Source organism: Bombina bombina, chromosome 10 (genome assembly GCF_027579735.1).
Source record: "Bombina bombina isolate aBomBom1 chromosome 10, aBomBom1.pri, whole genome shotgun sequence".
In the NCBI taxonomy this organism is placed as follows: domain Eukaryota; kingdom Metazoa; phylum Chordata; class Amphibia; order Anura; family Bombinatoridae; genus Bombina; species Bombina bombina.
Window position 1 is genome coordinate 143,174,512 of NC_069508.1, and position 72,089 is coordinate 143,246,600.

At 37.9% G+C, this 72,089-nt stretch overlaps 1 protein-coding gene across 1 annotated transcript; it reads left to right on the top strand.

Moving 5' to 3' along the window:
- The first annotated feature begins 4,861 nt into the window (after positions 1 to 4,861).
- ZRANB2 (zinc finger RANBP2-type containing 2) lies at positions 4,862 to 31,100 on the top strand. Its single transcript, XM_053693354.1, has 10 exons — positions 4,862 to 4,978; positions 9,875 to 9,927; positions 10,007 to 10,115; positions 11,586 to 11,668; positions 14,143 to 14,219; positions 21,439 to 21,603; positions 23,544 to 23,710; positions 24,999 to 25,082; positions 26,757 to 26,918; positions 29,904 to 31,100. The coding sequence occupies exons 1-10, from the start codon at positions 4,923 to 4,925 to the stop codon at positions 29,968 to 29,970; spliced, it is 1,023 nt and encodes a 340-aa protein (XP_053549329.1). The 5' UTR covers positions 4,862 to 4,922; the 3' UTR covers positions 29,971 to 31,100.
- Positions 31,101 to 72,089: the final 40,989 nt, after the last annotated feature.

The following is a 72,089-nucleotide window of genomic DNA, read 5'->3' on the forward strand; positions in this document are numbered from 1 at the left end:
TGGTCATTTATTGTCGCATTTCCAGTACCAGGGAGACAGCGTGTTATACCTGAGAGGCCCCTGGGTCTATATTTAAAGATGGTCGTTTAAGCAAACCATGTGGCAGGGATTAAGCCGACATTCTCTAGTATATTGAGCTTCTGCCTCCTTAGGCAGTATCATCTGCTTTGGCCCATCCTCCCAGTACACACATACACAAGAACTCTTACCGTCCTCTGTCTCCCAGGAATCAGGCAGATTCTTCACCCCACTCCTCTCCCTTACCTCTTCGCTCTGGCGTGCACCACAACGCCTAAGTAGGCTATAGATCGACTTCCTTCAACAAGCTGGTCACAGCTCAGTGCCTCCGGCCCAAGAATATCACCCTGCGCCTCGAGGCTAATTGATAGGGGAATGCTGAAAATCCATGCAGTATCTTCCCTGCACGTGCAAACAACACTTCCTGCTCCTTGCTCCACCCCAAACGGAAGTCCAAATTATAGTCAATGTCATACATTACCACAAAACAAAATAAGTGTTCAGCTTCCAGAATTTCTTTTGGGTCATATAAGAAGGTTTTATCCACAATTGCAAGGATTCAGGCCTCAAATTGTTATCTTCCTTATTCTAATAAAGTGACCTAAAATTTGCAGAGAAGATACTGGGCACAAACCTGTGTGTTTCTCTTTCAGTCAAAAAGTTATGCTTCTTTGAGTCTGTCCCTCTATCTAGTGTGTGTGGGCTCTTATCCAAGATAGCCACTCCTCCTTTTCTTTAATAATTCCCACAAGAATTTGATAGGCCCTTACTGAAGCTTGTCTCCCATTGGCCCACGGAGCTGAACATATCATTGGCCCTGGAAACATATCGTTATTTGATGCTATAATTCCCTTTGATTGTAATTCTTGCATATACCATCGGAGGGCAGCAGACAACCAGAAATGCATTTTCATTATCAATACCGCCAATAATCCAATATCTAACCTTTTAATGTTTATTTAATACATTTTAATTTCCAGCATTAATATATTATATGTTTAATATATATAGGATTATTTTATACTATTTACCCTGATTATTTCCATACTAAACATGATATACTACTTATAATATTTTAAAAGATGCGTTTAAAAGTCACATTTCTTTTTAATATAAATATAGCCCACACATTTGTATATCTCTTTACAGTGTCATTCTGAATGCATGTAAACGCAATTTAGATACAATTTATGGGGCAACTTATTGCATGGTCTTCCTGCATTGGTACTCTTCTGTCTATTCAGATATCTAAAAATAAAAGAAACTGTTATTTTTCTGAGATTTTTTAACACATTTTAAATCTACCAATGCAGCTATTATTCAATTCACTTCATATTTAATATTATACAAACAGACAATCTCTCAGACTTGTCTATTTATATTTAAACCATACTGAGGTATGAATTAAATATTTTGAAAATGTTTAATATAGGTTATTTAACATGTCAAACTGTTTTCACCTGCCTGTAAGTGAATTTTGGCATATGTTCCTTCTAGACCAGGAAACGTATTGAGAATTTTCAAGGGGCTGTGTGATCTAACATTTAATTGCCAAGTAAATGTTAATTACTATATTTCTGAGGTTTTGTCAGCTTGTTCTGACCTACAGCACAGAATTGTATCTCTGTCACTCCAGGGGTCTGTGGTGATCTGATAGGAAATCTCATTTCACATCTTAGGCAGGAAACCTTTGAAGGCAATTCCTATGAGTGAGCTTGGGACAAATATATGCTCTCTCAGACAGGTCAGGCTTGTAATGTGTATTTGAATATAGCCAAGGGGGCCTGTGTTACCCATTCCTGCGTTTGTTAACAATGCAGCCAACAGTAATTCAACTGATACAAACAGCTTCATCTATAAATGAATTATTTGGTCTCATCATGTATAAATAATATATATATATATATATATATATATATATATATATATATATATATATATATATATATATATATATATATATATATATATAAAGCCAAAAGGGTGTATGCACTCTCACCGTCAGTGACAACTGCTAGGGTGCTATATTGTAGTAGGTAAACAGCAGTAGAAATAAGCACTCACTGGTCTTCTGACATCTGTGACAAAAAATGTTTAATCAATTGTGACGTTTCGGGACAAACAGCGTCAGAGGAAGGGACGCTGTTTGTCCCGAAACGTCACGATTGAATAAACATTTTTTGTCACAGATGTCAGAAGACCAGTGAGTGCTTATTTCTACTGCTGTTTATATATATATATATATATATATATATATATATATATATATATATATATATATATATATATATATATATATAATTTAATAACACTCACAAATATCCTGACATAATAGATTTGGGACTTTGTCCTTACTTATTATGCAAATTACTTTGCTCAGTGACTATACATAACTGTTGATAGTGGTATTTAATTTTCCTCAGGCCATATTAAGTCTGTACATGTGACATAACCTATAAGTATCCAGTACTTTTCATTATACTACAGTCTCACATAGGTCCTATACTTTTATTATTCTATGTGTGTTTGTCTTGGTGGTATATTTCCGTTATTTACGGACTTTTAATTTTAACATTAATAAAAGTTAATTTTTATATTATATATTCACTAGACATATTCATATCTGGGTAGTCTATAGGTGTGTCTAAAGGACTTTATTCAAATAGGGACATATGGCTGTCTCAGAGGGACAGAGCTCATAATTAGGGACTGTCCCTCTAAAATAGGGACAGTTAGGAGGTCTCTCATCTTAGGGAAGACCTTCAAAGTTGTGGGCTGGGATGAGGTGTTTATGGGTGTGGCTGATGCTTGGGAAGTGTCTGAAAACCACTGGATGCCAAGAAGCTGTGTGCAGGAAGCTGTCAAGACCTTTCATCCTGGGACTTCACTTGATATCTTAAAATAGTTTGGAACTCTGGTTTAGCAGACATCCCAACTGTCCCTGAAGTTCATGGAGTCTCCCTGATTGTAATAGCTGCTCCCTGATGCCAGCAAATGGAATGCAATCTCCCTGAAACTTCAAGCACCATGATCCAATGTGGCACAAATACGGAAAAGTGTTTCTTTAAGGAATGCCTTTAGTTGCTGGGACGAGTAACCAAAAGCCCCCCTGATTTTAATAAAATAAAACAGAAATACTACCTTATTTACTGCACGTAATGAAACTTTGTATTCTAAAATATTTAAGCATTCAACAAGCGTACAATCACTGGAAAATAGGTTTGTTGTATGTGGTTGTGCAATAAAGCTACTTTTTTTAATGTGACTTTAGTGGGAAGCTACTTTAATAAAAAGTCCCTATCTTATTTAGGATTTCAAGGTGTCCGATGTATAACGGGGGTGTTTGGCGGTGCAGTAGCGGGTGAAGCCACCTCCCTGAAATGAGTTTTTGCAGGTTGGGATGTCTGGGTTTAGGGTGTTTTTTGTTTGTTCTTTTAGTGATGTACACTGTTTAATATTGTCTAAATACTTTCATATTTCCCATTTTATAACAATATATTAGAATTAATGGAGCAAATATATAAAAATAAATCAGGGGTATAACAGGATTTTTTTTTTTCAGAATTGCACCTGAAGCTAGGGTTGCCACCCGTCCCTTAAAATACAGAACACTTATAAGTTACACATGCTGCAGGGTGGGCAGGGAGGAATATGAATAGTGCTGTCCAGATACACAATACACGTTCCTCCCTGCACACCCTGCAGCATGTGTAACTCATAAGTGTCCAGGAAAACATGGCTAAGGTGGCAACCCTACCTGAAGCATCTTAAACACACAAAAAAAGTTTGACTTGCTGTCTTACCAAACAACAGTATTGTTGATCTCATATGTAAGCATTTTGAAGCTGTGTCTCAAAACAAAAGTAGTTTTTAAAACAAAGGTATTTTTTTGGGGGGGGGTGGGGTATCACGATGAGAATGCTTGAAACTTACTTTTGATAGTGTTATCAGCATTTATAAGAAAATACATATGCAGGCATGACAAATTGTAGTTTATATATGCATCCACTTGATGGCAGTATTGATATTTGGAACTATGACATTTTCCCCATGTGCCACTGCCACATTGCCAGCTGCATTATTTCTATGTACTGTTTATTAGTTTGAAAAAGGTCCTGTTCTATATATAAATGTGGAGTTTAATAATTTATTTATACGTAATCTGTAAAACAAATATACAACTAATATACAAATATTGTTGTGACTTTCTGCAGTGAATGAATGTTTTGTAATGTATGATCTAATTCCACACACACACGTTTTAAGAGACATAAAAGGCTGCTTTTCAGTCACAAAGTTATGAAGCTGGGTGCAATTATATAGCAATAACTGTAATCTTTTTTTTTTTTTTTTTTTTGCACAGCTTGCGTGACATCTTTGATAGACAAATAAATAGTCATTATGGTCTGAGCTAGAATATTATTTCAATGGACAACATCGAATTTGAGCCGGTTTGTGTTTTACAAAAGTGCGTAGCCTCAAATAGGATTACGCAGCCACTAGCACTAGTATCTACGATATTTGCGTATCCTCAAACAGGATTGCGATATCTACAACTACTAACCTATCCTCGCCGCCGCATTAGCGCCTTGGTGCGCATGCGTATTATACTCCACTGATGCGTTTCAAGCCTCGATATCACTGAAATGCCGACATCTTTATGAGGCTGGTGGTTTTTCGGGGTCCTACATACTTCTCTATAGGTAACTGTATTAAATGCCTGTATTGCCAAAACTATTCTTTTTACAAACCATGTCCTGCGTTTTACCAACAGTGATTTTCATTCATCCCATGCACTTCATCCACGTCATATAAAAACAACTAACACCGTTTTTTTAAGTTGTAGGTTATAGAAGAAGACGACGTAACGTGGGGTCCTTTAGAGGGGGTTGGGTTGTTCCAAGATGTCGACGAAGAATTTTCGTGTCAGCGACGGGGACTGGATTTGCCCTGATAAAAAGTAAGGCCTGGCGCGTGTTCGTGCTTGAGTTTTTGACGTGTTGCTTTTATTTCCTCTATAGGTTCCATTTATCGTCCCCCGGTATTTTATGTTACTACAGCCATTGTCTATATTACCGCTTTCTAAAGCCTGGGTTAGAGTAGCCCAAAGTCAATGGAGGCGATTTCAGTTCCATAGCTTTCCTATGCACTATATGCGTCGATTTTTTATACAACAGTTATAGTCTCCATATGTGCACTACCTTATAGAGAGAGTTATAGTCTCCATGTGTGCACTCTCTTATAGAGAGTTATAGTCTCGATATGTGCACTCTTATAGAGAGTTATAGTCTCGATATGTGCACTCTTATAGAGAGTTATAGTCTCGATATGTGCACTCTTATAGAGAGTTATAGTCTCCATATGTGCACTAGCTTATAGAGAGAGATATATAGTCTCGATATGTGCACTCTTATAGAGAGTTATAGTCTCGATATGTGCACTCTTATAGAGAGTTATAGTCTCGATATGTGCACTCTTATAGAGAGTTATAGTCTCGATATGTGCACTCTTATAGAGAGTTATAGTCTCCATATGTGCACTAGCTTATAGAGAGTTATAGTCTCCATATGTGCACTAGCTTATAGAGAGTTATAGTCTCCATATGTGCACTATCTTATAGAGAGTTAGTCTCGATATGTGCACTCTTATAGAGAGTTAGTCTCGATATGTGCACTCTTATAGAGAGTTAGTCTCGATATGTGCACTCTTATAGAGAGTTATAGTCTCCATATGTGCACTAGCTTATAGAGAGTTATAGTCTCCATATGTGCACTCTCTTATAGAGAGTTATAGTCTATATGTGCACTATCTTATAGAGAGAGTTATAGTCTCCATATGTGCTCTCTCTTATAGAGAGAGTTATAGTCTCCATATGTGCACTATCTTATAGAGAGAGTTATAGTCTCCATATGTGCACTCTCTTATAGAGAGAGTTATAGTCTCCATATGTGCACTCTCTTATAGAGAGAGTTATAGTCTCCATATGTGCTCTCTCTTATAGAGAGTTATAGTCTCCATATGTGCTCTCTCTTATAGAGAGAGTTATAGTCTCCATATGTGCTCTCTCTTATAGAGAGAGTTATAGTCTCCATATGTGCTCTCTCTTATAGAGAGAGTTATAGTCTCCATATGTGCTCTCTCTTATAGAGAGAGTTATAGTCTCCATATGTGCTCTCTCTTATAGAGAGAGTTATAGTCTCCATTTGTGCTCTCTCTTATAGAGAGTTATAGTCTCCATTTGTGCACTCTCTTATAGAGAGAGTTATAGTCTCCATATGTGCACTAGCTTATAGAGAGAGAGTTATAGTCTCCATATGTGCACTCTCTTATAGAGAGTTATAGTCTATATGTGCACTCTTATAGAGAGTTATAGTCTCCATATGTGCACTATCTTATAGAGAGTTATAGTCTCCATATGTGCACTATCTTATAGAGAGTTATAGTCTCCATATGTGCTCTCTCTTATAGAGAGTTATAGTCTCCATATGTGCTCTCTCTTATAGAGAGAGTTATAGTCTCCATATGTGCTCTCTCTTATAGAGAGTTATAGTCTCCATATGTGCACTATCTTATAGAGAGAGTTAGTCTCCATATGTGCACTCTCTTATAGAGAGAGTTAGTCTCCATATGTGCACTCTCTTATAGAGAGAGTTATAGTCTCCATATGTGCACTCTCTTATAGAGAGAGTTATAGTCTCCATATGTGCACTCTCTTATAGAGAGAGTTATAGTCTCCATATGTGCACTCTTATAGAGAGTTATAGTCTCCGTATGTGCACTCTCTTATAGAGAGTTATAGTCTCCGTATGTGCACTCTCTTATAGAGAGTTATAGTCTCCGTATGTGCACTCTCTTATAGAGAGTTATAGTCTCCGTATGTGCACTCTCTTATAGAGAGAGTTATAGTCTCCGTATGTGCACTCTCTTATAGAGAGAGTTATAGTCTCCGTATGTGCACTCTCTTATAGAGAGAGTTATAGTCTCCGTATGTGCACTCTCTTATAGAGAGAGTTATAGTCTCCGTATGTGCACTCTCTTATAGAGAGAGAGTTATAGTCTCCGTATGTGCACTCTCTTATAGAGAGAGAGTTATAGTCTCCGTATGTGCACTCTCTTATAGAGAGAGAGTTATAGTCTCCGTATGTGCACTCTCTTATAGAGAGAGAGTTATAGTCTCCGTATGTGCACTCTCTTATAGAGAGAGAGTTATAGTCTCCGTATGTGCACTCTCTTATAGAGAGAGAGTTATAGTCTCCGTATGTGCACTCTCTTATAGAGAGAGAGTTATAGTCTCAATATGTGCACTAGCTTATAGAGTGAGTGAGCTAATATGCAGTGTAGTTTTTATGTAGTGGTCTTATAAATCAGACATGGGGGTAATGTCCATATATGATTTACATCCTTGTATATCCTTGTCTGGTATAGCAGCTATATATACAGCAAATAAATATTAGTTCCACTTTACTAATAGGATAAAAAGTAATAGAATGGCTTTTATTTAATCCATAGTAACACTTAGTAGTCCATCCGCTCTTCCTTCATGGAGGAATAGGTTGAAATGTTGCAGTACTTGGTGTAACTATGGATTAAAGGGGAAGGAAACCCCCACATTTTCTTTCCTGATTTGGATAGACCAAGCCATTTTAAACATTTTTCCAATTTACTTCTATTATCAAATTTGCTTCATTCTCTTGTTATCCTTTGCTTTGCTGAAGGAACAGCATTAACTGCTGGTAGCTCGTTTGCATACTTAAATACACTTTTGAAACAGCTATAGCTTTCATTAGAAGCAGTTTTGCTAATGCATGTATATTGCAAAATTGCTTCTGTTCAATACTGAAATGCATCCATGTGTTTTCCAATTTTGGCTGGAATATCCCTTTTAAGTATCGGGACAGTCTAGTCAAAATTAAACTTTTATTATTCAGATAGGACTTGTAATTTTAATCAACTTTCCAATTTACTTTCATTATCAAATTGGCTTTTTTCTCTTGGTATTCTTAGTTTAAACTAAACCTAATGTTTAAGCCCTTGAGGGCTGCCTCTTATCACATGCTTTTTAAATCTCTTTTCAACACAGACTGAAAGTACATGTGGGCCATATAGATAACACTGTGTTCAGGCACAGAAAGTTATTTAAGACCTAGCACAAAACAATGCTAAATGCAAGACAATAGATAATAATCAGTCAGTCATGTGATCAGGGGGCTGGAAGAAGAGGTTTAGATACAAGGTAATCACAGAGGTAAAAAGTATATTAATATAACTGTGTTGGTTATGCAAAACTGGGGAATGGGTAATAAAGGGATTATTTATCTTTTTAAAACACTAAAAATTCTATTGTAGACTGTCCCTTTTAATCCTGCAAGTTTAATTTTGACTTTCCTATCCTTTTAAATAAAAGCCATTACTTTATCCTATTGGTAGTGTGGTCCATGAACTCTTTATATTCTGCCTTCTCTTGCATTATTATATCTCCTTTTAGGATTTTCCTCTCATTAAGTTATTTTTGCAGTTTGGCAATGACTCTATATGATCCTAATCATATCGGATATTGCATGCTCTGTTAAACAAATCATAAATTCTATCTGTTTTGCTTTGTTTTCTTGGTGTCCTTTGGTGAAAAGCATACCTAGGTAGGTGCAGGAGCGATAATACACTACTGGGAGCTAGCTGCTGATTATATTATATATTCCTCTTGTCATTGGCTCACCCAGTGTTTTCAGCTAGTTCTTAGAAGGGCTTTGCTGCTCCTTCAACAAAGGATACCAAGAGAATGAAGCAAACTTGATAAAAGAAGTAACATGGGTTTTATGTCCCTTTTAATAATAGGTCTATGAACACCAATTTCTTTGTTTCAATGCCATAACCACAAACGGTATATACCAGCAGCAGTAAATCTTTATAGTGCTCATTCGTCATCATGTAAAGTGTCTGCATATATATGTGTGTGTGTGTGTGTGTGTGTTTATAATGTATATCGGAGCTCGACAAACATTAGCTCCTGGTTTAGAGTCCCGAAGACCACCGTTGATGCTGTTCTTTAATAAAGGATACCTATAAAATAAAGCAAATTGGAAAGTTATTTAAAACTGTATGCTCTATCTGAATCATGCAAGAAAACATTTGTTTTTCATGTCCCTTTATTCAGTTTTAATTTCTTATTTTGTTAAAATTATGTTCGCTTAATTTGTTAGATCATGTAATTTTATCACTTGCGACACTGCATCTCTATCTTTAATCCTTGCAAAGGGATTAAACTCATATTTAAAATCATTCAGGACCCGCAGAGCACTGCTGGTTTCGGGCAGGAACTGCAGTTCCCCTCAAGGGTTAAACACAAAGTACTGTGTAGGCGATATCTCTATATCCGGAGAGACCCGCCTCACACTTTAAAAACCACTGAACTAAAGAATTAGTGTGTGTAAATGTATCACAATAATGACCTTTAAAAGTTACATATAAAGCTAGTTGATATTAATAAATAAATGTATTTATTTCTATTATCAAATTTGCTTTGTTCAAATGATGTTCTGTGTTGAAGAGATACCTAGGTAGATGTCTGGTGCACTACATGGCACAAAATAGTACTGCCATCTAGTGCTTGCAAAACTGCTGCCATATACTGCTTTAGACGTGTGGACGCCCCTACTCTTCAACAAAAGATACCAAGAGAATGAAGAAAATTTGATAAAGTAAATTAACAAGTTTTTTTATAATTGTATGCTCTATCTGAATCATGAGAGATTTTTTAATCTCAAGTGTATTTTTAAATAGTGGATGGGACATTACCATTTTGCAGTCTTTAAAAGTGGTTATTATCAATTAAATACTAATCAACATTGTTTTCTTACAGGTGTGGAAATGTAAACTTTGCCAGACGGACCAGCTGTAATAGATGTGGACGTGGTGAGTTGTTTGTTTTTTGGCAGAGTGCAAGTTCTTATGGTTTTATAGTTGCAGAGTTTAATTCTTATTTTTTATTTAGAAAAAAGCACTGATGCTAAAATGATGAAAGCTGGTGGCACCGAAATAGGAAAAACTCTGGCTGAAAAAAGCCGTGGGTTATTTAGTGCTAATGACTGGCAATGTAAAACGTAAGTATATTCAAAATATAGTTTTGTTACTTTCATCTGGTTTTACTTGGCTGCTGCCAGTTAGGGACAGATATAAACTAATTTGGGCAATCGGTATGTAGAGTGTTGCAGGGCCAGAATACTTATAAGCACTTAAAGGGACAGTAAACACCAGAAATTTTTTTTGTTTAAAAAGGTAGATAATCCCTTTATTACCCATTCCCCAATTTTGCATAACCAACACAGTTATAATATACTTTTTACCTCTGTGATTACCTTGTATCTATGCCTCTGCAAACTGCCCCCTTATTTCAGTTCTTTTGACTGACTTGCATTTTTAGCCAATCAGTGCTGACTCCTAAGAGTTTCACGTGCTTGAGCTCAATGTTATCTATATGAAACACATGAACTAACGCCCTCTAGTGGTGAAAAATTGTCAAAATGCTTTCAGATTAGAGGCAGTCTTCAAGGCCTAAAAAATTAGCATATGAACCTCCTAGATTTCTTTCAACTAAGAATACCAAGTGAACAAAGCAAAATTGGTCATAAAAGTAAATTGGAAAGTTGTTTAAAATTACATGCCCTATTTAAATCATGAGTTTTTTTGTTTTTACTTTACTGTTCCTTTAAGTGATGGAAAATCAGAGCGTTTAACACACTAGGATTTACCATCACTAAAAATAAAGTTTAGTTTAAGTCATCAGTTATTAAAAAAAAAAAAAAAAAGTGTGCAAAGCTCACCCTGACTGTGCCGCTGCACCACGCTAAACTAAGTAGCTCCAGCCACCCACAGCACAGCGCTCTTCTACCAAAGAGGGGACATTTGCACCTCTAGATCAATAGCAGTTTGTCTCATCTTAGTGTTCTGTATGCTAGCACGGCTATTGGTCTAGAAGTGCAAACGTCACCTCATTGGTAGAAGCGCGCTGTGCTGTGGGTGGCTGGAACCACTGAGTTTAGCAACCTATTTTAAGAGGGTCACTTAAAGGGACACTGAACCCAAATGTTTTCTTTCGTGATTCAGATAGAGCATGCAACTTTCTAATTTACTCCTATTAATTTTTCTTCGTTCTCTTGCTATCTTTATTTTAAAAATAAGGCATCTAAGCTTTTTTCTTGGTTTAGAACTCTGGACAGCACTTTTTTATTGGTGGATGAATTTATCCATCAATCAGCAAGGACAACCCAGGTTGATCACCAAAAATGGGCCGGCATCTAAACTTTCTTGCATTTTAAATAAAGATACCAAGAGAATAAAGAAAATTTGATAATTGGAGTAAATTAGAAAGTTGCTTAAAATGTCATGCTCTATCTGAATCACTAAAGAAAAAAATTTGGGTTCAGTGTCCCTTTTTAATCTCCTCTTTTTTTTTTTTTTTTTTGGTGATGGTAAATCCTAGCGTTTGTTAAACTCAAATTTACCATCACTTTATATGCTCGTATACATTTTATATTGCTGACTTTTTCTTTTTTCTTCTTTTTTTTTTTCAGTTGTGGAAATGTGAACTGGGCTAGAAGATCAGAGTGTAATATGTGTAATACGCCAAAGTATGCTAAGCTAGAAGAAAGGACGGGTAAGATTTATGTTTTATACCATTTCTGACATCCGAGTGAACTGCAGAGAAGCGTGTGTTTTTTTTTTTTTTTTTTTTTTTTCACTTTTAACAAAAAAATAAGTAAAGGGGCAACACTTCTTTCTTTTCGATTTTTTGTTATTTCTATTAATTCTATGCTAAAAGAGAATGCTTGGATAGATTTCGTCACTAGGTACAATAATCACAAATGTGGAAAGTTTTTTTTTGTATACTTTTTATTATTGCTCTGTTTTCCCTTCATCACCATAGGGCTCCATGTGTGTCCTCCCACCAGAAGTCTTCAAGCAATATATTTTTTATTGTTAAACTATTGCAAAAATTCTTAGTGCTGCCATCCCTGATAAAAAATAAAAATAAAAAGTCTTTAGTGCGTTCTGAGCAATTAAGGGTTAAATAAGTGCTGTGTTCTCCCCATGGCCTATTCAATGGGCACACCACTAATCTGATTTTACTGGCCAACGTTTAAAGGGACTGTCTACACCTTACTGATCTTAAAGTCTTAACTTAGATTAAGATGCAAATGGAATCCTGCACCTTTTCTATATCATGTAGCAGGAATGGTTGTTATTTTAAAATGAATATGGTTTCTGGCCACTTTAAAATGGCTGCCAAGCCTCGCCCACTGATGACATCACAATCTGGGCTACATTTAGGTACTCTGCTGAATAGCATTGACAGTCTGTTGAATCCAACTAGTGAGCCTTTTGTGATTGGACACCATATGCAGCCCAGATTGTGATATTCTCAGTGGGCAGAGCTTAGCAGCCATTTCAAAGTGGCCAGGCGCAATATTCTAAAATAACTTGCCTTTCCTGCTACATGATATAGAAAATGTGCAGGAGGCTATTTGCAGCTTAATTTAAGGTAAGGCTTTAAGATGACTAAGGTGTAGACTGTCCCTTTAACCCAATTCTAAGCTAAATTTAGGTAATGTTTAAAGGGCCATAATAGTCGGGGGTGGTGGGGAATACATGCTCTAATCTGTTGTGTAACTAGTGCTCCGGATTGAATCAGTGTCTGTTTCCACTTGGGACCAGCAGTGCTGTATGGATCTTGAGTAGTACTTCTACTGTGCGTGTATAAAATTACATGCTGTAGTGAATTAGAGCAGGGTTCAAACTTTTTTTTTCTCCCAAGACCCAGTGCCATGAATCCACATATCTTTGTGACCCTATTTTTATGCTTGGTCTGAAATAATCTACAACAAATAGCTGCAATCTTATGCCAAAGTGACTAAAATGTGCGCATACTTTATTCCTTAGTGTAGTCAAACTTGAAAGTGTTGTAAACAGTAGTAACACACACCCACACACACATTGTGACCCTGTAATGGTTTTTGACCCCCCACACACATTGCGACCCTGTATTGGTTTTTGATCCATAGTTTAAATAACCCTGAATTATAGGATGTAATTTTTTTTTTTTTTTTTTTTTTACTACTATGGCCTCCTTAAATGTTTTCAATGCGTGTTGCACAAATTATCATTAAATCAATTAATGCTAAATTATGCATATAACTTGTGCTTTGAACAGTTTAACGTTTTATAATAACAAGAAATTGTTACTGCAAAGTATTATTGGCCTCACCTGCAACTCCATAATGCCACCTGGCTGACCACATTTTTCTGTGGAGAACACTGCAGTATTAGGCTGTTATGATCCAAGCACTGAAGGGATTAAATCTCATTTAGTAATATTTCTCATACATGTTCTCTGTCTGGAAGCTTTTACTGTTACCCTTGGATGCTTATTCTAAAACTTTTTTTTTTTTAATACATGGTTGTAACAAACCTATATTCCTACTTAAAGGGACACTCAAGTCAAAATTAAACTTCATGATTCAGATACTGCACGTTATTTTAACCCTTTCGTGACAGGGTTAAAGTGCCTACATCGGAACAACTGTTCCGATGTAGACAAATTGAAACTACGCGATCGTGCATACGATCGCGAGATTTCAATTATTGGATCGCATCTGGGGGGCGTCCCTACAATCCTAGGAACGCCCTCCAGACCGCGATTAAATCCTTGAAGCACAGAAGGCTTCAGGACAGCCGTTAGCTATGACGTTCTATTCCGTCATAACGGCTTTAAAGCCTAGTCTAATTATGACGGAATAGAACGTCATAACGGCTTTAAAAGGTTAAACAACTTTCCAATTTACTTCCATTAACAAAATGTGCACAGTCTTTTAATATTTACACTTTTTGAGTCACCAGCTCCTACTGAGCATGTGCAAGAATTCACAGCATATACGTATATGCATTTGTGGTTGGCTGATGGCTGTCACATGGTACAGGGGGAGTGGAAATAGACATAACTTTGCAATTTATTTTAAAAAAATCTACTACTCATTTGAAGTTCAGACTAAGTGCTATTGCATTGTCTTCTTATCATGCATTTGTTGATTATGCAAATCTATTGTATTGACTGGTCCTTTAACTGTTTTCTAGGATATGGAGGAGGTTTTAATGAACGGGAAAATGTGGAGTATATTGAGCGTGAAGAATCTGATGGGGAATATGATGAGGTGATGTATTTTTATTTATTTTTTTCTTTGCTGGAATTAGTTGTGGTTATTTCATTTTTTGAATGTGCCTGTGGTCATTTGTTGTGCAAATTAATGTTGCATATTGTTATAGTAGTAATGCATAAAGTATTGCTTTAAAGGGACATGATACCCAAATATTGAAGCACTTGAAAGTGATGCAGCATATCTGTAAAAAGCAGACTAGAAAATAGCAAAGCAAAGTTTGACATCAGCACAAATGAAGCTGATTGGCTTATTATTTTCGGCATGCATCTACAGTAGCCGAAGAATAACTGATCACAGAGCACTTTGGTGAACTGAGGAAATTTTGAGGTAAAATATCTTCCTTTTTTACATAGAGATGTTCAGGTGATATTATCTTGTCAGCTTTTTACAGTTATGCTGCATTACTCTCAAGTAATTTAGAATAGGGGTGTTTACGTCCCTTTAAACATAATGTAAGATTATTACTAATATGTACAAAAATTTTATTTTTAAAAACGCATCTAATTATGTTTTAATAAACTTACATATTTGAGTTCCCGTCTCCCCCCATTGACAGCATGTGTGTTTTTTTTTTTTTTTTTTTTTTTGAGACTGCTAATCCAATCATGCTCTTTGAGTTAAATGTGCGTGCACTTCCTACACCAAGGAGACACTGTGCGCATGCGGGAATGCACCTAAAGGGAAATCACAATGATATTGTTGTAAATTGTGAATCGGTACTCGTGTTAAGATTCACGGTTTACTTGTATCTGTGCCAGCTAGTGCATCGCGGAGAGACTCTGTGTGCGAGGATTAGTTACAATGGGGACTGCTCTATATGTCACCGCACTACAGAAAAGGGGGCAGAGGGACTACCAAACACTGGTATGATAAAACACATAAATATTTTAAAAGGTAATTTAAAAATACATAAATGATTAAAGTGATTGTAAAATATAGTGAATTAATGCCCAGTATCTATAAATAATCTTAAAAACAGGGGCACTTTAATTCATTAAACTTTACGAAGACATTTCATTTTTTAAATTTACCACTGAGTTATGGTAAACCTAACGAATCCGGCTTCCTACAATCGTTGAGTGCCACACCAGGTGTTGCACACTACGATTGGAGGAAGCAGTCATAGACCTGTTAAAGAAGGTAGGAGATGCGGGCGGAAGAACAGCGGTATGTTTACCATAACTCAGTGGTAAATTATTTTTAAAATGAAGCGTTTTTGTAAAGTTTAATGAATTAAAGTGCCCCTGTTTTAGAGATTATTTTTAAGATTATTTTTATATACTGGGCATTCATTAAACTTTACAATCACTTTAATGCTTAATAGGTGGGGATGGCACATGCATTAAGCAGGCTAACTTTGAAAAGATTTCAAATACCATCACTAAGTTTTAATATGAAAGAGAATACCAGAGGATAGGCAGTAAAATCATCTGATGCAATTTATGGATTGTGGTATAAGAATTTGGTAAAAATGTTTAAAAATCATATATATATTAGGGCTGGGCGATATGGGTGGGGAAAAAATCGCGTTTTTAAAAAAAATTAAAGCGCAATTGCAATTTAATCGCGATTTTATTAAAAATTACTATAACACCTTCATTTTTCAATAAAACGTTTATTTAACACTACAGAATCTTACTGTACATGTTTCTCAATGTCCAATACAGTCTTGGAGCATAAAAATATTAACCATAAAATAGTTAAAGGACCTGTCAACACAGCACAAAACCAAAATAAATATACAGCCACATAGAGGATTAAGTTATAATGTATATGAGCATTCAAAATAAAAACTTGGATAGTAAAATTATTATAAAACTTACTTTTCTCCTGTCTGTTTTACCAATTGTTCTGAGGCTTGTCCACCTCCCACGCCTAGAGGAGGATGGGCTCACTGTGAGTGACAAATTTTATCTTCCAATCCAAGATTAGCCTATTTGCATTTTTTTTCACCCATTGTGTGCATGTGAGTGTGCACGTGATTCCCCTTGCATGTGCACGTGACTCCCTCCTCAGACGTGCACTATTGTCTTTATAAATTACAGGCAAGCACAGCATGAAAGCGAGCAGCTCTGCTAAACAGCATTTAGAGTAGGAGCTGTTCCCTTTCATCTCGGTTGGATTGGTGCCACATTATAGTGCTTCTCTGTCTTATATGTTTTAGTGCACCCACATAATTGCAGCATAAATGTTTATTTTGCTCCCCTTGCATGAACATTTTCACTATAAAAAAATAATTTCAATTTTTTTTTAAATTTATAATGTTCCCATTTTATAGTAAGTCTGTGTAATTTTGCACTTCCAATTATTTTATAATTATCATCCCTAGTTTTAATTATAGGCTACCCATGCTACATATCTATTTATAAATGTATATTTTATATAGTCTTCCATTGATACTCGGCAGGCAATATGGGTATTTAAATAATGGAATTTATATATTTTTTTATACCTTAGAAAGCACCCTACTTGCTTTTATAATTAGTAATTTATTTTTAATGTATAGGCTAACCCTGCTACTTCTCTTTTTAACATTTATTTTTCATAAAGTCTTTCACTGATACTCTGGAGGCAATTTGGATCTTGAAATACGAGAAATTTTACTTATCGTACCTACAAAAACACTATTCTCTTTTTAAGGCTAACCCTGTTGCATATCTGTATGTAAAAATAATTAGAAATCAATTTCATGCAGATATTTTCCGTTTGTTATTTCCACCTTTGCATGTAAGGCTATTTTTATCTGTGCAAAATCCTTTTCATGCACCCTACTGCCTCTTCAAAGTTAAACCTTTCCTAGCCAAAGCCTTACATGCAAAGGGGGTAAATAATAAACGCTAAATCTCTGCATGCAATTGCGGTCTTCTATTTGTAAACATGCAGATATACAACAGGGTTAGCATAAAAGAAGAGATGGAAAATACAAAATACTTTTATTGGCTAACCCTGCTACCTACATTTGTGTGTGTGTGTATATATATGTATGTATATGTAACCCTCAGTGTACGCCGGGGTTAGGTTCCAGAAGGAATGGTTGTAAATTGAAACCCAGTTTATAATGTAAGTCAATGGGAAGTGAGGGAGATAGGTTCCAGGCCCCTCTCAAAATTGTCATAAGTAACACCTAATACATTATTTTTAAAGCTTTGACATGAAGACTTTAAATGCTAAAGAGCATTATAAACCTAATAAAATAATCCCACAACACAGACTTCACTTGCATTTTTCTGCAGTTATTTCTATGCATTCCAATCTGGACTGATTTATAGACAGGAAGATCTTGTTCCTTTGAAATCTGCTCGATAGCTCAGGTCTGGTTAAACTGATTAATTTCAGCTTGCTTGGCTTTGATGCAACACAATCGGACAGTGCCACCTACTGGCTATTTTAATAAATGCACTGCTTCTCAATGCTTTTCAATAGCAGTCACATGACTGGAAAAAAAGGTGTAAATTGAACCGTTGTAAAACGAGGGCCACCTGTGTGTGTGTGTGTATAAATTGTATATCATTTTTTTTTTTTTTTTTTTAATTATGTGTGTATGTCGCAAATCTACTTTTTAATTATATCAAAGTAAATTCCATCTCCCCACTGAACAGGATAACACCGGAGCACACGTTTGCGCATAATCCTCTGTGGAGACAACGCTGGGGCACACGTTTGCGCATAATCATCCTTGGAGTGAGTGGAGACGGCTTGACGTCTCAGCTGTTTGGCTGTGTTTCCCGGGCTGCGCTCTGATACACCGGATACCCGCGGAGTAGGTGATCAGACATAGGTAGCCAGGCATTGTTTATACACAGCCCTGTGACTTGTTCATTTATCCTGTATAACCGCAGTTTATCAAGAGTTTACTACATGGGATTGCTGACAAGTTGTGACTGAGGCTCTTACACACAGATTACGCACATCTCTCTGGGCTTACTAATACTAACAGACAGTAGTGACCCAGACCTATGCGTCGGCTATTTCACATTAGTATATGGATGAACAAGTATAAGTGGTTAGTAAGAGGCATGGGTGGTATTACTTGGGTGACCTGCAAACCTCAAAATTGTAATCTCTGTGTATAAGAGCCTCAGTCACAACTTGTCAGCAATCCCATGTAGTAAACTCTTGATAAACTGCGATTATACAAGATAAATGAACAAGTCACAGGACTGTGTATAAACAATGCCTGGCTACCTATGTCTGATCACCTACTCCGCTGGTATCCGGTGTATCAGAGCGTAGCCTGGGCAACACAGCCAAACAGCTGAGACGTCAAGCCGTCTCCACTCACTCCAAGGATGATTATGCGCAAATGTGTGCCCCAGCGTTGTCTCCACAGAGGATTATGCGCAAACGTGTGCCCCAGCGTTGTCTCCACAGAGGATTATGCGCAAACGTGTGCCCCAGCGTTGTCTCCACAGAGGATTATGCGCAAACGTGTGCCCCAGCGTTGTCTCCACAGAGGATTATGCGCAAACGTGTGCCCCAGCGTTGTCTCCACAGAGGATTATGCGCAAACGTGTGCCCCAGCGTTGTCTCCACAGAGGATTATGCGCAAACGTGTGCCCCAGCGTTGTCTCCACAGAGGATTATGCGCAAACGTGTGCTCCGGTGTTATCCTGTTCAGTGGGGAGATGGAAATCTGTGTACCGATGCTCCTGCAAAAATAGACAGAAATAGTCACGTGGTTCCGGACGGCCAATCAAAACAAGCAACAGAATGCATACCTGCTACATTAACAAAGCAGGCTGGAAGTCAGGCAGCTCTGTGTTAAGCTCGTCACGCTCTTCACGCTGTTCTGCTTCTGTGGACAGTGCACATCCTTTTATGTGCACTGCTCCACCAAAGAAGCGCGCTGCCGATGTGCCGGTGACGTCACCACTTGCGGCTGCACAGTGAATGAAAAATGCATATATACGTATATGCATTTTTCATTCGCAAGTTACAAACACGTGACAAAGAGGACAGGGAAAGCGGCCAAAAATGTAAAAGAATAATTAGAGGGGAAAACATGACATAAAAATAAGGTACTGTAAGAGACATGTAATATTTCACAAGGAATATGTTTATAATTGTTCTGTATAGTGTTGACTGGTCCTTTTAAAATAAAATTTGCTAGTGCTACCTGTGCTGTGGTTACATAGATAGTATGAAGTCCCTTTAAAGGGACACTGAACCCAAATTTTTACTTTCATGATTCAGATAGAGCATGCAATTTTAAGCAACTTTCTAATTTAATTCTATTATCAATTTTAATTCATTCTCTTGCTATCTTTACATGAAAAAGAAGGCATCTCAGCTAAGGAGCCAGCAAATGTTTGCTTCAGGACCATGGACAGCACTTGTTTATTGGTGCTGACCAATCGGCAAGGACAACCCAGGTTGTTCACCAAAAATGGGCCGGCATCTAAACTTACATTCTTGCTTTTCAAATAAACATACCAAGAGAATGAAGAAAATTTGATAATAGGAGTAAATTAGAAAGTTGCTTAAAAATGCATGCTCTATGTGAATCATGAAAGAAAATTTTTGAGTACAGTGTCCCTTTAACAGTACACTACAGAATCTTACTGTACATGTTTCTCTCAATGTCCAATGCACTCTTGGAGCATAAAAATACAAACCACAAAATAAGTTTTTTAAAAAAAAAGTGTCAGTAAGGCACTATAAAGTTTTTGTACAATACTCACTTTATTGCTCACAACTTTGAGCTGTCGTACCGCCACACCACTGCTTGACCACCCCCACACACTCTTCAATCTCTTCCAAAATGGCCGTTTCGCGGGCATTCTCCGGTCCACCCACGGCCGCACACTGGTCTGCCACTCATTCTCCGCCTCCGTTTTCAGGACAATCTGAGGATTATTTTTTTTTTTTAAATTGCATACTCTCGTGGTTTTAAAACCGCGGCGATTAATCGCGGTTTAAAACCGCATCCGCGATTAATCGTGCAGCCCTAATAAATATATAAATATAAATAAATAAATAAATATATATATATATATATATATATATATATTTCAAAAAGGAGCGCACTCGCCACAAAAACAGCTGCCAGGGTGCCAAAGGTTGAATATAACTGATAAAGAACGGCACTCACTGGTCTTTCCAAAGTGTACTTAATAGAAAAAATGTGACGTTTCGGGGGGACACTCCCCTTCCTCAGACAAGCAAACACAAGTGACAAGAATCCATTTAAACATTATAAGCCCCTCCCAGTGAAGTGAAAATGCGCCAAAACTGTAGTCATGGCAACAATCCAAAACAAGTAATGTCAATTTCTAAACAACAATATTACAAACCATAATGTCAGAGCATACCTCAGTATACAAATAATGCACTTCCCAAAATACATTTAAAATACCCATGTGTAAATAATGATCATGAATGGAATGTGACAATACATTTCTATATCTATAGTTCTGTATGACCAGCATCCCTCTAGCTACTATACTGAACAAAGCGTAACAATTTCAAAAAAAGAAAGTGAGAGTATATGCAAAACGGAAAAATATTACCTTTTGATATCCTCCTAATCCATACCTCCAGCTGGACATCTGTCTGTCCCCAGCATGCAGCCTCTCCGCATACAAGTGCTCAGGCTCATACTGTGAGCATCATAATTCAGAGACATGGCTAAGAGGCCACGCGAGCTCATCCGCCCTCCTTTGGTATACATGATTAATGCAACTAAATACAGTATTAATGTAAAAAGCAAATCTCAAACGTATATAAATAACCTAATATATACACATTATATACATACATCAGACCAAGCCAATGTATGTGTAAGAACTTGCTATTTGACCCCTTATATGATTCTCTTTTTAAGCATAAGTCAAAATGCTAAGGTACTATTAACAATCTGTGCCCTACTGCTGCGATGTCTCTATAGAGCCCTAAACATAACCAGGATTGTAAATGATCCATAGGCTGAAATGTTCATACAACCAGGGTCACATAATAATTAGTAAACATTACTACTGTTGATATAGGTAATAGCACTAACCTAGATATAAATGCCCTTACCAATGGTAGTAGCTGTTATAAATATTCCTCAATGTTAAAGTCTAGGGAAAATATCATTAAATCCTTAATACCTTTCTTAAAGGGGTAGAGGAATTAAATACAAATATACTTGTATGAGTCAAAAAATAAATAAATGTTAGAGTCCCATGTTAGCAGAAAACAGGGTTTTAGTATTTTTATTTTCTTTTCACAGTTTGGTAGAAAAAAGAAAAAGTATCGTGGCAAACCAGGTGGTCCTAAAACTGTAATAAAAGTTGAAGAAAAGGAAGCTGCGGTTAAAGTGGGTGTTACTGTGGAGGACGATGAGGAGGAAGAAGATGAGGGAGAGGCAGACCTCTCAAAGTACAAGCTGGATGATGTAAGCCATATTTGATGATAAATTTTGTTTTTAAAAATACATTAAAAGCTGAAATTGATGCACTCCACACTGCTCCCTGGCAAGTTGCCTTAGCTGCCTAAACTAACTTGTCAGCAAGCAGTGTAAGTTTTAGCTGCCACTCGCTGCAGAGACGAGTTTGTTGTCAATGTAACCATGTGCAGGAATAATCTACTACAAAGCAGGTCTATCAGGTGCTTCATTGTTTCTGTCCCTAAATGTTTGCTGTAAATGGGAAACCTGTTTCCTGCATTGTTGTGTGCAGTATACTGTCAATGAGAGTATGGGGAACAGCACCCAAACAAGTAGGCACAGGAGCAAGGAGTCACCCCTCCAATGACAAATCTTGAAAAAGGAAGAGGCTCCATCCTGGGCAGATGGTTAAAATAAATATCTTTATTCCATGGTCCAAAAGAAAAACGTTTCAGACCTATAAAAGGTCCTTAGTCACTGCTGTCCACAGCTACTACAGCCATCGATGTCTGGCTGCTTGGTAGAAAGCTCTGTACATGCACTAAAGCCATGTGCAAACGCATCAGTGCTGGAATGGATGGCAGTACCATGACTAGGAGAGGATCAGACTCGATACCATGCTTATAAAATGTATTTAGCTTTGTGTCCTTTAAGAGAAGAGGGGTTAAACAGTGCCACTATGATTATAAGTGAGGTAAATGCTCAAACATGAGTCAAGTCAAATATGAACTGCATGTAAGAAATGTTATACTTGAATCCCTCTGTTTAGTAACAGAATGAAATAAAATAGGGTTCAATTATTTCATATTGTAACATGATTTTAAACCTAGGTGTCTTTCTGCTTATAAGTCAGTATATACATATGGTAACGTCTGTACATGCAAGTTTAGGTTGTACGGTCTTTTAAAGGGATATGAAACCCAATAAAAAGGGATATGAAACCCAATAAAGGGATATGAAACCTAATAAAGGGATATGAAACCCAATAAAGGGATATGAAACCCAATAAAGGGATATGAAACCCAATAAAGGGATATGAAAACCCAAAAAAATCTTTCGTGATTCAGAGCAAACCATTTTAAAAAAAAAAAAGCTTTCGAAACTACTTCTATTATCAAATTTGCTTTGTTCCCGTGATATTTTGTGTTGAAGAGATACGATACCAAGGTAGGTATCTGGAGCACTACATGGCAGGAAATAACGCTGCCATCTACTACTGCTGCCATATAGTGCTCCATAAATGGGCCTGATCCTAAGATTCTGTCCCTGTTTTTTCCATAAAAGATACGAAGAGTTTGAAGAAAATTTGATAATAGAAGTATTTTTAGAAAGTTGTTTAAAATCTCATGCTCTATCTGAATCATGAAAGAAACATTTTTGGTTTCCTGTCCCTTTTAACGGGATACTAACCCCACATTTTTTCTTGCATGATTCAGATAGAACATGCAACTTTCTCATTTACTCCTATTATCAATTTTTCTTTGTTCTCATGTTATCTTGATTTGAAAAAGCAGTAATAAAAGGTTAGGAGCCGGCCCATTTTTTTAGTTCAGCACCTTGGTAGAGCTGCTGATTGGTTTGCTACATTTAGCCACAAATTAGCAAGTGCTACCCAGGTGCTGAACAAAAAATGGTCTGGCTCTAAAGCTTACAGTACTGCTTTTTCAAATCAAGATAGCATGAGAACAAAGAAAAATTGATAATAGGAGTAAATTAGAAAGGTGCTTAAAATCTCATGCTCTATCTGAATCATGAAAGAAAAAAAATTGGGTTTAGTATCCCTTTAAGCTGAGCCATCAATATTTTCATATGTTTCTCATCAATTGTCTTTAATTTTCGTATGTTACAATTTGTAATGTAAATTATGTGTATTTCCAGTTCTAGCACTTAGTATTTTGGCGCTTTATAAATGAATACTAAATCCATTTATACACAAATTTTGGGTTTAGGATGATGATGAAGATGAGGAAGAAGACGGCGATCTATCAAAATATAATCTTGCCAGCGATGATGAGGATGATAGTAAAAATAAGAAACCTGCTCGTAGTAGATCTCGATCTTCTCATTCCAAGTCGTCTCGCTCCTCTTCCCACACAAGCTCAAGGTCTAGGTCCAGGTAAACGGGTACAGGTCAAGGGTAAAGCCAGGCAAAATGTCAGTATCTAACTTTCTTATCTACTTTATTTTTATATGTATGTTTTATTGCTCTGTATTTGTGTTAGTCTTGAGCTCTGTAATTAAAGAAGCAGAAAGCTCAAATTTGAAATCAACTAAAGTACATTTCAGGTTCGAGCTTTGTACTTTTAAATCCTTTTTTGGTTTGATTTACTTTGTGTTAATTAAACCTTTCCAAAGTCAATAACTTTTAAACACTCAGGTCATGTTTTAGATAAATAAATATTGCCATAGTTAAAGAATCCGCATTTACCTTTCTAATTCTTTTTTGTTGTTGCTTGATGCTACTTTTAATATGAATTGCTTATTCTGTATTTCATATTTAGTATTTCATTGCATATGAATTATGTTTTGCTAGAATGTTTAGTGAAGCTTGAGTACTGTTGATCTCATGCTTCAATACATTTGTTTCCTTTACTAACTTTTGGTTAATGTAGTCTACTTCTCAATGGATTTTTTTGTTCCTTTTTTTTTGTTTTGTTTTTATTTTAATATTTGCATGCTCTGCTTTTTTTGTAAATAGTTTCCTTCTGCAGGCAGTTGTTAGTCAAATACAAGTTAAAGTTCCATAACCATTAAATAAAACTGGGTTAAAACACACAACTTAAGTCCCACAATACAGTTCAGCTCCAGAACTTCACACGGTCATTGTTTGATTGTGTCCTGCTTGAGAGCAGAACTTTAGCTATGTGTTAATTGCTTTGTGAGAGTCAAATGCATAGTTGGCAAGGGTCATTTAGTGCAAAAAACAAACAAACAAAGCTTTGTATTTTATTGTTTCATTACCACGTCCCTTTTAAAATAAACTTGTTCCTTGTTGAAATTTGAAAGATGGCATGTAATGTAAGCTTTTTGTCATCCTTTTATATTTCACATTTCTGCTCTCCGATGAATATTTTAATCCACTACGTATTAAACAGAATAGGAACACAAATAATTTTGCATTCTCTATACTTTTTGTTTACCATAAATAAGAATAACCGTTGGCCTACATGTTTGGTATACAGAGGCGCAGTGTAAAATCACTTAAATGAACTTGCTATGATTTTGTGTTTTTGCAGTATATGCAAACTTTTTTTTTTTTTTATTTAGTGGTTTTTCTTGTTAACACATTTTAAAACAAATTTATTTTTTAGTTTTTAGAATAGAATACGGTTTTATTTTAAGTTACATTTTTTTTCTTATATGTAGAAAGTAGTACTGGAAAAGAATGCTTCATGTTGTTTCAGATCCCGGTCGAGAAGCTCTTCCAGTTCCCAATCAAGAACTCGCTCCAGTCCAAGACGTCCTAGATCTCGTGGTTCAAAATCAAGGTGAATAGGGGTACCTCTCTGGTGAACAGAGAGAGTGTTCCAGAATTGACTTAATCTTGGTCATTTAAATGTTAACACGTATCTTTTAATGTTACATATCAAAAAGTACAGTTTTTTTGTTTTTGTTTTGTTTTTTTATTTTGTTTTTGTTTAATCTTTTTAACCCCCCCCCCCCCCCCCCATAGGTTATCTAATTTTTTTTTTCAGACTGAATATGAGTTTAATATTTGTATTTAAAAAAAAAAAATCTTTATCACAACCTACTTAATGCTGTAATGCATACACAATGAGGCCCTGTGGTCAGTAAAATTTCATGATGGCTCTGGTGTTTGAGCTGGGTAGAGATGCAGAAATAACACCTCTCCCTTTCTTGCCATGCACAGACAAAGCTACATGTGTTCCCACCCCCCTACCTACCACTTCTCTTTGCATCCAGACTCTGCACTCTCCTTGTATCCCTTTAAATCCCCTTGTACAGTGGTAACACAATCCTACGACCTGCAAAGGTAAGGGGCAGTCAAGGGATTGAATCAATGCTGAGTGCGTTCTTGGAAATAAAGGTATTAAACCGCTGCTTTAAGTATTACACAATAGTGATTTCCCTATGTGTTCCTGCCAATCAAAAGCTAAATTAATAGTGCATGGGTTGTATGGGTAATCAATACTTTAGAGCCTTGCTGCGAATGTTAAGGGTTTAAATATATACTCTCCACAATTTTGTAGCCCTAATTGTTAAGCCCTCTTTATTTATATTGCTCACACTTAAACCATGTAGCCAAATGGGGGGGTCTTTTCTTGAGGGTGTTTTAAAAGACAGAGGTACCTATGTAAAGACAAGTTTAAAATTCTCCCTAGATAAATGTTCATTATATCATAACTATAATTTAGTAATTTTCTGCCGTGTACAGTTTGTAGCACTCCTATGTGGCATGAATATAAAAAATAATCCGATATATTTTTAACTATTGATTGTTCTGTACTTGTCAATGTTATTTGAAGGCATAAACCAAATATTAAGAGATGAATGCTTATGACTGTTCTCAAATTAAGAAATTGTGAAATCTCCCCAAAAGAGAGGTTTCTCTGGTATTGTTTTGTTGAGTATTATTTTTTTTATTTTTTTTTAAATGACATTTTTGTATTTAATTTATTTTTAAACAGTTTTTCCTCTAAATAAATTCCGTATCTATAACTACAATATTTAACGTTTTCAAATAAACTAATCATCCTTGCTTTATATTAATTGTCTAGAAGTCTGATAAGTTTTGAGACTTTAAATCTATTTACTTCCAATGTGTGAAGGGCAATGCAGTGTTGTCCTCTGAAGAAGGCAGCATTTCTGGATGCCAGGTCTTACTGTTATGCTTTAAAAAATATATATGTTTACAGTTGTTTTGCTCAGTATATGACTTCTGAAAGTTCTAGGTCATAGGCTGTAAAAGAAAAATATTCTGTAATTCTTAGATGTTTGCTTTTTTTTTTTTTTTTACATAATGTTATTGCATTAACTTTATTAAATAAGTGACAGACATCATGATACTATAAACTTTGTGTTATATATTGAGATTAAAAACCATTGCTGATAACCCAGATGAACCCCTAAGTGTTGAGTTTACGTGACCATCCTTTTTAAATCATGTTACACACAATAAATCGTATTCGTTTTTGATAAAGATCCAGCTCCAGGTCCAACCGGGGTTCCTCTTCCCCAAGAAAAAGATCTTATGCAAGTTCACGATCTTCATCATCTCCTGAGAAGGGCAAGAAGAGAAGCCGCTCTAGATCCTCATCTGGTGACCGCAAAAAAAAGAGAACGAGATCACGGTCAACAGAAAGGTTTGGGTTACTGTAGAATTAGGGATTTTTTTGTTTTTAACATAGCCATATGTTATACTCTAAATGTCGTCTTTTATAAATTGTCAAACTAATATCTCTAGATGGGGGGTTCAAGCCTTAATTATATCTATATATAATTTTTATTTGGGGAGAAGTTGGAGTGAGTAACTGTTTCAATAACATAATGCTTTTTAGCAAACATTGGCTCTTTTCAATACATATTTTTATTTTTTCCTCCCGCTTTTCAAACACAAAACAAATTTCACCCATAGAACCCCACTCATCTATTTTTACTATGAGATTAATTGCACATATAAACTGATATCATTGAAAGCCAAAATTAAACTTTATTTAAGGAGCGCATACGATTTTAATGACTTTTCAATATATATTGTCGAGATTGACATTTGCTCCTTTCCTTGACAACATACAGCCGTATGCTCGGGATTGTGTACAGCTGCAATTATAGCTCTTACATCACCAATAAGCCTACATTTAGTTACTTTTTTTTATAAAAAGATTCAACAAATACCAAGAGAAAGTTACATTTGGCAATTGGAAAGTCTTCTTAATATGTTATGTTCTTTCAACAGGACAATATAATGTAAAATGTTCTCCCATTTAATGTGTTCCCAATTATCTATTTTACTTGCTGGAATTTATTTAACTGTTTACAAGTAGCTCTTTTGCCTTTATTTTGTCATTGAAATAGCTGCTTATCCCCACCTATACTTTAAATGTCAGTGCTTAAGTACTGGTTGTAGAAAAGCTATCTAAACAGGAAAGGTTTAAAATTATGTTCTCAATGATGTAGGGGGTGTAAACAGAGAGGTACTGAAATGTTTATTTTCAATTAGACAGAGATGAGATAAGAAGCCTTTGTGTTTATACAATGTCTGTTCTCCCTGAATGCTCAGCCCAATTAAATAGGATGTGGATTCAAAGAGCAAAACCGCTATTCCATATAAGAATGGTTTCAAATGCTTCCCACATGCAGAAAAAGACAACAGCTTGTGAAAGTTCAATATGCTAAGATCTGTGCAAATCCAAATCTTAGTGTGTTGCATTTTCAGAAGAAAAGAGCCGGATGCCACAAGCGTCCACATTCTTCCTCATTTGGAGGGCATCCTTCTGCATTATAACTGTAGGCTGCAGACAAATGGCATCTGCTGCCCACTTTCCACATTCCTTGTTGTAAACCTTGTGCACCCATCCCTTAGTACGTGAGGCCCATAGCCTCAAGCAGTGCAAAAGTGACATGCTGTATAGAATTGGAGCAAGCAATTTTTCCACTACAATGTCCTTTTAATATTAAATGCTCCATAAACATGCGTTATGCAAAAATGCAATAATTCTTCAGTATTTTGTTCATTTTCCTATTTTTTAACTTTGAAAATGTTGGCTTTTCTATTTTCCCTAGAAAGACTAAAGACCATCCTAAAGATTTCTGAAACTGCACAGTGGTTGCATAATCATTGCATACATATAGATGTGAAAACAGTCTTACAAGCTTAAAGGGACATGAAACCCACATTTTTTTTTCTTTCATGAGTCAGAAGTAAATTAGAACGTTGTTTAAAATCGCATGCTTTTTCTATTATCAAATTTGCTTCATTCTCTTGATATCCTTTGCTGAAAAGCATATCTAGATAGCATCAGTAGCTGCTGATTGGTTGCGGCACATAGATGCTTTGTGTGATTGGCTCACCCATGTGCATTACTATATATTCAACAAAGGATATCTAAAGAATGAAGCAAATTAGATAATAGAAGTAAATTGGAATGTTTAAAATTGTATCCTGTACCTGAATCATGACAAACGTTTTGGGTTTAGTGTTCTTTTAAGGGAAACCTAGGTGTGATATACAGGGTTAACCATCCCTGCACCAGTCAGTTGGGACAGAAAGGGTTAACAGACCCTTTTCACTTAAACCAGTTTCACAGTCTAGCTACTCCAGGCAAGTTTGTGACTTCAGTGCGTGTAAGAATTAACAATCTTTTTTTTTTTTTTTTCTAGACCTAGAAAAAATTCCCAAACTCTCCTTTAATACCACCCACACTAAACTATATCTGCTGCCACCACTTTAATATTATTTTATTAAAAATTTATAAAACGGTAATCTTACCAGTATCTTCAGTAACGTGGTTTAAATGCAAAAACGTAATAAAATGAACATTTTATTATGAACAAAACATTCTCTATATACAAAACCGTTTTTAAAACCAAACAAAAAAACTTCAAAATTTTAACAGGTCGATATAGTTTAAAAACTAATACATCTGCTTATTAAAGGGACAGTCAACCATAGAATTGTTATTGTTTTAAAAGATAGATAATCCCTTTATTACTCATTCCCCAGTTTTGCATAACCAACACAGTTATATTAATATACTTTTTACCTCTGTGATTACCTTGTATCTAGGAACCTTCTTCCAGCCCCCTGATCACATGACTGTGCCTGTTTATTATCTATTGTCTTAAAGTTAGCATCGTGTTGTGCTAGATCTTAAATAACTCCCTGTGCCTGAACACAGTGTTATCTATATGGCCCACCTGTACTTTCTGTCTTTGTGTTGAAAAGAGATTTAAAAAGCATGTGATAAGAGGCAGCCCTCAAAGGCTTAGAAATTAGCATATGAGCCTACCTATGTTTAATTTACACTAAGAATACCAAGAGAAAAAAGCAAATTTGATGATAAAAGTAAATTGGAAAGTTGATTAAAATTAAAAGTCCTATCTGAATAATGAAAGTTTAATTTATACTAGACTGTCCCTTTAAGTTCAGCCTAATTTTAGCAGACTTTTTGTTTGTATTTACTTATTGAGGCAAGTGTCCCTTTTAAATATAATTATGTGCATGTGCTGATATGTTCATAATTATATTTTTATGTATATATTTATTTGAGACAAACGCCTACATGTTTGTATTTCGAAAATTGTTCATAATGACATAGAAAACAAACCATTACATTTTTGTTTTGCAGGCGCCAAGGGTCGTCGTCTGGATCGTCTCACTCTGGTTCCCTTTCTTCAAGTTCTAAAAAGAAATAAACAATCTTTGGAAAAGTGGCTTACCTCATTACAATACATGAGGCACACTATATTATTAAAATGATAAAAAAAAAATCCTGTCTTTTTATGAGCATTGATAACTGAGAAAGTAGAGGTGCATGTCTTTGTGCTTACTCAGCTACAGCAGCAGTTGATGTTTGCATTTTAAGCCATAAGACGTTCAATAGCAAGGGGAAAATGGCAAACGAATGAATGAATTTCATTTGTATTTTTTCATTATTTTTTTTTTCTTCCTTTAAACCACACTTCAAAAGCATTTCCTTGTTTTTATTTTTTAAATGGGGCATTTGGTTTCCAGTTCCCTAGGACGGCATAATTTATTATTTTTTTTTGTGCCTATTTTTACATTAAACTCACTGCAGCTTCCAACCTAATCCATTATGTCAATGTCCCTTTAACACAAGTTTACATGCAGTTAAAATTTGTAGTATGTGTAAAAAAAAAAATTTTTGTTTCTAAATGAATTTGTATTTCTTGTGGCTTAAATTGCATTTGCTGGCAACAAATTTAGATTGATAGTTAAGTCTTTTTAAAAAAAATACTGTTTAAAATGGATAAAGAAAATCTTAAATGGTGTTACACGGTAAGTATTAGAAGGTTGTTTCTGTCCTGAACACAATCTTAACATATCTCTAGTAGATAAGCATAATAAATATATATTTTTATGGTTCTTCCAGTCAGTTCCATGGGATGTTCAAATAAATGAATAAAAACTAAATTTTCCGAATAGCTGAGATTAAAAAAATCTGGCTTCCATTTTTTTCTCTGCTATAGATAATTCTGTTTTTCGCTCCTAATTTGTCTTTAGTTATGTATTTTTATATTCCTTGAATGTGAACTGTCAACCAGTGTTTGTTGTGCCTAATACTTCTATTCAAATGTGCATAACTTTTTAACCAACTGTTGCTAGAAACTACCTATAGTATACCCATCTTTGTGTAAAAATGTGTGCTGAGAAGGTGAGAGTTTTTACTATTTAGCATATGAAAAATCAAGGCGCTCTGTTCTGAAACAACTTTTTTTTTTTTCTTTGTTTTTAGCTTAAATGTCATTTCTGAAAAAAGTTTGCTGTAGAAATGTGTAAATAAAAAAAACAAAACTGACATGCATTCAAGCTTGTCTCCCTTTATTTTGGTAGCATACATCTATATTGGGGGGGGTTAATTATTTTTTTTGAGGTTTTGCAATTAACATACTTCAACAAAAATTGTTCAACATATCAGGGCAGAAGTATTATCATTCCAGTATCAATACAATATCATATGATTTAGTTATCGTGTCTCAATGTTATAATAGAAATTCTAAGTTTGAAACCTCAGATTTATATCTCTTCTAGGATGATTATAATTATCTACTGTTGAGATAACTAACCCAATGATAACAAAGAGATCAGTCACATCTGGTAGCTATTCATTTGACCTTTGACACATTTGCTTTACTATGTCTGGGGAATATATCAATTTAATTCTGCTTAAAGACTCCAAGAAAGGCGGTGGGCTAGGGAGAAGCAACTACAACAAAAAAAAAAAGGGGAGGGAAAACCGCCTTCCTCGCTTACAACACGCCAAGCTGCTCAAGTCTTGAATAAAGTGTTCCAGGATTGCCAAATTTCAGAATACAGATCAGATCTGTTACTTGAAAAGCATTTTGCTCCATATTTTTGATGTATTCCATGATATGGGCACTCTCTTGCTATTGCTAATTTTGTGGCCATAAATAAGTATATCATCAGAAATCTATCTAAATCTTTTATGCTAAAAGATCCATAATGCAGGAGACCCACGGCTGGATCAAATATCACCGGAATTTTTAGTTTCTTCAGGATATCGTAAGCATATCTCCATACTCTCCTGATTCTAGGACATTCCCACCCGATATGTACCACTGTACCTAAATTTCCACATTTCTGCCAACATAGGGGGGAGGCTGTCTCGTAATAAATATGTAAGGTAGTAGGTACTAAGTGCCATCTGTAATAGAGTTTGCACAATGTAGTATCTTTTTTGCGATCACCAGTTCCCCAAACCAATCTTCTGCATCTGTCTCCAATCCCTCTCCCAGGCTATATTGATTGTGCTTGTGGCCTATGTTTGCGATTAGGGTTTGATAGTGGAAAGAAAGTGAGCCTTTGAGTAACTTCCCTGTCGCCCAGCGTTTTTCCCAGGTTGTAGGTTCTCTGGGAATTTGTCTAGCTAATTCCCATGTTTTAAAAAGGCTGATCAACCTAATGTATTCAAAATGGAGGGATGAGGGCAGCAGGTGTTTATCTTTAAATGCGTTGAATTCTAGAACTACATTTTCTTTGTTTGTGTATAAATTTGCAGATTCTCTCCATTTGAGCATGTGACTTCCAGGTAAGGAAATTAGTATGTGCCTAATTTTGTATATGGGAGACGTGTGTGGGGAAATGTTTAAGGTATGCTTTTTAATGTCCTAGTGCTTCAGTATATCTAGGATAATTGGATGGGAAATGTTTAAAGGGATACTGACTGAACCCATTTTTTTTTTATTTCATGATTCAGATAGAGCATGCAACTTTCTAATTTACTTATATTATCAATTTTTCTTCGTTCTCTTGCTATCTTTATTTGAAAAAGAAGGCATCTAAGATAAGGAGCCAGCAAATGTTTGGTTCAGAACCATGGACAGCTCTTGTTTATTGGTGCTGTCCAATCAGCAAGGACAACCCCGGTTGTTCACCAAAAATGGGCCAGCATCTAAACTTACATTCTTGTTTTTCAAATAAACATACCAAGAGAATGAAGAAAATTTAATAGGAGTAAATTAGAAAGTTGCTTAAAAATTCATTCTCTATCTAAATCACGAAAGAGAAAAAATTTGGGTTCAGTATCCCTTTAATGAATTGCGCAACTATGTCAGGATCCATGGGAGATCCGAAAGTAAAATGTCTTTTGGCATTATTGATCTACCTCCGGTAGATCTGTATTTGACTGACTTCCTCTGAGCAACAGCCTATAAGATGGGATAAACGGGCTGCGTCATAATAAAGAAGTATACTAGGGTATGCTAGTCCCCCTCTTTCAATAGGTTGTTGCATCACTATGGTAGCTGTTCTGGGACGTTTTCCCTTCCAAATATACATTGAAATTAAGCTCTGAAATTTATTTAAAACCGTTTTATGGACTGTTAGCGCGACACATCTAAATAGGTACCTAAGTTTGTCCTGTCCACGAAAATTCCCTAAACTCCAAACTCTTTCCAAATTCCGTTAGTTGGTCTGTGTAGTTTTTAGTAATCACTACCTGGGAACTAGGGCTCAGATGTACACCCAAATGTTTGAGTGAAGGGACCACTAGCACTCATATTTAGATTTTATGCTAATTAGCATCGCTGGAGGGACATTGATATACAACACCTCCGTCTTTGTAATGTTAAGTTTTGTAGAAGCTGCTAGATCCAAACCTCTCAATACTTTCATAGACTGCATGGGAGATGTTAGAGCAACGTAAAGTTGTCCGCAAACCGCGCAATTTCTTCTACAAGATATGACGAGTCCATGGATTTCATCCTTACTTGTGGGATATTAACCTCCTGCTAGCAGGAAGTGGCAAAGAGCACCACAGCAGAGCTGTGTGTGTGTGTGTATGTGTGTATATATATATATATATATATATATATATATATTTCTCCTGTTAAGTGTAGTCAGTCCACGGGTCATCCATTACTTATGGGATATTAACTCCTCCCTAACAGGAAGTGCAAGAGGATCACCCAAGCAGAGCTGCTATATAGCTCCTCCCCTCTACGTCACACCCAGTCATTCTCTTGCACCTAACTAATAGATAGGATGTGTGAGAGGAGTGTGGTTATTAAATTTAGTTTTTTTATTACTTCAATCAAAAGTTTGTTGTTTTAAACAGCACCGGAGTGTTTTTTCTCAGGCAGTATTAGAAGAAGAATCTACCTGAGTTTGTATATGATCTTAGCGGACGTAACTAAGATCCATTTGCTGTTCTCGGCCATTCTGAGGAGCGAGGTAACTTCAGAACAGGGGACAGCGGGCAGGGTTCACCTGCAAAGAGGTATGTTGCAGTATATTATTTTCTAAGGAATGGAATTGACTGAGAAAATACTGCTAATACCGATATAATGTAAGTACAGCCTTAAATGCAGTAGTAGTAACTGGTATCAGGCTGTTATGTATGTATGTTGGCACCAAAGTATTTCTGGGGAATGGCACTTCACTAAGAAAATACTGTATACATATAACTCTAGCCTCTCTGCAGTGATAGCGACTAGCAACAGGCTTTTATTCTTATTTCATATATTTAAAACGTTTACTGACAGTTTAATCGTTTTTTTTCTCTGAGGTACTTGGTGAAAATTTATGGGCATTATTTTCCACTTGGCTGTCGTTTATTTTGTATAAAATCAGTTACTGAGCTTCCCCACTGCTGTGTTAAGAGTGGGAGGGGCCTATTTTTGGCGCTTTTACTACGCATTAAAAATTCAGTCACAGTCTTCCTTATTCTCCCTGCATGATCCAGGACGTCTCTACAGAGCTCAGGGGTCTCCAAAACTAGTTTGAGGGAGGTAATCACTCACAGCAGACCTGTGAGACTGTGCTTTGACTGTGATAGAAAAACGTATTTATTTGTCAATCGTTTTTTTGGTATTAAGGGGTTAATAATCCATTTGCTGATGGGTGCTATCCTTTGCTAAATTAATGCATTTCATATGAAAAATTGATTGCTATAACTAAACCGGTTCATTGTTATATCAAAGTGACAGTTTTTTTTTGTGTGCTTCTTAAAGGCACAGTAACGTTTTTTATATTGCTTGTAAATTCAGTTGAAAAGTATTTTCCAAGCTTGCTAATCTAATTGCTAGTTTGTTTAAACATGTCTGACACAGAGGAATCTCTTTGTGCAATATGTTCAAAGGCCAAGGTGGAGCCCAATAGAAATTTATGTACTAATTGCATTGATGCTACTTTAAATAAAAGCCAATCTGTACATGTTAAGCAACATTCACCAGACAACGAGGGGGAAGTTATACCGACTAACTTGCCTCACGTGTCAGTACCTGCATCTCCCGCTCAGGAGGTGCGTGATATTGTAACGCCAAGTACATCAGGGCGGCCATTACAAATCACTTTACAAGACATGGCTAATGTTATGACTGAAGTTTTGTCTAAATTGCCAGAACTTAGGGGTAAACGAGACCACTCTGGGGTGAGAACAGAGTGCGCTGATAATGCTAGGGCCATGTCTGATACTGCGTCACAATTTACAGAACATGAAGACGGAGAGCTTCATTCTGTGGGTGACGGATCTGATCCAAATAAACTGGATTCAGACATTTCAAATTTTAAGTTTAAGCTGGAAAACCTCCGTGTATTACTAGGGGAGGTGTTAGCGGCTCTGAATGATTGTAACACAGTTGCAATCCCAGAGAAAAATGTGTAGGTTGGATAAATATTTTGCTGTAGCCGGTACCGACGAGTACTGATGTTTTTCCTATACCTAAGAGACTTACTGAAATTGTTACTAAGGAGTGGGATAGACCCGGTGTGCCTTTCTCACCCCCTCTATATTCAGAAAAATGTTTCCAATAGACCGCCACCCACACGGGACTTATGGCAAACGGTCCCTAAGGTGGAGGGAGCAGTTTCTACTTTAGCTAAGCGTACCACTATCCCGGTGGAGGATAGCTGTGCCTTTTCAGATCCAATGGATAAAAAATTAGAGGGTTACCTTAAGAAAATGTTTGTTCAACAAGGTTTTATATTGCAACCCCTTGCATGCATTGCGCCTGTCACGGCTGCGGCGGCATTTTGGTTTGAGTCTCTGGAAGAGACCCTTGACACAGCTCCATTAGATGAGATTACACACAAGCTTAAAACCCTTAAGCTAGCTAATTCATTTATTTCTGATGCCGTAGTACACTTAACTAAACTTACGGCTAAGAATTCCGGATTCGCCATTCAGGCGCGCAGAGCGCTGTGGCTAAAATCCTGGTCAGCTGACGTGACTTCTAAATCTGAATTGCTTAACATACCTTTCAAGGGGCAGACATTATTCGGGCCCGGTTTGAAAGAAATTATCTCTGATATTACGGGAGGTAAAGGCCATGCCCTGCCTCAAGACAGAGCCAAACCAAGGGCTAGACAGTCTAATTTTCGAGAACGCCAAACTTCCTTGTTACGGATCCAGGTCCAGGGACCCGGGAGCGGCGCTGATAGATGCTCTGACAGCACCTTGGGTCTTCAACATGGCTTATGTGTTTCCACCCTTCCCGATGCTTCCTCGATTGATTGCCAGGATCAAACAGGAGAAAGCATCGGTGATTCTAATAGCGCCTGCGTGGCCACGCAGGACCTGGTATGCAGATCTAGTGGACATGTCATCCTGTCCACCTTGGTCGCTGCCTCTGAGACTGGACCTTCTAATTCAGGGTCCTTTCAAACATCAAAATCTAATTTCTCTGAAGCTGACTGCATGGAAATTAAAGCTTGATTTTATCAAAGCGTGGATTTTCGGAGTCAGTAATTGATACCTTAATACAGGCTAGGAAACCTGTTACCAGGAAAATTTACCATAAGATATGGCGTAAATATTTACACTGGTGCGAATCCAAGAGTTACTCATGGAGTAAGGTTAGGATTCCGAGGATATTGTCTTTTCTACAAGAAGGTTTAGAAAAGGGTTTATCTGCAAGTTTTTTAAAGGGACAGATCTCAGCTCTGTCCATCCTTTTACACAAACGTCTGTCAGAAGTTAGACGTTCAGGCTTTTTGTCAGGCTTTGGCCAGGATTAAGCCTGTGTTTAAGACTGTTGCTCCACCGTGGAGCTTAAACTTAGTTCTTAACGTTTTACAGGGTGTTCCGTTTGAACCCCTTCATTCCATTGATATCAAGCTGTTATCTTGGAAAGTTCTGTTTTTAATGGCTATTTCCTCGGCTCGTAGAGTCTCTGAGTTATTGGCCTTACATTGTGACTCTCCTTATCTGATTTTTCATTCAGACAAGGTAGTTCTGCGTACTAAACCTGGGTTTTTACCTAAGGTAGTCACTAACAAGAATATCAATCAAGAGATTGTTGTTCCATCATTGTGCCCTAACCCTTCTTCAAAGAAGGAACGACTTCTGCACAATCTAGACGTAGTTCGTGCCCTGAAATTTTATTTACAGGTAACTAAAGATTTTCGCCAAACTTCTTCCCTGTTTGTCGTTTATTCTGGACAGAGGAGAGGTCAAAAAGCATCTGCTACCTCTCTCTCTTTTTGGCTTCGTAGCATAATACGTTTAGCCTATGAGACTACTGGACAGCAGCCTCCTGAAAGAATTACAGCTCATTCTACGAGAGCTGTGGCTTCCACGTGGGCCTTTAAGAATGAGGCCTCTGTTGAACAGATTTGCAAGGCTGCAACTTGGTCTTCTCTTCATACTTTTTCCAAATTTTACAAATTTGACACTTTTGCTTCTTCTGAGGCTGTTTTTGGGAGAAAGGTTCTTCAGGCAGTGGTTCCTTCCGTGTAAAGATCCTGCCTGTCCCTCCCGTCATCCGTGTACTTTAGCTTTGGTATTGGTATCCCATAAGTAATGGATGACCCGTGGACTGACTACACTTAACAGGAGAAAACATAATTTATGCTTACCTGATAAATTCCTTTCTCCTGTAGTGTAGTCAGTCCACGGCCCGCCCTGTTTTTTATGGCAGGTCTAAATTTTAAATTATACTCCAGTCACCACTGCACCCTATAGTTTCTCCTTTCTCGTTGGTTTTCGGTCGAATGACTGGGTGTGACGTAGAGGGGAGGAGCTATATAGCAGCTCTGCTTGGGTGATCCTCTTGCACTTCCTGTTAGGGAGGAGTTAATATCCCATAAGTAATGGATGACCCGTGGACTGACTACACTACAGGAGAAAGGAATTTATCAGGTAAGCATAAATTATGTTTTATAATATCTCCCTCCACCTTCAGTCATTCTCTTTGCCTGTGTTAGTAATAGGAAGAGGTAAAGTGAGGTGTTTAGATTCTTCAATCAAGAACTTTTTTTATTTTAAAATGGTGCCAGTGAGTACTATTTTTCTCAGGGGGAAATAGTCAGTCTATTGCTTTCCAAGAGTAGTGGAGACATCTTATTTTCTGCCCTGATGTTGATCTTGGCAAACATTATCTAAGATCCATGATGGTTCCCACAGCACAGCTGAAGGTAGTGTAAGAAAATCTTCAGTGTGGAGAACGGTGTATGTTCAGTCTTTTGTTTCTGGGGAGACGATACATCAGAACAGTTTTTCCCTATATGGGGAAGGGTAAGCAGTATGCACTATATGAAAGGAAATGGTGTACCTGGAATCCCTTTATATTATTTGCCAAAATATGTAAATATACCTTAGAGGCTTATTAAGGGCTGGACGCTGGGAGTTGCGGTTTGCTTAAGGGCTGTTAACTTTATTACTGGCCTGAAGGAGTGCAGTGTTACAATGTTTTCTGAGTATACAAGAGGGCACATGGCTTTTTTTTCTTTCTTTCTTACAAGACATGTTGTTTTTACTTGCGACCCATGCGGGTTTTAGGATTAGAGTAACGCCCACAGTGGACGGGCCTATTTTTGCACGCTCAGACGTGCAGTATCATCCGGATCGCATAGCAAGCAGAGGCTGGGGCTATGGTGGGGCCTAAGTTGTCTCGGCCTATCGAAGGGTTTTTCAATCTTATCAGGCTACAGCAAGTGTATTCCGGGGGCAGGTAGGCGCCACAGCAGAGCTGTGGCGTGTTGCATGGGCCAAAATTAAGATAATAAATTTCTTATAATCGATATATATTGTTTTCTTACATATCTAAGCAAGTGGATGCAATACTAAGAGTATTTTGGGCACTTTAAAATATTTTTTTCTGTTCCAAACACGTTTTTGCAGATATCCGAAAAATAGTTGCGCTTTTAAAATTTTTGCATACAATTTGAATTCAGAGCTCAATATTTTAAGCAAAGTACGACTATTAATATTGCTAGTCTGTTTAACATGTCTGACACTGAGGAGGAAACTCCCTGCTCTATGTGTTTAGATGCCACTGTGGAACCCCCTCTGGGTATACCGCTAACTTCTCCCCAAGCGTCACAACCTTTAACGCCCACCCAAACGACGCCTGGTTCTTCAACCGCGTCCTAATTAATTTACTCTGCTGGATATAGCTGCAGTTATATCAACTACCCTTACAGAGGTATTATCTAAGTTGCTAGTGTTACAGGGCAAATGCAGTAGGACAGAGGTTAATGTGAATCCTGAGTCCTCTGATGCTTTGTTAGCTATTTCCGATGTAACCTCACAGGGATCTGAATTGGGGGTCAGGGAACTTCTGTCTGAGGGGGAACTTTCCGATTCGGGAAGTGCGTTACCTCAGACGAACTCGGACGTCATGTCCTTTAGATTTAAGCTTGTACACCTCCGCCTGTTACTTCGGGAGGTTTTAGCGACTGGATGACTGTGACTCTATTGTGGTACCACCAGAGAAATTGTGTAAGATGGACAAATACCTAGAGGTACCTGCTTACACTGATGTTTTTCCGGTTTCTAAGAATCTCAGAGATTATTAAGAGGGAATGGGACAGACCGGGTATCCCGTTCTCACCCTCTCCTAATTTCAAGAAGATGTATCCCATATCTGACACTGTTCGGGACTCTTGGCAAACAGTCCCTAAGGTGGAAGGAGCTATATCTACCCTGGCTAAGTGTACAACTATTCTTATTGAGAACAGCTGTGCTTTTAAAGACCCTATGGATAAGAAATTGGAGGGTCTTCTAAAGAAATTGTTTATTCATCAGGGTTTCCTCTTACAACCAACGGCCTGCATTGTACCAGTTACCACTGCGGCGGCCTTCTGGTTTGATGCCTTAGAAGAGTCTCTTAAGACTGAGACTCCTTTAGAGGATATTTTAGATAGAATTAAGGCTCTTAAGCTGGCTAATTCTTTTATTACAGATGCCGCCTTTCAGATTGCCAAATTGGCGGCTAAGAATGCCGGATTTGCTATTTTAGTGCGTAGAGCGTTATGGTTAAAATCTTGGTCTGCTGATGTGCCATCTAAATCAAAGCTTTTGGCTATTCCTTTCAAGGGGAAAACCCTATTCGTGCCTGACTTGAAAGAGATAATTTCTGACATGGGAGGTAAGGGTAATCTCCTACCTCAGGATAGGACTACTAAACTGAGGGGTAAACAAAATAATTTTCGTTCCTTTCGGAACTTTAAAGGAGTCCCCTCTTTTTCCTTTTCTTCTGCCAAGCAGAAAGGGAATTTTTGCTCAGGCCAAGTCTGTCTGGAGACCCAACCAGGCCTGGAACAAGGGTAAACAACCCAAGAAGCCCGCTGCTGCTACCAAAACAGCATGAAGGGGCATCCCCCAATCTGGATCCGGATCTAGTAGGGGGCAGACTTTCTTTCTTTGCCCAGGCTTGTGTAAGAGATTTTCAGGATCCTTGGACACTGGAGATCGTGTCCCAAGGGTATCAGCTGGAATTCAAAAGTTCTCTCCCAAGAGGGAGGTTTCTTCTGTCACGACTGTCTGCAGATCAGACAAAAAGAGAGGCGTTCTTACGTTGTGTGAAAGACCTCTCTACTATGGGAGTAATTCGTCCCGGTCCAAGACTGGGACGAGTTTTACTCAAATCTTTTCGTGGTCCCCAAAAAGAGGACACGTTTCGACCCATTTTAGATCTAAAGAGTCTAAACAAGTTTCTCAGAGTCCCATCTTTCAAAATGGAGACTATTCGAACAATTCTGCCATTGATCCAGGAGGGTCAATATATGACTACCGTGGACTTGAAGGATGCATACCTTCATATTCCTATCCACAAGGATCATCAGTTCCTAAGGTTTGCCTTCCTGGACAAACATTTTTAGTTCGTGGCTCTTCCCTTCGGGTTGGCCACAGCACCCAGGATCTTCACAAATGTTTTAGGGTCCCTTCTGGCCGTTCTCAGGCCACAGGGTATTGCAGTGGCGCCTTATCTGGACGATATTCTGATCCAGTCGTCATCTTACCATCTGACAAATTCTCATACAGACATGGTTCTGTCCTTTCTGAGGACTCACGGGTGGAAGGTGAATCTAGAAAAGAGTTCATTAATTCCACAGACCAAGGTTCCCTTCCTGGGAACTCTGATTCCATATCCATGAAAATTTTCTTGACAGAGGTCAGAAAGTTAAAGATTCTGAATACATGCCGAGCCCTTCAGTCCAATCCTCGGCCATCAGCGGCCCAGTGCATGGAGGTAATTGGATTGATGGTGGCGGCAATGGACATCATTCCGGTTGCTCGTTTTCATCTCAGACCACTACAGCTGAGAATGCTCAGACAGTGGAATGGAGATTATGCAAATTTGTCTTCTCAGATAGATCTGGATCAGGAGACAAGAGACTCTCTTCTTTGGTGGCTGTCTCAGGATCATCTGTCCCAAGGGACATGCTTCCGCAGACCCTCATGGGTGATAGTGACGACGGACGGCAGCCTTCTAGGTTGGGTTGCGGTCTGGCCTTCCCTGAAGGCTCAGGGTGTGTGGACTTCCAATCAATATTCTGGAATTGAGAGCAATATTCAATGTGCTTCAGGCGTGGCCTCAATTGGCTTCGGCCAAATTCATTCGCTTTCAGTCTGACATCACGACTGTGGCCTACATCAATCATCAGGGAGGAACAAGGAGTTCCTTAGCGATGACAGAAGTATCCAAGATAATTCAGTGGGCGGAGGCCCACTCATGTTATCTGTCGGCAATCTACATCCCAGGAGTGGACAACTGGGAAGCTGACTTTTTAAGCAGACAGACGTTTCATCTGGGGGAGTGGGAACTCCATCCGGAGGTCTTTGCCACTCTGATCCTCAGGGCAGACCGGAGTTGGATCTGATGGCATCTCGTCAGAATGCCAAGCTTACAAGATACGGATCCAGGTCAAGGGATCCTCAGGCCGAACTGATAGATTGCTCTCCTACCCCAGTTGATTGCTCGGATCAAACAGGAGAGGGCTTCAGTAATTATAATCGCACGTGCATGGCCTCGCAGGACTTGGTATGCCGATCTAGTGGACATGTCCTCTCTGCCGCCGTGGAAGCTTCCATTGAGGCAGGACCTTCTCATTCAGTGACCCTTCCAACGCCCAAATCTAGTTTCTCTGCAACTGACTGCTTGGAGATTGAACGCTTGATTTTATCTAAGCGGGGGTTCTCTGATTCGGTCATTGATACTTTGATTCAGGCATGTAAGCCTGTCACTAGAAAGATCTATCATAAGATATGGCATAAATATCTTTTTTGGTGTGAATCCAAAGGCTACTCCTGGAGTAGAGTTAGGATTCTGTCTTTTCTCCAAGAAGTATTGGAGAAAGGGTTATCAGCGAGTTCTTTAAAGGGACAAATCTCTGCTTTCTCAATTTTACTACACAAACGTTTGGCAGATGTTCCAGACGTTCAGTCTTTTTGTCAGGCTCTAACCAGATTCAAGCCTGTGTTTAGACCAATTGCTCCACCCTGTAGTTTGAATTTAGTTCTTAATGTTCTTCAAGGAGTTCCGTTTGAACCCATGCATTCCATAGATATTAAGTTGTTATCTTGGAAAGTTTTATTTTTGGTTGCTATTTCTTCTGCTCGTAGTGTATCGGAGCTATCAGCATTACAATGTTATTCGCCTTATCTTATCTTCCATTCTGATAAGGTGGTTTTACGTACCAAACCTGGTTTCCTTCCTAAGGTTGTTTCTAATGAGAATATTAATCAGGAAATTGTTGTTCCTTGCATGGTATTTTGGTATTTGCAACTTCTGGCTGGGGGCGGAGCGAACAGGTAGCTGCCGCTCGCTACGTCTCTCCAAACAAAGGAGCAAAGATATTCTCCAGCCTGCCATAGAGTGCCTTGTCTTACGATAAAATAACTAAGACCGGCACAGGATCTTAACGATCATGGAGGAGAAGTCCTTATATGGCAAAAACACAGTGCCCTTCTTGCTAAAGTGCACCGCTATAAAAACTTTTAAATGCAGTGAAACCAAGATAGACCAGGTGAATCAACCAGAGTCAGCCGGAGTACAGGTGTTACGGTGTTCCTGTGTAAGAGGGAATCGTTAACATCAGACCTCTCTCTAAGCAGCATAATACCTGGAAGTGACCCCATATCTGGTCTGTCGGTGCGGGAGCTCTGTCTCTGTGAGAGGAAGGTGTGAGCCCGGTGTCTACAGGTTGACCCAATCCGGAAAGGAACTGACGACACCCCCCCCCCATCGTGCTGTTGTAGTCTGCAGATCTGTGAGCTTGGAGAGAGGGTGCTCTCGCCGGGCGGCGTCCTGCTAGCCTGAAGCGTCACTCCAGAGTGTCGGCATAGAGACCAGAGGGAACCTGGTGGATTGACTTGAGTCACCGAATAAGCAATGGTGAAACGTCCCCCATCGTGGACAGTCGAGCGCTATTTAATGAGGGAACACGGGCAGAGAAAGATAAGGGTGTGAGCCTGATATACAGGTCTGAGCTAATCCTGGCAGGAATTGATGACACACCTCTTCAATACACGTATGCTGGTGTTGCTTGAGGTGCTGTGAGCCGCAGAGAGGGAGTCTCTGATTGATGGTGTATATGCCTTTGTGCCTATCCAGTTGGAGCAGCTGGAGCTGCTTTTGGAGAGTGTTAAAAGAGTTGCCCTGGGGTTGCTCAGGAGCCGCATGTTGTCAGTCCGGGAGTACGGCATATAGGTGCAGGAGCAATAAGAACATTAAGTGCATCAGTAGACGGATGTGATCGATATTATTGGATCCGGGAGAGAAGAAAATATCACTCCAGAGTGGTCTATACGGGAAGAAGAGGGGTATACAATAAACACCCTTTCGTTGCAAATGGTTCACCTTGCAGAGACATATTTCTTTCTATCAGCATTTCGGCTGTTGAGGAGGAGAATGCAAGCATAAGCCTCCCTGCTATGGCTAGAGGTTTGGTGAGCAAATAAGACATAACTCTCTTTTTGTTATACTATAAGAGACGTTGGTAAATATCTCTGGACTTGTTTTACTAACTGATTATCTGAATCCTTCAAAGGAGGGGAAATATCTTATTAAGCCTATACAAAAAATATTTCATTGTTTGTATTCAACTGGCCACTGGCATTATAACACTAGATGTGTGTTGCTTATTAATAGGCAGTATGGAGCTACTCTCCGGATATATGTTAATCGTGGATTTATATTGAAGCAGAATTTTGTAAAGAAGTAGTCCTATAGTCCTATACTAACCGTAGAAAAATAAAGTATGGCACAAGTACATAAATTTTGGGAGATAAATAGTGTTAATTTTTCAGTTTACCACCTATTTTGTCAGTTACTCCAATCTAGGGATGTATGGTATTTATAGATACTCTGAAGGAAGGTAATTAGAGCTTGAAACACGACCCTTCTTCAGAATGGTATTATCAATTAGAATCATAACCTTTGAGTTTTCTTGATAGGCATTGTCACATTTCACACAGAGTATAAAGGGTCTAACTTAGACTCTTCTTCCTTTTTTTGTTTGGCTTCTCACACAGCACTTTTTGTTTTATTTTTGGTTTGTTCCACACTACACATTTTATTTTTTTTTTGTGTGTTTTTTCACGATACCCTTTATGGGCCTATTTATATAGATTAAATATTAATCTACATACTAGAATTCACACACATACGGAGGTGAATGGATAGATTTGTTTCCTCTCAGAAAGGTACTTCACCCAAAATGCCGCCTAAAGTAAAAGATAAGAGAGGTAATACCAAAAACACTGACGGGTTTCTCGATACTTCACAAGAGGGGGCAGCGACTAATTTTTCGTTTAACCCCTTAATGACCGGACCATTTTTCAATTTTCTTACCCTTAATGACAATGGCTATTTTTACATTTCTGCGGTGTTTGTGTTTAGCTGTAATTTCCCTCTTACTCATTTACTGTACCCACACATATTATATACCGTTTTTCTCGCCATTAAATGGACTTTCTAAGGATACCATTATTTTCTTCATATCTTATAATTTCCTATAAAAAAAATATAAAATATGAGGAAAAAATTGAAAAAAACACACTTTTTCTAACTTTGACCCCCAAAATCTGTTACACATCTACAATCACCAAAAAACACCTATGCTAAATAGTTTCTAAATTTTGTCCTGAGTTTAGAAATACCCAATGTTTACATGTTCTTTACTTTTTTTGCAAGTTATAGGGCCATAAATACAAGTAGCACTTTGCTATTTCCAAACAACTTTTTTTCAAAATTAGCGCTAGTTACATTGGAACCCTGATATCTGTCAGGAATACCTGAATATCCCTTGACATGTATATATTTTTTTTTAGAAGACAACCCAAAGTATTGATCTAGGCCCATTTTGGTATATTTCATGCCACCATTTCACCGCCAAATGTCATCAAATAAAAAAAAAATTTACTTTTTCACAAATTTTGTCACAAACTTTAGGTTTCCCACTGAAATTATTTACAAACAGCTTGTGCAATTAAGGCACAAATGGTTGTAAATGCTTCTTTGGGATCCCCTTTGTTCAGAAATAGCAGACTTATATGGCTTTGGCATTGCTTTTTGGTAATTAGAAGGCCACTAAATGCTGCTGCGCACCACACGTAAATTATGCCAGCAGTGAAGGGGTTAATTAGGTAGGTTGTAGGGAGCTTGCAGGGTTAATTTTAGCTTTAGGGTAGAGATCAGCCTCCCACCTGACACATCCCACCCCCTGATCCCTCCCAAACAGTTCTCTTCCCTCCCCCACCCCACAATTGTCCCCGCCATCTTAAGTACTGGCAGAAAGTCTGCCAGTACTAAATAAAAGGAGTTTTTCTTTTTTTTTAATAAAAAAAATTAAAATGTTTTAGCTGTGATGGACCCCTGCCTTAGCCCCAACCTCCATGATCCCCCCCCCAGCTCTCTAACCCCTCTCCCTACCTAATTGCCGCCATCTTGGGTACTGGCAGCTGTCTGCCAGTACCCAATTTGCCCCCAAAACAAGTGTTTTTTTTGCAATTTTTTGCCATTTTTAATGTTTTCTGTAGTGTAGCAGCCCCCCACAATACCCCAACCCCCTCCCCCTCCCAGATCCTTATATATTTATTTATTTTTCATTAATTTTTGTCCCCCCTTCCTTTCTCATTGGTGTCAGTGGCCATCTAATCGCGCACGCGCGTCCCCGGCACCCGGCGTACACATAGCACTTACAAGAACCGGATGCCGGGTAGCGATGGGCCGCCCACCCGCCTCCCTGATATGCTCCCACCCACCAACGAACCGGCACCATCGCTACCGGTGCAGAGAGGGCCACAGAGTGGCTCTCTCTGCATCGGAGTCTTCTGAAAAGGTATTGCAGGATGCCTCCATATGGAGGCATCACTGCAATACCCTGAGAGCTGCTGGAAGCGATTACGATCGCTTCCAGCACTCTCTTAGACAACTGACGTACCAGGTACGTCTATTGTCATTAAGGGGTTAATAATATGTCTGAATTGGCTGCAGAAGTGGTTAAAATTATGACACCGCACCTCGACATAATTAAAAAAGAAATAAAAGCAGAGCTATCTAATTTGACAGATGAAGTTAGGCAATTCACAGCCAGAATGGACGAGGTGGAAACAAGGGTGTCTGATATTGAGGACAAAGTAAACAGCCATGATTCAATTATCACGGCTCAGGGTAAGGTCATTTCCCAATTACAATCCTGACTTAAGGACCTGGAGGACAGGTCAAGGCGGAATAACTTGCGGGTTATTGGCCTCCCTGAATCAGTGGAATTTCAAGATCTAATACTTTTTGCTTCGGTTACTTTGCCTCAGGCACTCTTGGTTCCCCCTCCGTCTGCCCCGTTTCTGATTGAGAGAGCCCATAGAATAGGCATCCCTAGAGAGAATAATACATTGTCCAAACCTAGACCAGTCATTTTTAATTTGTGAATTACCAGGACAAAATGTTGTACTTGAAATATTATAGGAAACTTAATGCTTTAAATATTCACTCACATCAAATAATGATTTTTCAAGATTTCTCAGCTGAGACTTCAGCTAAAAGAAATGTCCCCCTTTTTTGATAGATTTTTGAAAGCAGAATGCAATGTTCGATTGGTATACCCCGCAAAACTTCTAGTGAGTAAAGCAGGTATCGCTTACACATTAAACAATAGCAGTGAAGCAAGGTCTCTGTGTATAGAAATGGGTATTTGATGAGGCTGCTACAGTTAGAATGTATGTCTCTGTGGGTAGAGTTGGTTTTCAGTTGATTTATGTTGATTATTCTTGACTGTATATTTTGTGTTTTATATCCACAGGATTGTGAAACGGTTTTATTTTACGGAATAGGTAATAAATATTCCCTTTTTTATGGTTCCCTTTCCTTTTTTTTTTTTTTTTTCTCCTCTGATCTCCCCCCCTCTCCTCCTACCCCCTTGCTCTTCCTACCCTCTTGTGAGAGAGTTAGAAATGGCTTTTTATAAGATGTTATGCTGGCTTCACTTAAACTAACATCTTGGAATGTTGGGGGAATAACCTCCCCAATAAAGAGAAAAGCAATAATTAAACATTTAGCGAAAATGAAACCTGATATTGCTTTTCTACAAGAGCTACATTTAAAAGTAGCCGAGGTGCCGAAACTCCGGACCAAATGGGTTGGAGAAGTTATAGCTGCACCGTATAATGCATGCACGAGAGGAGTAGCAATCCTCTTTAATAAAAATCTTGAATATAAAATAGAATCTACGCATATAGACCAGGAAGGTCGTTTTTTAATTATAGAATTAATGTATAATAAAATGCGATATGTATTATGTAATATATATGGTCCTAATATAGTTGACAAGGAGTTTTGGGATAAGATGGTACAACATTTACATAAATTAACTGGCCAAAATCTTATAATTGTGGGGGATTTTAACTTAATAGCAGACTCTACCCTGGACAGAGATAGTAAAGCCCCTAGATGTATACGCGAGAGGAAAACTCATATTTTGCAGAAAATGTGTTCACAACTGGGTCTAATAGACATCTGGCGTCTGCAGCATCCAGATCTGAGAGCTTTTACATGGTTATCAAAGGGCCAACAATCACTGTCCCTGATAGACTTCTTTTTGATTCCAGAATCTTTGAGTGGTCTTAAGTAGAAAGCAGATATAGGGGATATAGTAATTTCCGATCACGCAGTGATTACCTTGACATTAAATATATCCGGAACGGAAAGGTCTGTTAATCAGGCTATTTTCTTCCCTAAATATCTGGCTAATGATGTTAATTTTCATAACTGGTTGTGTAATCAATGGCAAGAATACTATAGATTTAATATTGCATATAAATATAAACCTGAATTTTTTTGGGAAGCAGCTAAAGCTGTCCTACGTGGGGAAATTAAGGATTATATGTGTAAGCGTAAAAGAAGAGCCAATCAGCAGGAACTACAATTGTCTAACCGAGTTAAGAACGTATACAGAGTATAGCTAGAGGTGCGATCGGCCGTTAATTGGCAGAAATATATAGATGCCAAATTAGCCTATGATATATATATTAAACGAAAGTCTGCGCTAGAATTACAAAGACAAAAAACCATCTATGGGGGTTTTGCTGGGAGATCAGCGAAGTTTTTAGCAAGGTTAACTAAAGTCGCTAATAGGAACAATATTATGGCTATCAGAGCTAATAATGGAAGATTTACCACTAATACTGATATTACCAAAGTATTTTATGATTATTTTACCAAGATATACAGAGCAGAAGAACATGAGGTAGATAGCAGGAAAACCTTTTGGGACAAAATTAAGATACCTAAAATTTCAACCGAAATACTGGCAGAAATTAACAGCCCGATTACGACAGAGGAGATTACTGCGGCTATTAGGGCAGCAAAAACCAACAAAGCAGCAGGTCCAGATTGTTTGCCTATAGAATTTTATAGGATTCTCCAACAGCAGATAGTCCCATCATTGGTGGAGTTATTTAACTTCTATTTTATTAAGAATAATAAGTGTTCCTCATATTTTGCAGCTGTGGTAGTATCCTTGATTCCTACAAAAAATAAAGATTTAGAACTCCCTGATTCATATAGGCCCATTTCCGTGTTTTATTTTTTTATCTGTATTGTATACGCAATTACCAATTTGCATTTTTTAAAGAGTATATAGATTAATATCATTATCTATATTATCACTAGCGCCCCCTTACTTTGCTGTAAGGCTATATATACCCATTTCCGTGTTAAATGCGGACTATAAGTTGTTAGCATCGATTTTGGCAAAAAGACTGAGTCCACATTTAGGGCTAATAATTCATGAGAACCAAGCGGGCTTTATGGTCAGGAGAAACCCAGCTAAAAATATAAGAAAGATCATGACACTATTAGACTACTTTTGGAATAAATTCAGAATATCTGGACACAGCGATATGGTTGACTTAGCCTTATTAACGGTTGATACCGAAAAGGTGTTCGACCGTATCTCTTGGAAACACTTATTTTTTTCTTTAGAACAGTTTGGATTAACCGGGCAGATGTACGAATTTATTCGTATAATTTATTCGGCACCGAACTCGTCGCTGCTTGTCAATGGGGATTTGTCACAGCGCCTAGTATTACAAAGGGGTACGCGTCAAGGTTGCCCATTGTCCCCACTGCTTTTAATATATCTCTAGAGCCATTAGCGATTTGGTTTCGCCAACAATTAGACGGAATTCAGATAGGTGACCAGAAATTGAGAGTATTAATGTATGCAGATGACATACTTTTATGTCTGAGTAATACTAGGAAGACGCTCCCACTTGTTCTAGATATGTTTGAAACTTTTGGTTTAATTTCCGGTTATACACCCTGTTCCAAATTATTATGCAAATTCTATTTCAGTGTCACAAAGATTAAATTTTTTTTTTTTCAGTTCAACTCATGGATGGCATTGTGTCTCAGGGCTCTTTTGATCACTGAAAACAATCTCGGACACCTGTGATAATTAGATTGCCAGGTGAGCCCAATTAAAGAAAAAACTACTAAAGGAGGGTGTTCCACATTATTAAGCAGAGCACCATTTTCAAGCAATATGGGGAATAAAAAGGATCTCTCTGCTGCCGAAAAGAGTGAAATAGTTCAATGCCTTGGACGAGGTATGAAAACATTAGATATTTCACGAAAACTTAAGCGTAATCATCGCACTATTAAGAGATTTGTGGCTGATTCAGAGCACAGACGGGTTTGTGCAGATAAAGGCACATTGAGGAGGATTTCTGCCAGATCCATGCATCGGATCAAGAGAGCAGCTGCTAAAATACCATTACATAGCAGCAAACAGATATTTGAAGCTACTGGTGCCTCTGGAGTCCCACGGACAACAAGGTGTAGAGCCCTCCAGAGTCTTGCAACTGTGCATAAACCTTCCATTCGTCCACCACTAACCAATGCTCACAAGCAGAAACGGCTGCATTAGGCAGAAAAATACATGAAGACTAATTTTCAAACAGTCCTGTTCACTGATGAGTGCCGTGCAACCCTGGATGGTCCAGATGGATGGAGTAGTGGATGGTTGGTGGACGGCCACCCTGTCCCAACAAGGCTGCAACGTCAGCAAGGCGGTGGTGGAGTCATGTTTTGGGCCGGAATCATGGGAAGAGAGCTGGTCGGCCCCTTTAGGGTCCCACAAGGTGTAAAGATGACCTCTGCAAAGTATGTGGTGTTCCTGACTGACCATTTCCTTCCCTGGTACAGAAGGAAGGACTATGCTTTCCGTAATAAAATCATCTTCATGCATGACAATGCACCATCTCATGCTGCAAAGAATACCTCTGCATCAATGGCTGCTATGGGGATAAAAGGAGAGAAAGTCATGGTGTGGCCCCCATCCTCCCCTGACCTCAATCCTATTGAGAACCTTTGGAGCATCCTCAAGCAAAAGATCTATGAGGGTGGGAAGCAGTTTACATCCAAACAGCAGCTCTGGGAGGCTATTCTGACATCTTGCAAACAAATTCAAGCAGAAACTGTCCAAAAACTCACAAGTTCAATGGATGCAAGACTTGTGAAGCTGTTATCAAATAAGGGGTCCTATGTTAAAATGTAACATGACCTGTTAAAATGTTTAAAAAGTTAAAATGTTGTTCAAAGTTTGATTGAAATAGCTTTTGATTTCAGTAAATATGCTGCAAACACAACAAATGACAATTTTCAGTTCTTTACAACCTATAAAGTGTTTTGAAACTTACTGTGCATAATAATTTGGAACAGTGCATTGTAAGTTTTTTATTTTGAAAAAAAAATACTGTTATCATTAGGAGGTTTATTCAATAAAATTTGAATTGTACTCTTAATAGTTGATAACATGAAAATTATGCTGACTGTTTTTACATCAATTATTTAGGTAAATGAGAAAGATATCATTGGCACAATAATTTGGAACAGGGTGTAAAATTAACGTGTCAAAATCCGAACTCTTGTGCATAAACAAAAGAGAGCAAGGTATTAAGCACCCTTTTAGGGAAACATCTCAGATAACATATTTAGGTATTAAACTTAGTGTAAATCCAGAGGAATGGTATAATCTGAACTTTTCTAAATGCTTCTTAGATTGCAAGAAAAAAATGGAAGATTGGGTAAATTTGCCTATTTTGTTAACAGCAAGAGTTACGCTCATAAAAACTATTATTTTTCCGAAACTGTTTTATTTTATTCAGAATATTCCAGTGCCTATACACAAGGCAGATATAATTAAATACAATAAGGCATGTGCTAAATTAATATGGAAAGGCGCAAATGTTCGTATTTCAGTCTCTAGATTAATGAATAATAAAGAAGCGGCAGGCCTTAATCTTCCTAATATACAGTTTTATAGTTTAGCGACACGTGTCAAGATCGCTGTAGACTGGTTAACAGAACAAGATCAAGTGGCTGCGGTTGCTTGGGAGACTTCTTTGATGGCACCTTTCCGCTTAGGCGCTATTTTACATTGCCCAATTACTACTCTACCTTCGACGATCTTTTCGTTAATAACATTTAGATATATAATTTTAGCATGGCAAAAACTTTGTGGGATAGTAGATTGCTCTCCATATGTTTCTAGATATTTACCAATTATTGGCAACCTGACTTTTCCACCAGGGTTGTCCGATAGAGTTTTTAGAGACTGGGCTATTAAAGGGTTAGTATATGTCAACCAAATAGTAGATGCAGATCTTAAACCGGTTGCGTTTTGGGAATTAAGCAACCAATATGGTCTTTCGAATAAAGACTTTTACGCCTATTTACAGCTAAGACATCTGATATTTGAGTTAAAGCAAAGATAGGGGACAGACTGGGCACTTCGGGAGATACAATCTAGCTTTAAGTTGTTTCAAATAGGGTTTTATTCAATTGGTCCATTCTATGCGTTATTCAATCAAAAGCCCTCAGAAGAGCAGGTAGAGTATATTGTTGGAAAATGGAGCAAGATATTTCCAGAGATAGATGGCTCAGTCATAACGAACTCCTTCAAAGTAATAGAGAAAAGTTGGGTCTTGACTTCGTGGAGGGAATCACAGATTAAGTTATCTCTAATGACCTATTTAACACCGGATAGATTATCTAGATGGTATAAGACAGGGAAAGTATGCACCAGATGTAGTGCTACTAGTGCGGATATACTGCACTGGTTTTGGGCTTGCCCAAAGATTGGCCAGTTTTGGGCTAAAGTTTTCTATTGGATGAAAGTAACTCTTAATTTAGAATATGATATTCAACCGATAGAAATTTTTTTCCTGGCGAAACCACAGATTGCTCGGCAAAGGCTTAAATTGATTAATACGATTATATTGTTGGGCCGTATTTTAATATTAAGATCTTGGAAGGCCAAAACAGCTCCTAATCTGAAAGAATTAAAGAAAGCGCTAGTCACTCAATACACTTTTGAACAATATAGTCTACAAAATCCAACTGATGAGCGTCTCGCAACGTTTTTTAGACAGTGGAAGATGTTTATTTTATCATGCCTACTTTCGGTCCAAATTAGGTTAGTTAATCAATTTAAGAAAACCCCTTATGTCCAACTACAAGTATTTGCTGGCCATTTCCCAAGGGCTTGGCTGGGGGGGGGGGAGGGGAGGTGGGGGAGAGGTGGGAGTGAGGACAGAGGACGCCCCTGTCCCTACCTTCCCTCGTTCGGTTCATATTTCTCTTTTTTTTTTTTTTTTTTTTTTTTTTTTTAAAATGTATACTGCCATTCAAATAGATTATATGGAATTATTGTTTTGACTGGATAAACATTGTTATGCTAAGAGATAGAAAGGGGAAGGAATAGAAGGGAAAATATATGAATAGGAGTTGGGTCTACAGATTACTCTGTTGTAGTAGATAGGTGATGTCCTTGCAAGAAAGTGTAAGTATGTAGGGAAGAACAAAGTAACAATCTTGTTACTTGCTACCTATAAAGGAGAAAACACGAGTATGTATCTGTAATATTATATGTATTATTTCTTTTTTTTTTTTTTTTTGAGTGGAACTACTTCTCTTGGTAAATTATAGTACAATTTGGAGTTGTATCTCCATATATCTGGCATATTAAGTACTTCTTTTTATGTTTTATGTATGTTTGAAAATTTGAAAAATAAATATAAAAAAAAAAAAAGGAAATTGTTGTTCCTTCATTATGTCCTAACCCTTCTTCTAAGAATGAGCGTATGTTGCATAACTTGGACGTGGTCCGTGCCCTGAAGTTTTACTTGCAGGCAACTAAGGATTTCTATCAATCATCTTCATTATTCATTGTTTTTTCTGGAAAGCGTAGGGGTCAGAAAGCTACGGCTACCTCTTTCTTTTTGGCTGAAGAGTATCATCCGTCTGGCGTATGAGACTGCTGGACAGCAGCCTCCTGAAAGAATTACGGCTCATTCTACTAGGGCTGTGGCTTCCTCATGGGCATTTAAAAACGATGCTTCTGTTGAACAGATTTGCAAGGCTGCAACTTGGTCGTCTCTTCACACTTTTTCCAAATTTTATAAATTTGATACTTTTGCTTCTTCTGAGGCTGGTTTTGGGAGAAAGGTTCTTCAAGCAGTGGTGCCTTCTGTTTAGGTCCCTGTCTTGTCCCTCCCTTTCATCCGTGTCCTGTAGCTTTGGTATTGTATCCCACAGGTAAGGATGAAATCTGTGGACTCATCATATCTTGTAGAAGAAAAGGAAATTTATGCTTACCTGATAAATTTATTTCTTCTATGATATGACGAGTCCACGGCCCACCCTGTCATTTTTAAGATGGCTATATGTTATATTTTAGTTAAACTTCAGTCACCTCTGCACCTTTGGCTTTTCCTTTCTCTTCCTAACTTCGGTCGAATGACTGGAGGTGGAGGGAAGGGAGGAGCTATATATACAGCTCTGCTGTTGTGCTCTTTGCCACTTCCTGCTAGCAGGAGGTTAATATCCCACAAGTAAGGATGAAATCAGTGTACTCATCATATCGTAGAAGAAATAAATTTATCAGGTAAGCATAAATTTCCTTTTTGTCTTTGCGTTTTGCCAAATAATATTCCAGAGATGTCTGGGTTCAATCTAATCGCTTGCGCCAAGGGTTCTATAGATTAGGCGAAAGAAGGCATCCCTGCCTAGTTACGTTTTTTTATGTCAAAGGGGGCAGATTGGAATCCCAACCCACGGACCCAAGCTGTTGGGCATGAGTACAGGGCTTGAATGGCTAATATAAATTTAGATGGGATATAAAATATTCTTAAAAGCTCCCATAAGTAGGCCTATCGAAGGCCTTTTCGGCATCTAACGACAGGGTAAGGAAGGGGGTCTTCCTTTTTAGAGCTTCATATAGTATTGAGAGGAGTCGCTTGGTATTATCCGGGCCTTTCCTGTCTGGTACGAATCCCACCTGGTCTCTGTGCACTATTGTTGGAATGACATCTGCTAAACGATTGGCTAGAATCTTGGAAAACAATTTAATATCAGTATTAATGAGTGAGATGGGCCTGTAATTTTGATATAATTGGGGATCTTTATCTGGATTGGGTATTATCACGATATCTGCCTCCAGAAATACCCCCAGGCATTTTCCCAACTGGGCAAAGTTATTGAATGTTTTTAGTAGAATGGGGTTAGTAAGGTCCGCAAAAGTTTTATAAAATTCCCCTGTGAAACCATCCAGCTCTGGGGCTTTTCTTAGGTTGGGACACAGTTTTTTGGAGTTCTGTAAGCGTGATTGGGGTTTGCAGGTATTTGTTCTGGTCTTCCTGACAGACTGGAAGACATAGAAACTCCAGATAAGTTCTGATCTCTCCGACTGGGGTTATACGAGAAGTTTGTGAGCTACGTAGATTGTAAAGTGATGCGTAAAAAAAACGATCGGAAAGAGCCCAAGCTTGGCGGCTAGTAGGGAATTAGCTTTATTATTATGGTAGTAGAAGATTTGTTTAAAGAGTGTTTTGTATTCTAGTAAATTTCATATGCCTTAGTTGGCTCCGTATATTCTCTAAATGTTGTGCTCCCTGAAGTGAGGGTTACTTTTTTGCATGGAAGTCAATGTTCTTAACAAGGATGTTAGTTCGGCCAGCGTTTTACCCCATTTTTTTGCACACTAGGGCAGCTTGTTTAAAGGGACAGTCTAGTTTAAATTAAACTTTCATTATTCAGATAGGACTGTTAATTTTATTCAACTTTCCAATTTACTTTTATCATCAAATTTTCTTTTTTTCTCTTAGTATTCTTAGTTTAAACTAAACATAGGTAGGCTCATATGCTAATTTCTAAGCCTTTGAGGGCTGCCTCTTATCACAGGCTTTTTAAATCTCTTTTCAATACAAAGAGACAGAAAGTACACGTGGGCCATATAGATAACACTGTGTTCAGGCACAGGGGGTTATTTAAGATTTAGCACAAAAAAATGCTAAATTTAAGACAATAGATAATAAACGGTCACCGTCATGTGATCAGGGGGCTGGTAGAAGGTTCCTAGATACAAGGTAATCACAGAGGTAAAAAGTATATTAATATAACTGTATTGGTTATGAAAAACTGGGGAACGGGTACTAAAGGGATTATCTATCTTTTAAAACAATAACAATTATATGGTAGACTGTCCCTTTAATACATAGTCCTCTGATAAAAGCTTTACATGAGGCCCATACATATTGAACAAATGTTTGGCCATTATCATTAACAGACAAGAAATAATCAATTTCTTTTCTAAATTGCTCATGTGTTGGAGAGTTTGCTAAGTACCACTCTTCATAACTACATTTTCTATCTATTTTAGTCGGGGGGGGGGGGGTGAATGTCATTAGAACTGGGTCATGATCTGACCATGAGGTAAGGTTTAGCAGCAAGCTTTGAATAGAGTTTAACGTCCATGGGTCTGTGAAAAAATAATCTAGTCTTGAGAAAGTCTTATGTGGGCATGAGTAAAATGTGTAGTCCCTATCCTCAGTATGCATAGTTCTCCAAACATCGTAGAGCCCATGTTGAGCCATCAGGGATCTAAATGCACCGGCTAGAGAACTGGTTGGTCTATCTGATATTTGAGCCCTTTTTTGTCAATTTGGCGATCCGAAACTAAATTAAAATCCCCACCAAAGTGCCCCGTTTTATGCTAGCTACTAATTGAAGCACTTGCTTTAGAAAAGGGATCTGGTGCATGTTAGGTGAATACAAATTACCTAGAGTAAATATACGGTCATTTACTTTACAAACTCCTATGAGATACTGTATCTTGCCTCTAGATCTTTTTCAATGTGCAGTACTTCTACTTTTATCTCGTCTTTGATCAATATAGCAACTCCTCTAGATTTAGTGGTGAAGGAGGCATCATAGGTGTTGGAAAAATGCTTAAGACTGTATTCCAAAGCCAATGGGTCTCCTGCAAGTATACCACATTAGAGTACATTCGCCTGAGATTATTAAGAAGAAGACTCTTCTTAGTAGGGGAGTTCAACCCTTGGACATTATGGGTGAGGAAATGCAAGTTCATGTTGCAGACGGTGCACTGCGAGTAAGAGCGAGAAAAAGAAAAGAATAGGGGCAATCAACACAATTAGGAATCTGCCTTTAATGAAATAGTCAATATATATCTACTCCCCAATGGTTACCTAAGGTCTAAAAGTTTATGTTATTATATAATGAAGGATTCAGCGGGTAAGCACTGCTTCAATATTAAAAGATGTAGGAGGGGAGATTTGGTGTTATATAATGGAGGGTTCTAAAGATAGTAATGTTTGAAGGATAAATCGGATAGCTATTAGAGTTTCCCTTGATTAGCAGACGAGGAATATTGCGGAAATAGTGGGGCAATGATTTTGTAGGTATTAGCAAATGGTAATTATAAGTAAAGGGCTAAAGGTACTTACCCCCCTCTATATATATATATATATATATATATATATATATATATATATATATATATATATATATATATATATATATATATATATATATATATATATATATATATATATATATATATATATATATATATATATATATATATATAATGTCATCTGGAAGTTTGGAGAGCTTCCATTAGGGTAAAAGCCAGAGAGGCAAGATATGTTACCAATGTATAGATCCATCTAGCAAGGAGCAAGAATATCAAGTCTCACTGTGTTTGTGTTTACTATGGTATCATGTAGCCATAGAAATATTATAGTCCGGTCTATTTCCCACATGGTGAACTAATCAAGCTAGCAACTGAATAATAATATAAAATTTAACAGGTATTAAATATAAACATTAACATAATTTTTAAGACAAGGAACTAACATTATATGTCTGTTTTCAGCATAGATAACTTCCCAATTGTTGGGATCAAAGAGCTTTACACCCAAATATACAGAAAAAGGTAAATAGTATTATATAGAGTTATACTCGTAACCTTAGGTATAATTGTAGAAGTCCCTTAGTCCTTATAGAGACATAAAAACCTGAAAACACATGCAAATACATAAAACATAAGAATCTCCCCACACAACAATGTCCTAGCCGATGGTGGGCATCTTCAACTCAGTTTATCTGCCTGTGGGAGGAACAAGAGAAAAATAAACAACAACATTATACTACAAACGGCTCTAGATCTAGTTTGTTTAGTCCAGATTTAGGAACAGCAGCAGTCAGGGTCCCACTTCATGTGGAGCCAATAAAGGATACATCTAAGTCTCTGTTCCTACTGTAAAACTCTTCCTTTTAGCTGCTGGTGGAGATCTCCTTGGGAGTGGTTTCCATTCTGGTGCCACCGCCCTGGAGCTTGGGGTTCCAGTGGTTGTTGCGAATTTAAATGGGCTGTCTGCATTAAGTTCAAGGATTCCAATAGTTCTATTCCCTGCTTAAGCGTGGATATTACATGTGATTGTCCGTCATGTTGGAAGAAGAGCTTGACAGGAAATCCCCATCTATATTTGATTGCATGAGTACGAAGACTCTGTTTTTTTTATTTAAACTTTCTTTTTTATCATTATTTTCCCAGTCATCTCTGCAGTTTTCTTAACATACAATTTCTCATAATACCATTCACAAAGAAAAAAGCAATACAGTTACAAAGACACAAATATCAATCAGTTACATCATATATACTATGTTAAATCCCTTGTACAATCTTTTGTTATATTTGCATCCTGACGATTATTAGTACCTTTAGCTATACAAAATCAACTCTGCTTTGAAATTAACATAATATAATATAGGATTCCTCTTATCCAAAAATACAGAAAGCCTGCGATTACAGGATTGACACAGAATCGCATAATTTATATCACCTTAAATCCTATAACACAAAAAGTGCAGTGAAAGATAACATAAATCACATAACATTTTAAACATGAATTATAAGATTCAACGTCCCACAGAGTATTACTCTGCTGAATATTTTATCCCATTTATAAACTGATCCCCGTAATTGAGCAATCTGGAACCTTGGGATCCTTTGATATTTAGTTGATTCTTTCTGTAATACCCATATCCCTTCTACCCTTTCTGAACTCTCCCCCTCACTTCCTTTATTTGTGTGGGAAACACAAAAAAACAGAAGAAAAAAAAAAAAAAAAAGCAAACAAACAAAACACACCACAAACATATAATCTTCTCTCTCTTCCCCTACCCACCCCTCTCCACTCCCACTCCTAGTCTCAGTCTGATCAAGTACAGGGTAGTCTGCCCGTTAGTAGCGCCATGCTGAAATAATCAGACTTCCTGAATGGAAAAATTATCTGTTTCTGAAGTTAATCGGGGAAGGATGTTATCACGTTCAACCATTTCTGGAAAAACCTGCTAATCTTTTTCTCCTGAGTAAGGTTGACCTCATATTGCTCTATGTGGATCTGTAGGAGTATTTTATTATTGAATTCTTTCATAGTCGGACCATTTTTAGCTTTCCAGGATCTTAGTAGTATATTACGTCCTATTAGAATTGCTGTGTTTATTAAAGCTGTATTGCTCCCCTCTTGACCCATGTCCTGCAAAAAGAAGACATGCCTGGCATCCAACCTGGTTTTTCTCTCAAGAAATCTGTTTATCCAATAATTTACCCTATTACAGAATTTTTTAATTTTCGGGCAGGACCACATACAATGACTAAAATCTGCCTTCTGAAGTCTACATCTAGAGCAGCTATATTCCTCTTGCTTAGACCATCTAGCCATATCTGCTGGGGTGATATAAGCTTTATATAATATTTTCATATGTGATTCTCTCCACCCAATGTTGCCTGAGGCTCTCTGCATTATCCTGAGGCTCTGCTGAAGATCTTCCACAGAGATCTTAGCAAAATCTCTTAACCATTTCAATTTAATTATTTCTAGGTTAGCTTTACCTGACCTGTGCATCGAGAAATTATACCATATTGCAATTGGAGTTATCCCTGCCTGATGCCGTTTAAGACTAGTCTCTATTATCCCCAAAGACCACCTGTTGCCACTTTTTTCTATCAATTGGCCATAATAATTTCTGACTTGTAGATATGCATAAAATTCCTTCGAGGATAAGGAGAATTCCTGCAACAGGGTGGAGAATGTTTTAATTACCTTTAATTTTTTATCCTCTATTTGATGAAGATAGATTCGACCTTTTTTGTGCCCACCTCTTAAATACAATATAGGCTGAGCTTGGGGGAAGTCAGGGTTCCCAACAATAGGGAGAAATTGTGAAATCTGATTATTTATTCCGGCATCTTGTAGGTATTTGATCCATGCCACTATAACGTTAAAAATACTTTTTTGTTCACTGATTTCTTTAGGTATATTTCTAATATTCATATGTAGCAGCCCTTTCAGAGAAAAAGGTGAGCTCAAATGTTGTTCTATTACTGAATAAGATAATAACTCTTTCCCTGTGAGCCAATCCCCTGCAATTTTGACAAGAAACAAGCGATTATACAATTTGATATCTGGGAATCCTAGTCCTCCCCTTTCTCTCTTCTGCTTCAGTTTACTAAGCGCTATTCAGGCTTCACCCCCTTTCCATAAACATTGGACACATTAAGCATACAACTTCTTTATATCCTTCTCTCTTATAAATAGTGGTAGATTTTGACATAGAAACAGAATTTTCGATAAGGTAATCATTTTCACTAAATGTACCTTTGCTGACAAAGTCAGTGGAAGGATCTTCCACTTCTGAAGATCTTTCCTTGCCGATAGCCAAACTTTCTTGTAGTTAAGATCATACCAGTCTGCCGGATTTTTACTTAAAATAATACCCAAATATTTGATCTGATCTTTGACTTCTTTGAAAGGTGTCTCAGTTACACTTCCTGCTGTTTTATGTAGCCACAGAATTTCTGATTTTGATAAATTGATCTTATAGCCTGAAAATGTACTAAAATCTTGTATAATTTCCAAGAGAATAGGGATATTCTTTTTGGAGTCCCCAATAAATACAAGCAGGTCATCTGCATATAATGATAAAACTACCTTTCTACCTCCTAATACTAAGCCTTTCAAGTCTTTCCTCAACAACATCGCTAAAGGCTCTATCACCAGATTGAACAATAGGGGGGAAAGCGGGCATCCCTGTCTCGTACCTTTCATAATCTTGATTGTAGAAGACCTTTGACCATTAATTGAGAGAACCGAGGTTGGGTTACTATAGATTGTTGTAACAAACTCGCGAAAGCATCCTGTGAACCCGAAATTGTCTATAGATGTAAATAGGTGGTCCCAAATAATTGAATCAAAGGCCTTCTCTGAATCGATAGTGATCATGGCCGCCTCTTTCCTTTTCTTAACCTCCCCTTTATGTTTATTGACCCCGTAGTGTTCAATCAGGGAGAGAACTCTTTGCATGTTTATCAAGGAATTTCTTCCTGCCATAAATCCTGATTGATCTGTATGTATTAGGGAGTCCAGTACAATTTTCAGTCTGTTGGCAATTATTGAGGTCATAAGTTTATAATCATTGTTTAACAATGAAATTGGTCTATATGAATCAACTGATTCAGGGGTTTTATCTTTCTTAAGTATCAACGTTATAATTGGTGCAGTAAAATACGGTGATTGCATATTATTTTGCCTATAGTATTGATTTAAAAGAAGTTGAAGTGTTGGTGTGATAGAGTCTTGTAATATCTTATAAAATTCTATGGGGAGTTGGTCTGGTCCTGGGGCTTTATTTAATGCTGCTTTCTGGATTCCTTTAACAATATCTTCCTGCGTTATAGGCACATCTAGATATTTTAGGCCTTCTTGGGATATTTTAGGTAGTCTGATTTTTCCCCAAAATGTCCTCTTATTAATACAATTTATATCACTTTGTGTATATAAACTCTGATAAAATGTATGGAAAACCTGGTTAATCTCTTTGGGTGTCACATATCTTCCCTCATTATTCTTAATAGCCTCTATATAATTTTTCTTTTTACGGGCCTTTGATAGATGCGCAAGCCATTTAATATTTTTCCCAGAAAAACTTGAAAAAGTCGCTTTCTGTTTAAGTTCATTCTGTTGTTCCTTTTGGTGTAAAAAACTATCTCTCGTACTCTTAGCTTCTTGATATTTCAGCCAAGCTCTAGTATCAGGATGATCTATATATTTCCTATAAGTATTTCTGACCTGGTTATTTAACCCATATTCCCTGGTTTTGAATATTTTTTTTCCATTTTGAAAGAAGAGCTTTAATCTCACCCCTAAAGAAGGCTTTTGCTGTTTCCCAAAATATTTCGATTTTATGCATATATGTGTTGTTGTTATCAAAAAACTCTCCCCACCGTCTCCTAAGCTCATACTGGAACTGACTATTATCTATTAGATATCTAGGGAAGAAAAAATTATTATTCCCTTTTCCTATATTATTTTTACTTTTAATTCTCACCGTGATACATGCATGATCTGAGGTAGAAGTCTGTGATACCCGTTTCCAAATCCATGCCAAGCATGTTTTCAGACAACAAAAAGAAATCTATTTGAGAGAGTGTTTAGTGTGTCTTCGATTCACATGTGAATGCTCTGCCATCCGGATTGTGGATACGCCAGATATCTTTTAATTTAAGGTTTCTACAAAATGTATTAAGTAGCGTAGCTTCTTTATTATACCGTCTAGGGTTCGCTGTCTTCAGTCTATCTAATTTGGGATGTATAGTCATGTTAAAGTCCCCCCTAAGATTAAATTTGAATCCGCGTACGGAAGTAATTTAAGATATATTCTATCCCAGAATTCTATCTCCAGCTGGTTGGGGGCATAAACATTACATAACACGTATCTCATCATAGCAATTTCAAAATGTATAATCATAAAACGATCTCCCTCATCTAAGTCTTGCGAAATAATTATGAACATTGAAATCTTTTTTGAAGAGACAGGCAACCCCTCTCTTCCTCCTAACACATGAAGTTGCAATCACTTCTCCAACCCATTTTACTTTACATTTATTCATTTCTTGCAGGCTCAAATGTGTTTCTTGAATGACTGCAATATAAGTATGCAGTTTTTGAAGATGACTAATTACCCTCTTCCTTTTAATCAGGGATGTTATTTCCCCGACGTTCCAGGATACTATTTTTAAATTTTTGGCCATCATTTAATCAGAGAGCCTGATAAACAATAACGACTCCACTCCACTGCCCATAAAAGGCACGAGCGTGGGGGGAGGAGAGGGGGTGGATGACACAAGCACAGGGGGGCGAGAGAGTACAAAAAAAAAAACAACAACAGCAAAAAAAAAAAAAAAAAAAAATTAGTATTCCCCACACAACAATAACATATATAGATATCTAGAGTTTGTCCTTTCAGTTTAGTAAAAATTAGATTATCTCGTAACTCATGTTTCCTTCTCCTAATTCTATTCTCCATATTTGTTCTCTATATGGTTACCCTTTGTTGCTGATCTAGTTCCTTTCCTTGAACTTCTCTACATAGTCCTTTGCTTCCAGATATGTGTTTAATAGCACAGTTTCTGAATTGTACATGACTCAGTTTAGCTGGGTATACGATAATAGCTTGTACACCCATATTAATCAGTTGTGAACATAGTGGGGAGATCTGGCGCCTTTTATTAGAGGTATCCATGGAGTAATCCTGGAATAGTAAAATATTATTGCCCCCTATCTTGAAGGGAATTTTCTTCCTATATTGCCTCAGTAAGTTTGTTTTATCTTGAAAATCTAAATACTTGATTAGCATTGTTCTTTTTTTTCTCTCTATCTCTTCCCTCCTCTCTAAGTGCCCCTAATCTATGCGCTCTTTCTACTTGAATAGAATTATTTTGTTTTTGTATCCCTAACTCTTTTGGTAATGTCACTGATGCAAAAAAAATAAGATCCTGATATTCAGGGGTTTCCGGTAAACCTATTACCCTGAGGTTATTCCTCCTTGACCTATCCTCTAATTCCTCAATTTTATTTTGTAGGGACTGCATTTTGTCTTCCTGCTTCTTAATAATTTGATCATGTGAATTTGTAAGATCTTCTAAATCTGATATTCTGTTTTCTACCTCTTCAAATCTGGTTGAGAAATGTCTAACTTCAGATGTTAACTCCCCTAATACTTTTCTTAAACTCTCAAATTGGGGTGTCATAGTCTCCATAATTTGTTTCACTAGGTCTTGTGGATCAACCATCATTTGTGTGTTACTAGATTCTATTGTGTTGTCTAGCAGAATATGTGTTGTATTTTTAGACTTCTTATCTTTCTGTTTGGGGGCCATCCCTGGTGATTTAGACTTACTATTATGGATATATTTATCCATTTGTGTATAAGTGAAAAAAAATTTGTGACAAAGAAAAGCATGAAAAAATTAAAAAAAACAAAAAAATTAAAGGGGATAACAACTATTAAAGCAACAGTGCTATCCCTCAGTGTAAGTGTGATTTTTTTTTTTCTATTTTTTTTTTTTTTCTTCCTTTACCTTTCCTTTTCCCCCTTTTTATTCAACTGTTCCCCCCTTCCCCCCAGAAAGTTACATGAAATAGACACAAAAACAAATAAACCCTGCATGTGGATACTTTTAGAAAGTGCACAGAAAATACTCTATTTTAGCTTTAAAAAACAAACAAAAAACAGGAACGTGATAGTGTGGTGAAATTTTTGGGACAGATATCCCCCAGCATAAACCACTTGATCCATATTTTAATCCTTGTTACAACAAACCAGACCTATTAACCTTATTCCTTATCCAGAGTAATAAACTGTATAAAGACTACTTTAATAGTATGCTATTTTCACCCCTTAAATTATCTGTAAACAGGAAGCATATTTTGGATAAGAGAGAGGGTTATAGAAACAAAAGGACCCCCACTGCGTATTCAGCTACAGTGGGTCCCCTGTTTAACAGATATATAGTATACCTTCTTATACTTCCAGCGAATAATCCTTATTTAAACCGTCTAGAGGCCACAACCATTTAATTATCTCTTTCCCTGGTTTTCTTACAAGCTATATTTCTTTGATTCATTAATCCTCCCCAGTGGTTTTTTATATGTTGATAGGACACATTTTAAAAATTATGAGTCCCCTCCCAGACCCAAATATATTATCGCTTTTATATAACCGGAGACGCACCCCTTATAGAGCCTCAGCCCTTTAACTATCTCTTTCTGTAGACTCTTGCATGCACAGCTCTATGCTTAGTTGACGTGAAAATTAGAAACAAAAAAAAAGAAAAAAATGCATAACACAAGAAGGTAGCTCCTTTTGTCACATATGAACCTCCCGTAAGGTCTAGCACCTTTTTACAAACAATATTTTAACAGTTGTTAACTTTATCCTAAACCTAAGTTGGGATACTTGATGAGGTTACTTGTGACCTTATGTGTTTCCTAGAAAGTCTTTAAATAGTCCTGTGCATACTAAGTGCACTTTATGTACAGTTACCACCACTCATCTGTGGCTACGGGCACATCATCCTTTGGCTGGAGGCACCCAAATACAAAGTTAAGCAGTGACTCTGCTGTGTCAGCGTGTCCTTTCTGTCCACCACTTAGCTTTGTACCTTTGCCCAACTCACAGTATCCTGTGTTTTACCAAAAGTCGTTATCGTGTCCAGTTACCTGCTTTTATCACCCCTCCAGATTTATATAGGTGTAAACTGCCTGCGTACAAGCTCAGTGATCAAACCCTTGTGGGACTTTAATCATTTACTCTTGCACTTTCCCATCCTTCACTTAATCAGGACCCCTGGATCCTCTCTTTCCCTTTTTTTCTTTTATCTTCCCCTTTAAGTACTTGTATTATCTTCAGCAATATAGATTACCCCCAGTTCTTTGAATCCCTCATAGAAGAGCAGTCATACCATATGTATCTTTGTGTGCTGTCAAAGTATATTTCCCAATAGCAGTGGGGGGAGAAAGACTTAAAATGACACTTATCTTATATGTGCCGTTTTCCCTCTTGCACACTTATTTCACGGCAACGCTTCTACACTGACTGTGATCCTGAAAGCCTGAGCCGAGGTGCCTGGTCTTTTCCTCCTCCAGTCTGCACTGTCTGTGATGATACCCTCTCCAGCTTCTACCCTGGGAGGGGCAGCGAGGCGGACCCTGAGTGTCGAATCCCCCGCACTGCCCGACTTGACCGGGATCTTGGAAGCGAGGTGTCTGCTATGTCTCCTCACACCAACCAGACAGCTGATCGACAAACACGAACAGGAAGCTCCGTAAGAGTGAGAGTGTGGCTTCTGCGACAGGGCCTCTTTGGCGAAAAAGCGAGCTGCGGTTCCACAGAAGGGCTCCGATGCCTACGAGCCAAGATCCGGACGATATCCCCAAATCTACCAAGGATGCCGGTACTGTTTGAGGCGGCCTGAAGGACGCTACTTCCCTAACTTCGCCCTCCAGGCTTAGACATCCTGCATCATGCGTGACTTCGCCTCTGGAACCAGGTCTGATGGCTCTGTGTTATAGGTTGAAAAAATCTCCTCTTAGCCATCATGTGCATAGATAAATCTGGGAAAATTTGGACATTCTGGAAGGGTTCAGGTAGATTTTTGTTTAAAAAGGCAGCTCTCAACACTTTTTCTTTAAGGGTATAATAGTGCATGCGAACTATGATGTCTCTTGGTTGTTCAGTATTCACATTTCTAGGCCTGAGGGCCCTGTGTGCCCTAACTATTATTAAGTCCTGCTCTTGCACTGTGTCAAGTAGGGCTTTAAAGAGATCTAATAAGTATGTAGGGAGATCATTTGCCGAGATACTTTCAGGAATACCTCAGATGCAAAGGTTGTTCCTTCTCGACCTGTCCTCTAGGACCTCCATCTTTGTCTCCAGATCCGATATCATCTCTGCAAGTGTTTGCGTATATGATACTAGGTTTGTGTGATCCATTGTCATATCCTCATGTTTCCTCTCTAAATTGTCTGTCCTCTCGCCTAGAGAGGCTATAACCCTTCTTAATTCAGCAACAGATGTTTGTATTTCCTGCTTGAGAGAAGAGTGATGCAAATCCATTTTGGTGGAAAGGGAGTTGATTAACTCAATGAGAGCTATGTTATCTGTTCTGGTTGGGAATTGGCCCCTTAAGTCCAAGGAGCCGGACCTATCATAAATAATTGGAGAGTCCCTGGAATCATCATTCGACATGTCTCTGTCTACTTGAATCTTATGATGAAAGTGATCAGCAACTGTTCTTTTTGGGCCTTCCTAATGTTTTGACTTCTTCCTTTGAGAATGTGCCATCTTTTGTAGTATTAGTACTGAGTTTGGCTGATTTATCACTTGATAATACTATTCTTTATAGAGAGAGGCCTATTGTCTTCTTTCTTAGTTCAGTAGGTGGAAGCTCTGGGAATTTAGATTGTCTGGGGGGGCTCCTCTATCCCATCAGGGCAAGTTTACTCCATCTTAATCTGGAAGTTATTCAACTAACCTGTGTAGGGGAATATCTGAATACAGGATAACTCAATTAATTATCCGTTCCCCTTCAGATATGTATTTATATGGGTATACACACTAGGTAAAGTGACAGAAGTGAGTAGGCCTGAGTGTTTATGTTAGAGATTACTGACTCTGTATCTTTTTTGCAATTCAGAGTATCTCTCACTTGATTAACTCCAGAATGAGACACCCTATCTGCTAACAAACCCTGTGTGGAATCGCTGGATGTAATGCTTAGGTCCCTCACAGCTCTGCTCTCTGTCTTCCACAATAAATTTGCGCTATTGTGATTAGTTAGCGGTGTTAGGTTTCCTCAGTTTAGCACTATGACAGTTATCTTAGTAGGCAGTTAGTGAAGAATGTGGGTGCTGATAGGTGTACAGTCTGCATATCATTTTCAGTTGCCTGCTTGGTCTCTGGTAATCTATTGTCAGCAATATGGTGCAGAGCCCAACTCTCTAATGGTAGAGATATTTCTGTGGGAAATCGTAATCCCTCTCTTATATATTTTATTATAGTCTCTACTAAACGTGAGGGTTAAAATGTTTTGGAGTTATATACCTCCATATAGTATTGGTGGGGAGAGAGAGAAGGCTTAGAAACAACTTCTTAGCCATTATGGAGAACGGCCTGTGAGAGCCTAATTGCCAGTGGCACCCCTCTAGATATATATTTTCAGATTTACTCTCACCTCAGGGTCCGGAGAAGTATTGCCAGGCACTTGGGTTGTGTGTGTCCTTACCAGAAGATTTCCCAAGATGGCTGTCGTTCACGCCAAATTCTCCAGGCTTTGCTCAGCGTACTGGGCAATCCGCAGCTTGTCTCGGTTCAGTGAGGGCTCAAAACACAGGTCAGTGCCTTTAATGCTATTCACCCCGACACTCTGCCTCCTCACGATCAATGACCTGCTCCATGCACGCAATCTGCAGAAGTACAGTTCTGGTTGTCGTCTAGGTGCGGCTATCCCAGTGTGCTCATTTTCCGAGGACAGTTGTCACTTGAGGTGCAAGGCTTAAGGTATTAGGTGTACACTTTTAGCTAAAAAAAATTGGGTTTTTAGTATGCCCGTATTAAGGTAGTCACAGGCAGGAGCTCTCATTCAGCGTGACTTCACTCATCCCCAGTTGGCTCCGCTATCCATCTATATTATTTTTTATTTTATTTCTGCAATCCATTTTTTATTGCGGATTTGCACTCTGAGAATATTTTTTCTTGTTTGTAATGCTGTGCTATATATAGAATTATATATCGGATACAGTATGCACTTTGAGTCCAGGAAGAAGCTTGCTGCACTTGATTCTTTTAAAACATTTGTTGCTAGAGACTTTAAGATTTTTAGTCTTATTATAGACCATAATTGTTGAAATTCCTTTGTGATTGCAGTTTTGGAAGTTAAAGGTGATGCACAGAAAGTTTCCCTAAACAGAAATCGGCACCTCTTTTTACAGCATTCGCTCTACCTTACTCATCAGAGGAACGTTGTTGAAAAGACCTTAAGTACTTTTTATACTTTTTTCTCTGACGTTGCTCATTGCTTTTTAAACAATTCATACTGTGGGGCCTATCTATCAAGCTCCGTACGGAGCTTGAGGCCCCATGTTTCTGGCGAGCCTGCAGGCTCGACAGAAACAGCAGTTATGTAGCAGCGGTCTAAAGACCGCTGCTGCATAACCCTGTCCGCCTGCTCAGGAATCGCCGCAGTTCAACCTCATCGAGTATGATCGGGTTGATTGACACCTCCCTGCTGGCAGCCCATTGGCCGCGAGTCTGCAGAGGGCGGCCTTGCACCAGCAGCTCTTGTGAATTATTTGGCCTCAACACCAAACGATATATATATCTGGAGGAAATCCAATACAGCTCACCATCCAAATAACACCATACATACAGTACAGCATGGAGCTGGTAATATCCTGTTATGGGGGTGTTTCTCAGCAGCAGGCACTGGAGCACTTGTCAGGATAGAAGTAATAATGGATGGGGCAAAATACAGTCAAATTCTTGAGGAAAATCCGCTGCCCTCTGCCAGGAAGTTTTCAATGGGCAGAAGGTTTACCTTCCAACATGACAATGACCCAAAGCACACAGCAAAAATGACAACACAGTGGTTGAAGGAGAAAAAGGTGAATGTCCCTGCATGACCCAGTCAAAACCTAGACTTAAACCCCATTGAATATGTGTGGCATGACTTAATAACTGCAGTCCACAAACCATTGCCATCAAATGTAACATAACTAGAGCAGTTCTGCAAAGAAGAGTGGGCAAATATTGCACAGTCTAGATGTGCAAATTTAGTAGAGACATATCCCAACAGACTAAATGCTGTATTTAAAGCAAAAGGTGGTTCAACAAAATACTGACACAAGGGGCTGATCCTTTTTGCAACTCAGTACTTCTGTTTTGGAATTGTCTTTATTGTTGTCTGACATGTTGGTGTTATATCTTTCACTTGGATGTTATAAGTTGCACTGAGTAATTACAACTGGATAAACAAAAACTGTGTCTGTCTTTATTTCAGGCTGCAAAGCAAGACCCAATTTAACTCCATAAATTATATCATAAAATTCTACAAGTAGCCTTCGTCCATATAAATTACAGAGAAATTACCTTCAAAAATCAACTGGATAAACAAAAAAATATGTCTGTCTTTATTTCAGGCTGCAAAGAAAAAAAATGTGATTATTTTCAAGGGGGGTGATTATTTTCAATACCCACTGTAGGTAATTGAATGGTAAAGACCCCTGTACATCATTACAAACAAAGAAGCTTATTAACCAAACAATATAACTCCTTTTTTTTTTTTTTGGTGCCAAACGACATTGCACAAATTGATTTTGTCAAGCAATCATTCATTTTTCTGTTTCATCCAGTAATGTATTTGGCTGTTCGTATATGTCAAACAACTTGATGTCAAAGCCTAAATGCACATATCTAATTTTAGTCAAAATTAAACTTTCATGATTTAGATAGGGCATGCAATTTTAAACAACTTTCCAATTTACGTTTATCATCAAATTTGTTTTGTTCTTTTGATATTCTTTGTGGAATGCTTAACCAAGGTAGGCTCATATGCTAATTTCTAAAGCCCTTGAAGTCTGCCTCATATAGCAGCGCATTTTGACAGTTTTTTACAGCTTGACAGCGCTAGTTCATGTGTGCCATATAGATAATATATTCCCGTTGAGTTATTTATGAGTCAGCACTGATTGGCAAAAATGCAAGTCTGTCAAAAGAACTGAAATTAAAAAAAAAAGTGCACACACACTGTAAACAGTAAAAATAAAAATCCAAAATAGGTCTTCCATAAAAATAACCTTCCAGAAATCAGCTTTAAAAATATGCACTCTTTATTTTTTTTTTTAAGTTTTAAACAAGCTTTATTAAGTTTGGCATGAGAAACATTCAACAATAATCAATGTACATTGCATGTTCAATCGCTATGTAGAGGTCCTGTACAAAACACAAAGTAGCGAACATTACTCTAGCAATACTATCAATTCAAGTTTTGTACATTATGTTCAGAGAGAAGATGTTGTGAATATAGTGGTCCAATAGTTCTCTCAGTCTCTTGCTTTCTTCACTTTGGGAACAGTGCAATAGTCTTGAGCTTGTTTCCACGAGCTAACAGCTCATGGTGCTAAATAAATAATGTGATCAACTAAAACATAAACTTAGAAATTTGTCATCAGATATTTAGGCAGGTTTAGACAGATTTATTTTCAGCACGCTTGTTTCATGCTGCTGAAAGTATCCTAAGGTCTGACATCCCCGCTCATGCGGAGTAGCGTGAGCAGAACTAGGAGCAGGATTAGGAAAAGTCAGAGAAGAGAAAGGAAAGTGAGGAGGGGAGAGAAGAGAAAAAAGAAAAGAAAAAAAAGGGGGGGGGGCAAAGGGGAAGGAGGGGGAATTGTATAGAAAATTTCTTTGGTTATTATGTCAGAGCTGTATGAGTGGCGGTCATAGCTTTTTGCCCTCCCAAGTTAATGTCATCATCTCATGGGTGACAAGCCTCCCAGTTTTAAGAAAATGGTATCGCTCCAACTTGAGCAGGTCTCCCACTTTGTGTCTCCATTCCTGTATGGTCAGAATCTGAGGACTCTTCCAGTGTGCCGGAATGAGCCCCTTCGTGCCGCCCAGCATTATGAGGAAGAGTATGTGCCTATCCACTCCCACCACCTTAGGCAGTCCATGATAAATCAAGTCAGTTGGTTTGGGGGTATGATGATTCCGAGAATTTTGCTCATTTCTCCCAGCACCTCCTCCCAAAATGGCCTTGATCGTGGACAGTTCCACCAGATGTGCAGGAGGGATCCCTCCTCTCCACAGCCCCTCCAGCACCCCCCGTCAGTGTAAGGGTACATTTTCTGCAATCTCTGAGGCGTTAAGTACCACCTACTGAGTAGTGATGTCGCGAACTTAAAAATTTCGCCATTGACTTCAATAGGCAGGCGAACTTTAAAACCTACAAGGACTCTTTCTGGCCACAATAGTGATGGAAAAGTTGTTTCAAGGGGACTAACACTGGGACTGTGGCATGCTGGAGGGGGATCCCTGGCAAAACTCCCATGGAAAATTACATAGTTGATGCAGAGTCTGCTTTTAACCCATAAAGGGCCTAAATCACCTAACATTCCCAAATTGTTTGCAATAACGTGCTTTAAAACATCAGTTATTATTTAAATTATAAAATTATTTAAAGTTTTTTTTTGGGAATTTAAAAAAAGGTTAAACACATATGAGTCGTGGCTGATAGACTAGGGAGGGCAGCAATTAAACACAGTATGCTCTGTAAGTCAGCAAAACACACAGGCCTGATAGAAAATGAAATTAGATTACACAAGCAAAATGATTTAAAAGTTATT

Bases quoted from the DNA above. Each gene is read 5' to 3' on its own strand.
- ZRANB2 (XM_053693354.1), top strand. From the start codon at position 4,923: ATGTCGACGAAGAATTTTCGTGTCAGCGACGGGGACTGGATTTGCCCT. The intron at 21,604-23,543 runs GTAAGCCATATT...TTTTGGGTTTAG, and splicing joins CAAAGTACAAGCTGGATGAT to GATGATGATGAAGATGAGGA. The intron at 26,919-29,903 runs GTTTGGGTTACT...TTTGTTTTGCAG, and splicing joins AGATCACGGTCAACAGAAAG to GCGCCAAGGGTCGTCGTCTG.